The sequence below is a fragment of the Ornithorhynchus anatinus genome, chromosome 2, assembly GCF_004115215.2.
Source record: "Ornithorhynchus anatinus isolate Pmale09 chromosome 2, mOrnAna1.pri.v4, whole genome shotgun sequence".
NCBI lineage: Eukaryota > Metazoa > Chordata > Mammalia > Monotremata > Ornithorhynchidae > Ornithorhynchus > Ornithorhynchus anatinus.
This window is the reverse complement of record NC_041729.1, coordinates 37,575,184-37,640,838: the sequence shown is the minus strand read 5'-3', so window position 1 is coordinate 37,640,838 and position 65,655 is coordinate 37,575,184. Positions and strand designations below refer to the sequence as shown.

Here is a 65,655-nt window from a genome sequence, read left to right as displayed (position 1 = left end):
AATGATAGCAAGGCAGGCATACCACCTCAAGTCAGGTACTGGGTGAGGGGGTGCTTATTCAAGGCAAGAGGGAGATGCATGGGCATTCTTCCTTAGGAGGACAAGGTAGAAAACAGTCAATTCCTGAGCAAGAGAGTTTGAGTTTTGAACTTCCTGCAGCAAGCCAAGGAAGTTTTACCTATCATAATCAATCAGTGGCATTTACTGAGCACTTACTGTGTGCAGAGCACTGCACTAAGTGCTTGAAAGAGCCACTAACATCAGTGCTCCTTGAGGCTAGTTTCTTGACAGAATTCCAATTCATTGAAGGTGAGGGGAAATCAATCAATAGTATTTATCAAGTGCTTACTCTGCAAGGAAGCCTACATTGAGAGTTGGAGAAAATACAGTACAATAGAGTTGGTAGAGATAATCCCTGCCTACAAGAAGCTTATGGCCTCCAGGAAATCATTTCAGAATTTAGGTGGGAGTTCTAGGTTCCCGACCAGTAAGCCTCCACAAGTCTTCTTCTTTATAAAATCTTCTCTCACATTCCCTATCATCAATCACCTGTAAAGGCAATAAAAATTCCTCTAGATGATGGGGAGTCACTGTGCCTCTTGCTAGAACATTTGTGTAGGTAAACCATGACTTTCTTCCTAGCAGAGGGCCAAATCTTGGCCTATTTCTTTCTCTGGGAGATTAGGGGAGAATAAGTATCTAATCCAGAGTTTGGAAGTAATAGTATTCAAGCTTCAAAGTTATTCCTTTATCTTTTCTCATGGTATTTGTTAAGCACTAATTACCTGCTATAGTCCATGTCCCACATGGGACTCACAATCTTAATTCCCATTTTGCAGATGAGGTAATTGAGGCTCAGAGAAGTTAAGTAACTTGCTCAAGGTCACATGGCATAGTGGATAGATAGCTCACAGGCCTGGGAGTCAGAAGGTCACAGTTCTAATCCCAGCTCCACCATTTGTCTGCTGTGTGACCTTGGGCAAGTCACTTAACTTCTGCGTGCCCCAGTTGCCTCATCTGTAAAATGGGGATTGAGACTGTGAGCCCCATGTGGGACAGGGACTGTGTCCAACCCAATTTGCTTATATTGGCCCTCAGTGCTTAGTACAGTGCCTGGCACACAGTAAGCATTTAATAAATACCATAATTATTATTGTTATGATTATTAGTGGCGGAGCCAGGATTAGAACTCAGGTCCTTTTGACGCCCAGGTCCATGCTCCACCCGTTAAGCCAGGTGGCTCATTTCCACTATTATTGCAGATGCTTTGATAATGCTGGTAAGCAGAGTATATTTGATTATATGTGTCTGGGCAGATTCAGGATGTCTTTTAGGCAGGCTTGTTCTTCCCATGCTCAATCATCCCCCTCTAGTCCACTTAATTTTCCATTGTGATTCGCAGAGCATTTTGGTGTGTGCATTTCACGACGGCTGTCATTCTACAAGTTCGGCAGTGTATTCCCTAGGAAGAGGCATATTGGCATATGGTGATATTCCTCTGTCAGATGTGCAATGGTGTGTTCATTGGACCTTGCTATTTCTTCATCTAAATGCCCCAACTCATAAGCAAACTTCAATATTCTGTGGTTTAATAAGAAAAGTCACTCATAGGCTTAAAATCGGTGCATGCTTGTTTCTTCTGACTAGTTCAAAGAAACTACTTTTTATATCCAAACCTATGCAGTTCACAATTCCCATTCCTAGCAGTTAGTTTTTTTTGGGAATTTTCAAATTTTTTTTTCCTCCACTGGAAAATCCAAGTTACTAGAATTCTTAAAGAGGGAGAAAAACTAAACTCACACCAAGTCTGGCTTCCAGCTGCACTTTCCAATTAAATTTAGTCAGCTTGGCCACTGGAAAACAAATGATGTTATTGATTTAAATGAGCCTTCGGTGAATACTTTACAGCTAAAGGTATAATATAGCCAAAGTCTACTCTCGAATGTGTTAGGTGATTCCTCTTAATTAGGCAGGGCATTACACCTAGATAAGGATGGCAGAATTTCAAGAGTGATAAGCTATTGGAATTGGGCCTTTGCCACACTGACAATTGATTAAGCAGATTTTAAACCAAGCATTCAAAGGCTACATTCACAGGCTGAATCTCCTCAGCTACATCACCCTCACTGCAATCCTTAGGCCCCTTGAAGTGCCAAGTAAAAGCCTCAATTCTCAATCCACTCCCCTCCTGCTCTTTCGGAAATATCCATCTGTTGCTATGGAGGCTGAGTGTTTCTATTCCTACCCTGCCGTTTCACCACTCATCCCACCCAGAGCTTGACGTCACCCGTCCTCAGTTACATCCACCTGACAACAGATCAACAGCTGGCGAGCAACTGCTTACATGCTCAGAATGTAAAGATGCAAATCATAACAACGACTGTGCTCTTGGCCTGTCTTTACTAGAATCAATTCCTTGTGTTAAAGGGCTGCATTGGACTCTTTAGACCCTCGGATCCCTTAGGTCTCACAGACCCCCCGAGGGCTCAAATGGCTCTGGGTCTCCTTGAAGCTGCCTCAGTTTCCCATGTCAGTTTGTTGAGGAATTAGCTCCATATGTGCAGAAGTTCCCTTATGTGTGCAGTTGCTCACTGGACTGTTGGGACTACAATTCCCAGCAGAACCAGGGGCAACCACAAATGTTCAATCATGTCCCCTTGGTATGAAACCAGGTCAGCTTCTAGTTCAGGCCATGTTCATTCTGGTCCAGTTTGCCATTTGCTAGGGACCAGTATCAGTACTGGACCATACACAAGTGGGACTGAGGCAATCTGGTTTGGACTGCTGAGGCCCAGACGTGAACTTAAGTTGGCCAGAACAGGTCAGACCCAATATCTTTGAGAAGTTGAGTGGTCTAGTGGATACAGCACGGGCCTAGGAGTCACAAAGAAGCAGGTTCTAATCCTAGATCCGTCCCTTGCCTACTCTGGGACCTTGTGCAAGTCACTTCACTACTCTGTGCCTCAGTTACCTCATCTGTAAAATGGGGGTTGAATCTGTGAGCCCATGTGGAACAGGGACTGTGTCCAACCCGATTTGCTTGTATCCATTCCAGTGCTCAGAACAGTGCCTGGCACACAGTAAGAGCTTAACAAACACCATAAAAAACCAAACTCTGGCCCATTTAGTTTCTACCTACTTCATAACATGGACTTGGAAGTCAGAAGGACCTGGGTTCTAATTCCGGCTCCACCAATTAATTGTCTGTTGGGTAACCTTGGGCAAGTCACTTCATTTTTCTGTGCCTCAGTTACCTCATCTGTAAATTGGGGATTAAGACTGTGAGTCCCATAGGGGACAGGGACTGGGTCCAACCTGTTGTATTTCTACCCCAGTGCTTAGAATAATGCCTGGCACATAGTAAGAGCTTAACAAATACCATAAACAAACAAACAAAATACCTCAAGCCCCCAGTCCACAAGTCCATCTTCTTGAATCATTCACTTGCTGTCATCTGACTTGGGACCATATAAGAGGTGGGGAATTGGGAGACTGTTTTAAATTTGCTTATTTTAAAAATAGCCACCAACCCCCTAAATAGAAACAAGGTAATTTATTTCACCCTGGAATCCATGATCACGTGATTCCAAAAGGTGCAGCACCTACCCTGATGGCATAAGTGGGACAATGTGTAACTAGCTACTTACGAAAAATGAAAAAATCATATTGTCCTAATTGGGAAACAAGTGGGAAATTAGCCTGGAGACCTTTAATATTACCCCATAATTTGTCCAAGTCCCTGAAATCTTCTATTACAAAACTTCTGTACTCCCGTATTTTTGTCTATTTAAGTTGTAATTTTAAAAGAGAAAGGATTAGAATTCATTTTAGTCTAATTATTATATAATAATGGTATTTGTTAAGCACTTACTATGTGCCAAGCACTGTTCTCTATGTGCCAAGCACTGTTCTAAATGCTGATGCCTATCACAGTGCCATGTTTAGTAGATGGTTAATAAGAATTATTCTGATGTTGGATCCCTTTCAATCCACAGTCTGGACTGTCCAGGGGAGAATTTCTCAATCAGTAACGTCAAAGAGTAAATAGTTTTGGCAATAAAAATAGATTTATATCATGGCAAATGGACAAACAGGAGGCTGAACATCTCTGACAATCAGTGGTTAATTCCCAGGGATGCAAAGAATCTACTGAGTGAAGAGAATCCAAACTGGCTCCTACCTTCCCCCAAAATCTCATATTAGGCTTCCCTTTCTGCTCCCAGACCAAGCATCACTGCCATGGAGTGAATTTGGATCCCACAAGGTGGGTAAATTGAGTTGAATTGACTTATTTTCCTCATCTGGGCAAGATCAGCCACTGACTGTAAACTGAGAGCTCTCTGCTGACCAATGGCAGGAAAAAAAACAATAGAGAATGAAGAACAAAGTGTATCACAAACGTTTCTCTGAGCCCTGGACCCTTATCTACTTGGAATGTGTCAAGAATACTTAATACTGGCTTAGATAAAAAAGGGATTCCAGAGTTCAGAGACTTGAGATAATCCTGGAATGTATTCAAGTGTAATTAGGAGTAAGGCTTTGTGGACTCTGAGTTCTCCAATTTTGAGACCCAAAACAAGGAGCTTTAGATTAAATCTTCAAATGATGCTGGGTGCTGCTCCCCATTCCTTCTAGTAGCCACGAGGTATTACAGCAATACAGAAGCCAGCTCATGAAATTGGATGATGGCCCCTAATATCTGGAAGATTTTTCTGTCTGGATTTCAGAGCATTTTCTGCATCTAGGGGCTCTGCCAGGATAGATGATTTTTACATTCAGTCTTGAAAGTAGTGTTGACTTTTTAAAAACACCTGTTTAAAAGCGAAGCACTCATTGTCATTTGAGAATGAGAGACCTCAAATATCTGAGGGCTGTTATTACGAGCCTAAAATGTGGTGTGGAAGTGCAGGTTACCTTCTAGCTCTATTAGGAGACTCTACCACTCATCTTATGACAATAAAAACTTATAATGTTGGTATTTGTTAAGCGCTTACTATGTGCAGAGCACTGTTCTAAGCGCTGGGGTAAACACAGGGGAATCAGGTTGTCTGTCCCACGTGGGGCTCACAGTCTTATTCCCCATTTTACAGATGAGGGAACTGAGGCACAGAGAAGTTAAGTGACTTGCCCACAGTCACACAGCTGACAAGTGGCAGAGCTGGGATTCGAACTCATGAGTCCTGACTCCAAAGCCCGTGCTCTTTCCACTGCGCCACGCTGCTTCTCTTAATAAAAACTTAAAACTATGGCAGAAACCGCTGCTGGAAAGATTTACCCACAATTTCTCACCCAGAACATTTCAGACCTGGTTGGAGAAGTCATCCTCCAGCTCTTATCCACTAGCCTCACACACTTCTAGATCACTGACTGCATGTTTTCTTTTGAATCTACCCAAAACCTCCCAGCAGCACAGTGGGACAAACTGGCACAAATACTGAGAAGGAACCTTAATCTCCTCAGGGGATAGCAAGATCCTTTCAGGCAGAAGATGTCCCTCTTCAGGGGTGTTATCTAAAGGCTGGAGGAAGAGAACAGCGTTAGCTATCGCAAAGAAAACCAAGCGGCAGCCATTTTTTGCTTGGTCTCAACAGATCTGGACAACCTCCCCAACCAGACAGTAGCAAAAATTCCTGATCGGGGGTTATTTTGCTTTGATAAGAACCACCAAGGGTCAAAGTAATTCTACCTGAGGTTGTTTTTTCTTTTCAAATCCAGGGACAATTCCAGGACCAGAGCAGCAGGAGTCTTGGGCTCTAGTGACTTTTGTGAGCATTGGATTCGGCTTCCTCACTGGAGGTGAGTTATCCTGTTTCAGAACTTTTCAGGACCTTGGAATCACAGTCTTTACACAAAAAGTCCCTACGTTTCTCCTTTTCCAGAAGACATTAGTGTTGGGATTTATAATGAGACATTTCTCTAAAATATAAACAAAGAAAACTGGTTAACGGTTTTGTTTTCGCCCCCAACAAGCATTTAGATCTCCTTTCAAGCATCTGGTTCCTTTGGGTCTAGTAGCCATCAGAGATCCAAAGCCCCACCAAAAGAATCCAGCAATAGAAGTAAAATATGGGCCCCGGAGCTCTGGCTAGGAATGTTTCCTATAATACTCTGCTCCAGGGTGCCACAGTCACCTGGAAACTGTAAGGCATCTCATTTGGACACTTCGGCCTCCAGCGTGTTGGGATGATAGAGGTACCTCCAAATAGCATAATAGTGGGTGCCTGCTCCAAACGCCACAAAGAGATGCCAGATAGCATGAGCAAAGGGAATCCGCCCATCGCTCTTGAAGAACAGCATCCCGAAGCAGTAAAAGATTCCTCCGGCCATCAGCTCCAAGATTCCATCTCTGTTGGGCTGTTGACAGGCACAAAAGGAGTCAGTGAGGGCAAGGATTTTGGGAAATAAACCCCACTCTCATCCCTCTTCTTGTTATACAGGTGAGAGCATCACAACAAAGTAAAGCAACAAAGAGAATGCAGCCTTTTTGTTTGTTTGTACTTGTTAAGTGCTTACTCTGTGCCAAGCACTGTACTAAGGACTGGGGTAGATACAAGGTAATCAGGTTGGACACAGTCCATGTCCCACTTGGGGCTCACAGTCTTAATCCCCATTTTATAGATGAGGTAACTGAGACACAGAGAATTTAAGTAACTTGCCCCAAGTCACACATCAGACAAATGGAGCAGCAGGGATTAGAACTCAGGTCCTTCTGACTCCCAAACTTGTGTTCTCTCCATTAGGCCACAGTGCTTGGGAACAGCCTTGAACAGGGGGGTCTTTTAAAACAATCAGTTGGTTAGTTTCCAAAGCACCCCAGAGTACCTATGTAAATTTTGTAATATTGTACTATTTCCCGTATCAGTAATCTATTTTAATGTCTGTCTCCCCTCCGTGGACTATAAAAGCTTTTTGTGGGCCACGATCTCATCTACCAGCTCTGTTTTAGTGTATTTTCTCAAGTGCTTAGTATAATGTTCTGTACACAGTAAGCGCTCAACAAACACCCTTGATTGAAAAAGCTTTAATCTCAGCTTTTGATTCTTTCTCCGAAAGAGAACATAAGAAAAACGAGAAGCAATTTTGGCTAATGGATAGAGCACAGGCCTGGAAGTCAGAAGCACCTGGCTTCTAACCCTTGCTTTGCCACTTATCTGCTGTGTGACCTTGGGCAAGTCACTTAATTTCTCTGTGCCTCAGTTACATCTTCTATAAAATGGGGATTAAGACTGAGAGGCCCACATGGGACCTGGACTTTGTCCAACCTGATTTGCTTGGATCTACCCCACTACTTAGTACAGTGCCTGGTACATAGTAAGCAATTCACAGATGCCATAAAAAAATTATATGTTTCTCCAAGTATGAAAGTACTGGAAACATTGAACAATTAAGTTATCCTCTGAAGGAGAGTGACTTACACACAGGCAAGAGTATAGCAAAGAGGCTAGGGCCCTTCACACATCAGGAGCTCCACTATACTTGGAAAGCAGCATGGCTTGTCTGCTACATGACCTTGGGCAAGTCACTTCACTTCTCCGTGCCTCAGTTACCTCATCTGTAAAATGGGGATTAAGACTGTGGGCCCCAAGTAGGACAGGGACCATGTCCAACCAGTTCAGCTTGCATCTACCCCAGTGCTTAGACCAGTGCTTGGAACACAGTAAGTGCTTAACAAATATTGTTATTATTATTACAAAGGCCTACACATCAGAAACTACCCTCCTTTGCTCTTTTGTCCTGTTTCCTGGGGCCACTAAGCCTTTTTCGACATGATTATCATCCCGTGCTTCAAGTGTTCAAACCATGTATTCAAATCAAAATGGGATTTGTATTTCTTATCCAGATAATTTTGGATGGAAACAGATGTCCACCCTTTTGTTGCTTCTTCTGCTGTTTCGATTTATTGTGGTGCCTTAGACCTTGTTCTAGAGTAGAGTTACTTACCATAGAGAGGATCACCAGAGCAGGAAAAAATCCCATTACAACATAGCACAGGAGCTCCACAAGTTTGTACCTATGATGAAAAGTAAGAGGGTTTGGTCTCGATGTGATTTTTCATGGGGGATCCATAATTCCTTGCTCTGGCTCAGGGAGGATTAAATTGACTGCAGATGATTTCCCCATAGAACTTCTTCCCCTTGAGCAGCAGCACGGACTCGTGGAAAGAGCATGGGCCTGGGAGTCAGACAACCTGGGTTCAAATCCTGCCTCTGCCATTCATCTGCTCTGTAACCTTGGGCAAGTCACTTAACTTCTCTGTGCCTCGGTTACCTCATCTGCAAAACAGGAATTAATCCATCAATGGTATTTACTGAGTGCTTACTATGTGCAGAGCACTGTACTAAGCACTTGGGAGAGTACAACGCAACAGAATTAGCAGATATGTTCCCTGCCCATAACAAGTTTACAGTTTAGAGGGATTAAGATTGTGAGCCCCATGTGAGACTGGAACTGTGTCCAACCCTATTTGCTGGCACATAGTAAGCACTTAACAAATACCCCAATTATTAAATCCCATTATTAGCATCTCCCTTTCGTTTTGCGCTCTGCTGCTCCTTCAGCCTCTCTCCTAGGCAATGGGGGTGGAATCTAAGTCAGCAGCAGCACTCGGGGTGATCGTGGGGGTGCACAAAAAGTTGTTCCTATCACCGCCGGTTCATACCAAGCCCAGGATGCCACTCTTAGTGGGTGTGGGTTGCTTTAAGTGGGATTATATGTCTCTCTCTGCCTTCTCGTCTCCCCCCTTTCCACTCATGGGCTTGGACCATTGACTCCAACCCCTGGAAGCCCCTTCCTCATTTTTTACTTTGAGGTCTAGAAAATATGGACATGAGTCATGTATGTGGCTCTTGGAAGTCTTGGCCTTTTCTACTTGGCTTCAGGCTGCTGGCTAGAGCTGTGATCTTTTGTGGTCGGTGGTGCCATCCAGTAGAAACCCTGGGTTCTATCTCGGGGCCTGCTACACCACAGCTCTGAGGAAAGAAGACCAGCGTCAGCATCTCAAGAAATCATCCTGGAAAGGGTTGGACTTGGGGGAAGGGGGACAGCTAGGGCAGAAAAGCCTCTACTCTGGAGAGCGGCAGATCCAAAGCCCAGACTCACCTCTCGTGGAAGAAGAAGACGTAGACAGTCCCAACGCTGGCCATGATCCAGATAATCCAGCGCATGTGAGAGGCCCAGGGGCCCAGTTCCCGCAAGTTGAGCCTCAGAGTACAAGAAAAACTCGAGTTAGAGGCCTGGGGTGAGGAGTAAACAAGGGTAGCAGAGAATGCTGCTATCGGCATCTAACTGTACATCTGGAGGAAACATTTCCAAGGGAGTTCATCTCCCTAGAAGCTCCATGGCTAAAATGGGCCCTCACTTACCCTTAACCATCATCAGATAGTTCACTGCATCAGGAGTATGAGGCATAAATATCTGCCTCAGGGACAGGTTGCTGTATAACCTTGGGCAAGTCATTTAACTTCTCTGTACCTCAGGTCCCTCATTTGCAGAATGAGCATTCAATTCCTGTTCTCTCTTCTGACTTAGCTCCATGTGGAACCTAATTATCTTTTATCTACCCCAGCACTTAGTGCAGTTTTTGGAACATAGTAGGTACTTAACGAATACCACAATTATTATTATCATCATCATTGTTACTGTCATGGATGCAGGCTTCAGAGACAAACAGATGGGAAGTTAGCTGGAAGAGAGGATTTATGAGGGAAGGTGAGGATTTCAGTTTTGGATATACTGAGCTTTAAGTGCTGGCAGAGTATACGTATGGAGATGTCCTGGAGACAAGAGGAAATGAGAGACTGCAAAGAAGAAAAGAGTAGGGGTGAGAGTGGTAGATTTGGGAGATATCTGCATAGTGATGGCAATAGAAGCCATGGGAGCAGACGAGTTTCCCAAGGGAGTGACTATATTCATTCATTCAATAGTATTTATTGAGCGCTTACTATGTGCAGAGCACTGTACTAAGCAATTGGAGTGTACAATTTGGCAACAGATAGAGACAATCCCTGCCCAATAACGGGCTCACAGTCTAAATGGGGGAGACAGACAGCAAAGCAAAACAGAACAAAACAAAACAAGCAGTCTAGCGCAGACATCAACAAGATAGAATCATATAGACACATCATTAAAATAAATAGGGTAATAAATAATATATACAAACATGCACAGTGCTGAGGGGAGGGGAAGGGGAAGAGTAGAGGGTTGGAGGGGGGAATAGGGAGGGGAGGAGGAGCAGAGGGAAAGTGGGGCTCAGTCTGGGAAGGCCTCCCGGAGGAGGTGAGTTCTCAGGAGGGCTTTGAAGAGGGGAAGAGAGTTAGTTTGGCTAAGGTGAGGAGGGAGGGCATTCCAGGACAGCAGTAGAATGTAGGCCAGGGGTCGACAGCAGGACGGGGTGCGAATGGGGGACCAAGAGGAGGTGAGCGGCAGAGAAGCAGAGTATACAGGGTGGGCAGTGAAAAGAGAGAAGGGAGGTGAGGTAGGAGGGGGCAAGGTGATGGAGAGCTTTGAAGCCAAGAGTGAGGAGTTTTTGTTTTGTGCAAAAGTTGATAGGCAACCACTGGAGGTTTTTGAGGAGGGGACTGACATGCCCAGAGCATTTCTGTAGGAAGATGAACCGGGCAAAGGAATGAAGAATAGACTGGAGTGGGGAGAGACAGGAGGAAGGGAGATCAGAAAGGAGGCTAACACGGTAATCCTGTCGGGATATTATGAGAGCTTGTACCAGCACGGCAGCAGTTTGGATGGAGAGGAAAGGGTGGATCTTGACGATATTGTGAAGGTGAGACCGGCAGGTGTTGGTGACAGATTGGCTGTGTGAGGTAAATGAGAGAGCTGAGACAAGGATGACACCAAGGTTGCGGGCCTGTGAGACAGGAAGGATGGTAGTGCCTTCCACAGTGACAAGGAAGTCAGAGAGAGGACAGAGTTTGGGAGGGAAGATAAGGAGCTCAGTCTAAGACATGTTGAGTGGAGACGTCTTGAAGGCAGGCGGAGATACGAGCCTGGGGTGGGGGGGAGAGAACAGGGGAAGAGATGTAGCTCGGGGGGGTCGCGTAACTAGAGAAGGGAAGGCGACCCAGAACAGAGCCTTGAGGAATGCCCACATTAAGGGGATAAGAAGCGGCTGAAAAGACTGAGGTAAGAGAAAAGCCAGGAGACTAGATTGCCCATTAAATGGAGAAGCTGGCACACCCACAAAAGTTGGCAAAAACGCAGCCAAAGTACACAGTTGTTTCATCGTTAATGCTGGAGGTATGAAAAATTATATGTGCTAATTGAAACAATTAATGACTCAGTGACTGATCTGGAGGAGAAAATGTAGATAGTTTCAATGCAGAATTTTGAGGATTTATTTTCCAAAGGTGCAGGGAGAGAGTAAGCATAGTAACTCTCATTATCCCAGACACTTAGAATCAATCAATGGTATTTATTGAGTGCTTACTATGTGCAGAGCAAACACACTTAGAACATACAGAATGAATGCAAGAGTAGCAATACTGTTCATTTAGAAATCAGGGAAACTAAGGTTTATAAGAAATCCATGTTTCAGCATCTGGCAAGAGCAAGACGACGTCTTTCAGAAAATGTCTCTAGTGCGGCGTTATCCTTTCCCGTAAGTGGTTTCACAAGTACCTCTTCTCCCAAGATTCACAAAGAATAACTAACTGATTCTAATTGCACAGTCAGTACCGAGGGATGGAGAACACACAATCTGGCAATGTGGACTTTGTTCCGCAGCTTAAAACGCTCCCCCCTCCCATGGCTCCATTCCTCCTGTTCCCAGATGGCACCGTTTCTACTCAGCATTTGAATCTGAAAAACAATTGGGAAGGAGGATTGGCAGTGGGGGGAAAGAGGGTAGGTGAACAGCATGACTGTCCAATAACAGAAGTTCTTCCCCTCCCTTGGGAGAGCAAATGAGGCAAAAGGCAGGAAATGACTAGGAGCCAGTTGAAGGCAAATTAAGGCAAGGCAAATGTGAGTTTTCCTCCGCTCAGAACTAGTCAGGGTCACGAAAGGGAAAAGTTACACCGCTGTTCTATGGCTCGGTGGCTTCCTAATTGCAGAAGGAACTGAATTTCTATCTAAGCGAACTTTAAAACAAATCCACAGCCCACCCGGGCCCCCAAAACATCGGTATATGAAATAAGCTGCAGTTATCCAGTCTACCTACCAGGGGGCATAGGATGCAGCTATGAAGAAATATATCACCATCCGATCAAACATGTGCAGACAATGTTCCACGGTCCTACAGATGGATTCAGAAATAGTTAACTAAATCCACGTCATTACTTAATACCATGCATTAAAGATGATAGATGTGTTCTCGGGAAAACAGCGCGTCTAAAAAAATAGCCCACTCATCTTCTGAATCTCGGAAACAATGCACAAAAGAGGGTTAGATCATAGTTGGGACTGTCCTTGCAAGTTAAATACAGGAGAGGACTCGGTCGGAGTCACCCGTCACTAGGGTAGAATACATGACCCAAATCGATCCCGGCTCTACCCTGGCCCTGAATCCTCAGCGGCAGCAGACGGGCCAACTCCGGCCTTTCTCTCACCTCGAGTTCTGCGGGGGAGCCAGGCTCCGGCTGCATCTTGGCAGGGTTTACTTCTGCAACCCCGGAGAACTGGATCAGTTGTGAGACACGATGCATGTCTGGAGTCAAAGAAGCCAACTCCCTTGACGCCATCCCTGGACTCCCAGCCTTTCTCAGCCTAAGTCCCTGACAAGGCCTCAGAGAGATGCCAATCAGGGCTGAAAAGACCCAAAATGGTATCTTCTATCCCCTTCCAGGATCCTTGGCCCCACTTAAAATCCTTGCCTACTTTTCACTCCCACACTCACAATGAGGTTGGCACCTCTGCCTGGAGTAGAATGCAAAGTCTTAATGATGGCAAACCAGACCTTATATGGACTCTAGCACAATGGAGCATGTGAGAAACAGCACTGCCTACTAGATAGAGAACAGCCTGGGAGTCAGATCATGGGTTCTAATCCTGCCTCCGCTACTTGTACTGTGTGACCTTGGGCAAGACACTTCACTTCTCTGTGCTTCAGTTACCTCGCTTGTAAATTGGGGATTGAGACTGTGAGCCCCACGTGGAACGTGGACTGTGTCCAACCCGATTTGCTTGTATCCACCCCAGTGCTTAGTGCAGTATCTGGCACATAGTAAGTGCTTAACAAATACCAGAATTATTATTATTATTCACTGAATCCCTCCTCTAACTGCCTTCAAAGAGCTCCTTTCTGATTCTGAGCTCCAGAAAAGGAAGGGGCAGCTCAGAGTCAGATGTGGCTGCCCTAATGGGATTTTCCCAGTCTCCCAGAGGATCTGTCCAACTCTGGCAAAAGGGTAAGAAAGCAGTAGAATTTTGCAAACAGCCACTGCTACTCCTCACCAGCCCCAAGAAAGGTGTGCACTATCCCACAGGCAGCTGGTCAAATCCCTTCCAGGTCATCCTTAGGTGTACTTCCAAAAGGCCTTCCCCATAGATAGAGGTGAGCCAGCCTAAAGATATCAATTAAATTACACTGATCCATGTCGTTCCACGTAACTGTTCAAATTACAAGGGAACACCTAAGTTACTGGGAAGGCTTTAGACTGTAAGCTCGTTGTGGGCAGGGAAAGTATCTGTTATATTGTACTCTCCCAAGTGTTTAGTACAGTGCTCTGCCCACAGTAAGCGCTCAATAAATATGATCGATTGATTGACTGAAGGCCCTGGCTAGCTACGAGCTCAGTCACTCTCACGTGTCTGGGTTAGTAGCAGCAAGCGACTGAATCTCAAGTTGAATTTTATGAAAGGGAGGGGCTGAGACCAAGGACAAATGTCAATTCAGCTTTCTTTTCTCCTCACAGCTTAATAAAACAAAGGGTTTCTGACCAGGAGTGGCAGTCTTGGCTCTTTGGTCTAAGTCTCTTCAGAGCAGAACCCATCTCTAAGTGTTTCACTAGAGCAGAACCCATCTCTAAGTGTTTCACTAGAGCTCATTGTGGCTAGGGATTGTCTCTCTTTATTGCTGTATTGTACTTTCCCAAGCACTTAGTACAGTGTTCTGCACACTGTAAGCGCTCCATAAATACGATTGAATGAAAGAATGAACGTGTGTTTGCTCAGGCAGAAATATAAAATGCACAAGGTTAATGGTTTAGTTACATGATCATAGTTATTCTAAGTTTCCAGAATTATCCCCTGTGAATTAGTAAATGATTTATCCTATTATGTTCCTTCCCATGATTTCCTTCTGCTCCACCACACCCATTGGGGAAGAAGGATACTAGTAGGAGATACTTCAAGCAAACTTATTAATGTGGAAAGTGGGCCTTTTGAGAGCAATGAAAAGAAACAATTAGCTCCGATGATTAGCGTCCACCACATCTGCTCAAAGCTCCAGGTCATCAGCACTATTCCCATTCTTCCACCAATCTCAGACGTCCCCTTCAGCCCTCCACTCCCAACCGTTTTGACTCCCTGATTAGGAAATCCCGGAAGAGTTTTCTTGGTTACCTGAGGTGTCTCTTCTTCCAGGAGATGGTGTGGAAGATGGTGGAGACAACAAAGAGGCCACACAGACCAAATCCATAGATCCAAGCTGAAACTGTTTCCCAGTGGTCATCGGACAGAAAGTAAAGGATGGAACTGCCAAGGATGCTGGGAATTATCCAGAACTGGAAAGGGGAATGAATTTCAGTTGGCTTTGGCTACGTTACTTATTGGGGCCCACTGCAACAAACTTTCCATTTTGGAGGCAGGCATCACCAATTGCTCTCCCTTTTTTTTTTTCAAATTTCTTTCTCTTTTTTCCAGTGTTTTCTACTTCTACTTTGAATTACCAATCCAACTTCCCCAGGTGAAATAAAACAAACCAATAAATGAGGTAAATAGCACAGGTGGAAGCAGAGATCCTGTATGCTATCCAATTCCTCTATCCACACTTTTGATACCCCTTTTCCCTCTAATTTATAATACTAAGATGGGCTTTTGGAATCCCTTGGTTTTGTGGTCCAGGACATCCAATGTCTGTCTTTGCCTGGGTGTTTATAATCTTCTTTAAGATCTCTGTTGTATATCTTCTGATGTTCTCATTTACTCACTGTTCTTTATTTTCACCCAGGATCTTTGATCCTTTTTAATGCTGGTCCACATCCTATCTTTTTTCCTTCCTACTCAGTTTGAGTCTTTCTTAGTTCTCCATGCTCAGCCTACCCCTTTCTCCCTTCCCCTCTCCTGTCTACATTTTTTTCTCCTTCCTTCCTTCCTTCCTCCTGCTAGTAGTCTTCTGGATATGCTTCCTCAGTTACCTGTTAGCTCTGGTTTCCAGGAAGAAAGCACCATTGCCTGGCCACCCATCCAACACGTCTCTGGAATCCCATTTCCCAGGCTTCCTCAGCCTGTCTCCACTTGTTTTCCTAGATATCAAGCACCATTTCTCTGGACTTCAAAACACCTTCATCCTCTCTAGCCTCACTGCTTCAGCACTCTTGTTTTTTTCCAATTTCTCCCCGCTTTCCCTTGCTGAAGGAGCCTCTTTTGAATCTGATCTTTTCTTCAACTCTCTGCATCCCATCTTCCCCTCTCCATTCTCTTTCCTCTCCCCATTCTGTCCCTCCAACCTTCTCCAGCCTCTTGACAAGCAGCCAATCACTGGTTAGAAAAAGGACATTGTTATAAACTGCCAGGCAGCTTAGATGGAAGGTCACTTATGTGCTGCATCCAAAGATAGAGACTTAAGGGAGAGTTAAGGCAAATTAAAGAGGGGGAAAAGGGGTAGGAGAAAGGGTTGCCCCTTTCTTACCCAGTTGCTCCATATGGCGGGTCCCAAGCCCATGAGACTAGAGAAGCAGCGTGGCTCAGTGGAAAGAGCCCGGGCTTGGGAGTCAGAGTTCATGGGTTCGAATCCCAGCTCTGCCACTTGTCAGCTGTGTGACTGTGGGCAAGTCACTTCACTTCTCTGTGCCTCAGTTCCCTCAGCTGTAAAATGGGGATTAACTGTGAGCCTCATGAGGGACAACTTGATTACCCTGTATCTACCCCAGCGCTTAGAACAGTGCTCTGCCCATAGTAAGTGCTTAACAAATACCAACAAGGAGACCAGGTTTCTGGTCATCTAAGATGGACCGAGATCAGCACCCCAAAAAAGGTAGGCTAGAAAAGGTAGAGGAGTTAAAGTTGGAGGAGGAAATACTGGGAGAGAGGGAAAATGGTGAGGGGAAACTTTGATCTCATCTATCTCAACACCAACTCCTTGCCCACATCTTCCCTCTGGCCTGGAACGGCTTCCCCCTTCATATCCAACAGACCACACCACTCTCCCCACCTTCAGAGTCTTATTAAAATCACATTTCCTTCAAGAGGTCTTCCCCAACTATGCTCTTATCCCCCCTACTCCCTCTCTCTTCTATGACATCTAAGAACTTGGATCTGTACCCCTTAAGCTCTTATGCACTCCACTCTCAGCCCCACAGAACGTACGTACATACCTGTAATTTGCTTTAATGTCTGTCTTCCCCTCTAGACTGCAAGCACCTTGTGGACAGGGAACATGTCTACTAAGTCTGTTGTATTGTACTCTCCTAAGTGTTTAGTACAGTGCTCTGCACATAGTAAGCGCTCAATAAATACCGTTGGTTAATTGACTGATTGAAAGGAAAGAGGGCAAAAGGGAAAGAAGGAGCGAGACAAGCCAAGGAAAGGGAGAAAGAGCAATACTAAGAGTAAAGAAAAGGAGAGAGAGGCAAAAGGTGCAGGATACAAAGGAAACACTTGTTTTTTAAATGGCATTTACTAAATGCTTATTATGTGCCAGGCACTGTACTGAACACTGGAAAAGATACAAGATAATCAAGTTAGACACACTCTATGTCCCCCAATTTATAGATGAGGAACAGAGAAGTTAAATGACTTGCCCAAGGTCACACAGCAGACAAGTGACAGAGCCTGGATTAGAACCCAGCTCCTCTGACTCCCAGGCCTATGCTTTTTTCACTAGGCCACACTGCTTTTCATTTGCTCCTCTTTCACCACTTCTGCCCAGGAGGGGCCAGCTGACCCAGTGCCCACACCACCATGTCTTTCTGGGTTATGGCAGTGGTGAACTGACCCATCCTTGGCTGGGCTCTTGCTGAGGCCATCAGGCTGGCTCTGGTGGCTGCAGTTATCCGGCAAGCTCCAGGTCCACATTTGCATACCCCAAAATTGCCCAGGCCCGGACCCATATGCCCCAAGCTTTCGACACTTGGCCTGTAAGCCCAGAGGTTGCAGGGCAGCAACAGTCTCTCTCCCTTACCTTTCCCCTCAGCCTCCTCCTTCCTTATGTAGGGAGGAACAACTGTACATACTTGGGTAGACATCTCCTTCCCTCAAACAACTATTTATTTTTCTTTCTGTTTTTTCTTTTTTTGGTGGGGGATGGGGGAGGGAGGAGGGGACACAAGCATACCTTGAAGAACCTAAAGGGAGATACAGAACTGAACTCAAAATTCCCAGACTGTCCCAGCTAAATTGGGATGTCTGGTCATTTTACTCAACACCAACTTTCTCCTCAGAACCATTAGTGGACTGTGGAGGAGATGTGCACTCTAGATGAAATGTGGTTTGGCTTTTGCTTTCTCTTCCTGCTCTCCCTCCTTTAGAGATACGATATGTTTCCCATTACCCAGATGGTATCAGGTGGATGGGATCCATTGCAGCTGTGTGGCCTAGAGGAAAGAGCATGGGCCTGGGAGTCAGAGGACCTGGGTTCTAATCCTGGCTCTGTCACTTGTCTGCTGTGTGAACTTGGGCAAATCATTTAACTTCTCTGTGCCACTGTTATCTCATCTATAAAATGAAGATTAGGATTGTGAGCTCTACGGGGAGATGGACTGTGTCCAACCCAGTTATCTTGTATCTACTCCAGTGTTTAATACACTGTCTGGAACATAGTAATAGCTGAACAAATACCATTTAAGAAAATAGAACAGAGGGCCTGGGCTCCAGACAAGCTCACAGGCAGGATTTTTCTGCATCTCTATAGGCTGCACTTTTATCATGTCTGGGAGAAAACAAAATCAAGTTTTCAATGTTTTTGGACAAGCAGAAGGTATTCAACAATGTCACCGAGCTCATCTAAATGTAATTACCTCCTTCATGTAGAGGAAAAAATCAAAAGAAAGATATTTCAAAAGATGAAGTTTGGGGCCATGTAAAGCTCAGTGTAAATTCTCATCTCTGATTAAAGTTGCTTCTCCTCAATCTCTGGCAAGATAAATTTGGCTGCATTTACCTGAACTCAGCTCCTGGAAAGTCAATGTGCATTGCACAATTTCTGAAAAAAAACAGGAGCTAAGAGATTGCAGACTCCCCAACCACATCACAAGAAGATGAGGGATGGCGGGGGGAAACAGCAAGGAGAGATCTTTCCTGAGCTTAGGAATTCCTGGGAGGCACTTTTGTAAGAAGTGGTACGTGAAGTCGATACAGGCACAAAGCCTGTACAGAGAAACTCATGTTATAGGCAGTCAGTCAATCCTATTTATTGAACGATTACTATGTGCAGAGCACTGTACTAAGCGCTTGTGAGAGTACAATTTAACCGACACATTCCCTGCCCACAATGAGCTTAGTCTATCAGGGATGCTTATTCTCTTGTATTGTACTCTCCCAAGTGCTTAGAACGGTGTTCTGCACATAGTAAGCCCTCAGTAAACATCACTGATTGATTGATTGCAACTGAATAAGATCAACCCTTCACTGAAGTTGAAAGGGTAAAGAATCAACCATCAAAAGCCACAAAGGATTCTGCAAACTAAAGATAGAAAATCAGTCTCATTCCAAAATGAGATATTTGAAGACTGGAATATTCACTCTCATTGACTCCTAGAACCTCTTTAATTTGCATTACATTAATTCCACTTTTAGATTGGGAGCCCCATTAAGGGACAGGGACCATGTTTAATTCCCTCTTGGGTATTTTCTCCCAGCGCTTAGCATAGTGCTTTGTAAACTGTAAGTGCTTAATAAATACTATCAGTATCACTTCCAGAACCTCAGAAAGGGTTGAAATCACTGTTAGCATAGTGGTTCATTTCAAATAGGCTCCTTTCTAATTGCCACTTTGATTTTCTAAGTCCTGGGCCTGATCTCCATGTAATTTTCAGCTTAGACAAAATGCACTTTGACCATTTTGTCTGAAAGAACACTGGACATGGGATGGTTTATAGTTCCTCCTCCCTCCATCATCTCTAGCCCTCAGCTCAAACAAAGTAAACAGATTCACATCAGAATCACTTGCAGCACATCCAGGAGAAATTACATTCTTTACCTGAAATAACTGTGTAAGAAGTCAGGAGAATTCTGACTTAGAGAAAATACATATGGGATTCATTTTTATTAAACAGCGTCTAAATTTGGAAATCCATTTCTTACAAAAGCAATAATGCTGAAGAAACGTGGGTGAGAAGAGAATACAAATACCTCAAAGCCCCTATATATATATTCCAAATCTAGGAGGCATTCTGCCTTTCCGTGTTCATTATAACCTACACCTTATCATGGTTATTACTTACCTCTTCTTCAGCCAATTAGATCCTTCACTCCCCAACCATTCCAGGCCCTCTTATCTTTCTTTCCCCAAGTTGCTCCTGTCTCCTGCCATGAAAAAGGAATGTTCCATTTTCCCAGACACCAAAGAAGTGCCCAGGGCAGACTTTTTAAATAAGTGCTTATTTTACATTGAAGCAACCAGATTCCCTACTCCCACACCAAAAACAACATATGAACTGATGCATTGTACCTCATCTCTGGTGAGGATGTGCCCCTTTCTCTCCATTCAAATGGCTACCACACTGGTCCAGGCACTAGCCAAATTCTGGCTTAGTACAGCATCCTTACTCGTCTCCCTGGCTCTGAACTTGCCCTTTCCCAGTCAGTACTTCATTCTACTGCCCAGGTTATTTTTCTAAAATGTCATTCTGAACACATAGAATGTACTCTTCAAAGCATTCAATGGATTCCCACTCTTCATCGTACCAAACAGAAACTCCCAACCATTGGCTCTAAAGCACTTCATCAGTTCTATCTCTTTCCTACTTATCTACTCTCTTCTCCCACTACACATAACTCACATTCTTTCCTCCTCTCAAGTTAACCTACTCTTTGGCTACATTTTCCTCTTTCCCTCTCCTGACCTCTTGTCCACATCTTTTCCTCTGCCTAGATCTCTTTCCCACTTCACAGAGAAAGACCAGTGCTCTCTCCAACTTCAAAGCCCTCCTGCAATCACATCTCCTCCAGTGGGCCTGCGTTAATTAAATTCTACTTTCTTCCAGGTAATAGTCCTCCAAGTGGCACTTCAACATTTCAGCACAACCTGAGCACTTGTATTCTCAACAACACTTCATAGTACTTAGTTGTCTATCTTACATACCCCGTTACTTAAGCATTATCTCAGGCACATAATCCCTTGTCCTTCCTCCTACCTATAAATCATTTTAATGCCTAACTCTCCTACTAGAATATAAGCTCCTTGAAGACAATAATATGTCTACTACTAATTCTACTGACCTCTCCCAAGTATTTAATTCAATTCTCTGTACACAGTAGTTAATATGTACTATTGATTATGAGTTTGTTTGCCTCTTTCAATTTCAGCAACAGATCCTCTTTGAAATAGCTTGTTCAAATGATCCTCATGACGAGCTCAGTATTTTTCCATTCAGGGGCCATTTGTACAATCTTAAATTGGACAGTCTGGTTTTCAGCTGGTCAATGTTCTGCCCAGTATGAATATGGCATCCATTTCAGGAAAGCTAGCGGCCACTTGGCCATTGCTATGGACTCTGAATCATGAGGAGAAATTCTGGTCCTCTAGTCTCAAGCACCCTACTGATCTGTTTTTATTTTGTGTATTGCATATTTGTCCTTGTTCCTTATGCTGTTTTAATGTTTGAGTGACCCACTGTGCACATTGTGTCCATCTCCAGTCCTCTCTTACCTATATTCGAAGATTGAGAGTTCAATCATTCATTCATTCAATTGGATTTTTTTAGCGCTTACTGCATGCAGAGCACTCTACTAAGCACTTGGGAAAGTACGATACAACAATAAACAGACATAGGAGCCTGACCACCTTCTTCCCAGTCCCCAGATGCAGAAAGACAACTCACGGCATGGGTAGCACAGTTAGCTGCGTGTTCATATTCTGTAGGCTGGTACCTCTTGTTCGGTGGGACCCTGTGATTCATGAACCTGAATAAGAGGAAAGAGCCCTGATGAGTGCAGGGGGTACTCTTCGGAAAACTAGTTTCGCTGACCCCACATAAAACAATCCTGACACTCCCATTTGTTCCTGGTTGCTGAGCCTCCGCTCTTGGTCTGGAAGAAAAAGAAACAAGTGATCTAACAGCTGTACCTTGAGGCCTGCCACCAAACCCAAAGTTCCAAGTGATGTCATTAAAGAAACATTGAGTCAGATTTCCCTACAGTATATCACCCCATTTTGCACTTATGGATCCTTTTTCTCTACCTAGAACCCAATCAAAGAACTGGTAACATGGATGATTTCCTTGTTCTTTCTCCCTGTCTGTTCATTGGAGTGTTCTTTCTCCCCAGTCTCTCGCTCTTTCTCACTCTCTCGCTGTCTTTCTGTCTCCCTCACTCTATCCCTTCCTCCCTCTATCATTATTATTATTATATTTGGTAAGCATCTACTATATGTCAAGTATTGTTCCAAGCTTTGGGGTAGATACAAGTTAATCATGTTGAACATAGTCCCTGCCCTACATAGGGCTCGCAGTCTAAATTTTACAGTTGAGGAAACTGAAGCACAGAGACATTAAATAACTTATCCAAGGTTACACAGCAAGCAATTTACAGAGTCAGGATTACAGCCCAGGTCCTCTAACTCACTTTTTCTCTTTCACTTCCCACTGCTTGTTAAACTCATCTCCCGCACACATTTTCTCTTCTCAATTACTCCCTATCTTTGCTTTTTCTCCTCCTCTCCTTCCCCTCACCTTTTCTTCTCCCTAACATAGTACTAAAATACATTAATTTAACCAGAAACATAAAGCATAACTGTCCTTAACAGAGAGCACTCTTGAAGATATTCAAGGAAAACCAGACAAAACATTGACCAAAATAGTTCAATATAAATCAATCAATGGATTTATTGAGCACTTACTATGTTCACAGCACTGTATTAAGCACTTGGGAGAGTACAATACAACATTGGCCACCACTCTCCACTCCCCTCACACTCTCCACATAACAGACCCCACAACTCAGAACTCTAAACCTACCTATGCAATGTCTATATGAAAATGGGTTTACTCCCAACTAGTTGTTTTTTTCAAGCCTCAATTACATATAGACAGAGATTTCTTTCAGAAGTGTCCCCTTTATCTCCAAATGGGAGTCTGAAAGTTTAACTACTCCTTCTCCATTTCAGTCACCCAAGACCTGGCTCTTTTGGGGAGGGAGGAGAGCAGTTGTTAAAAGACCCTACCTGACTCATTTTCCTTCTTCATCCAACATTGCTTGCTCTTGGGGAATATTCAAATCGGCAAGAGAGCAGCACCAACTACTCCCATGAGCTTATCTACCTGCACTGTCGTGCACCATAGAGAATTATTTAAATATTAAAAATCCCAATGGATAAACACCCAAATCCTCCTGACATATCCTGAAGAGTACCATGAAGAGCAGCAGGTACCCAAATTAGTCTCACTGGACTATGAAAAGCCAGGAACACTTTACTTAGGCTTCCGCCAGGCAGAAAAGCGATGACTTCTTCACAAATTCCCCGGTGGTGATGGGGAGGAGGATGCTACTAAATTGTCATCCATATCCCCGCAGGCGATGAGATTTTTCAGTAGAACTTTTAACAACAGAAGGGAACTGGGTGAGCTTGGAGGGCTGAATATTTCAGCAAGAAAGAAGTCAAGGCATCAGGAGTGGGATATAGAGGTGTGTAGGTAAGTGGGAGTAGCCAGTAGATGGGGAGTGGTGGAGATGAGGGAATTTAAATAATCTGGGGCAAACAAGCAGAAGACCTTAAAGCTGAAAAAGACGTTGGCCCATTGTAGGGTCTGGTGACATGATTGAAGACACAGGTAGGAAAATTAACTCATCACTTTTCTGGGTCTTTTACATCCCTTTTGTGGTTTTTTTTTTGGTCTTCAGGAATTCAGAGGGCATCTCTTTCCTGGGAAGAGCACAGAATATCTCTTGGCTGTGCGGCAGCACAGATTCCAGGGCCCTTTGATTCTGAAATGGAGATCACATCTTCTACTTAACAAAGGGAGACCATTTTCTGGAAATGGATAATAGATTCTCCTCCCTTTGGTTTCTACTTCTTTCCCTCCTTCCCCTAGTTGCCTGCTTTCTCAAATAACTTGGTCATTTCCTTTACTTATTGGCATCTCTACAGAGTGTGTGTAAGTAGGAGGATGGGGAGCAAGATAGTGATGGCGTGCGAAATAAAACCAGCTCCAGCCTACCCAGAAGGTTGCCTCACCTCAGCCACCACTGCCACCTTTGCTGTTGAGAAAAGCACTGTGGCAACTACCATCTTCCCTTCCACTACCAAGGGTCCCCTCTCCCAGAATTCTCTGGGCACGCTGGACCACGGACAAGTAAAGGATGCTCCTGTGCACTCTCAGACTCCTCACTCCCACAAAAAACTCACAGGGCTCACCATCTAAATAATTAGAGGAAGACTAGTGAAAGACTCACAGGAAAGATAAAAAGTATAAAAGAGAAAGATAAATACAAAAATTAAAAAGCAGAACAGTAAAGTACCATGGCAAGAAGAACAGAGTTTCAAGCTCCTCGTGGCTGAGAGTTCAACAGCCACATACACAGGAATCGCCCCTGGTGTTTTTAAACATTCTCGATGTTGTAAATTCTGTGGAGACCACACGCTGCTGCCGTAAGTGTCCTTCTCACTGGTGCTCCTTTGCCCAGCCCTGGAGAAGAGGGTTGGGCAAGAGTCCTCCTTTCTTGACTCCTCCTTACTTCTTCCTTGTGAACTATCAGGCCATTTCTACTCAACAGAGATAGAAGAAAACTGGACCAGGATCCAGCAACTAACTATACAGGATGCAAATCCAAAGTCCTTGTACTTGACCTAAGCAGGCTGCATTTGATTTCACCTGCAGAAGACTTTATATTCAACTAGACATTTTAAGGCAAAGATCTGGAGGCCCTTCTGATGGAGACTGGACACATTTATTAGCACAGAATCTGAAACAGGATATTAATAAACTCCCAGTCCAGGCCCCAGAAAACTAAGCCTGAGTTGGCTTGGATAATTCACAGCTTCAGAATGGATTTGTTAACATTCTTTTCCAACTTGGTAGAATAATATCTCACACAACAGGACATTATTCTCCTGGATTCGTTGCTAAGCAACTACCCTGCGCTTCACTGCAACTCAATTTGGGGCTTCTCTTTCTTTTTTAAATCCTCTTTCTCCATGGCCCAGACATTAAGGGTTCTGAAGTGATGTCACAGTTTCCATGGAAACACATGGGAGGCTATTTATGTATTTCGTTAGTTATTGCTTCCTTGTCACCAATGATGGCTCTAATGAATTTTGGCCTGAGCATGAAAGAGGGGGAAAATGGAAAACAGTATGAAAATTGACAGACATACCCCCGCCCCTTCCTAATGACATTCCCATAACCTTCAGGAACCAAGAATGTTCCTTTAAACCAAAGCTGGGAAATACATTTCTTTTCATCATGTAATTTAATTCCATTCTGTATCCAAATTATGTTACTTTAGTGAAACAACTGCGATTGAATATCAGCAATTGAATGTCAGCATCTCTATATCTCACGCTTGAGCCGCCCACTCCCCCCCAATCCCACACCCTGTTCCCACCCTGCAATTACACAGAAAAAGAAAGAAGGGAGGTAGGATGGATCGGTGGTCTAAGTCTGGATTTGGGAATCGGGGCTCTGAGTTCAAATCACATCTCCACCATTGACTAACTATAGAACTATGGGAGGGTGCCTCAACCACTCTGCCTCAGTTTCCTCATCTGCAACAAGAGAGCTGTGAGGAGATATGAATAAAAATGATCATAGCACTCTCTGCAAACAAAAGTGCTGTTTGATGTTTAAAATTTGGGATTGCTTTTTTCAAGGGATGTCCTGCTTTGGAGAGAAGCTGGACTAAGTGACATTTGGACATTTGCCTGGTGGTCTATGAGTTTAAATTGTGATTTCTGTACAAGGAAAGTGGTCAACCACCCACCCCTCCTCCAGGGATACCACACAGGATATCATCAGTCTCCAGACTCTTGCCATGGAAACTCCAGCCAGCGGCCTGGCATCAGAAAAGTGGCCCAGTCTTGTGCACAGAGGTAGCCCGACACAGTTTAATGAATAGATAGAAAGAAACTGGGCCCAGGGTACATTCAGTCCTCTCCTCTCACCCCCTTTTTTCCTGGCTGCAGCAGGGAAACTGTCTTTTCCAGGGTCCTAGGCTCCATCTCCTGCAGCAGGACAAGGGAGAGGGGACTGATGAGGTTCTTCCTTCCAATCAATCAATCAATCATATTTATTGAGCACCTCATTCACTCGGCTTCTAACACTCACCTCTTCTAGCCTGAATCCAATTGCTTTCAAATCCTTTTTTTGAATTATTATTACAGGTATCCATTAAGCAACTGTTTTGTGCAAAGCACTGTGTTTTGTGCTGGAGTAAATGCAAGAATACCAATCAATTAATTGATGTTATTTATTGAGTATGTATAACACCATGGGTACAGCACTGTACTAAATGCATGGGAGAATACCATATAACAGAGTTTTGTTCTTTTTTTAATGGCATTTCTTTAGTGCTTAAAATGTGCCAGACACTGTTCTAAGCTCTGGGATAGATGCAGGCTAATCAGGTTGGACACAGTCCATGTCCCACATGGGGCTCACAGTCTTAATCCCCTTTTTTACAGATGAGGCAACTGAGACACAGAGAAGTGAAGTGATTTGCCCAACGTCACTCAGTAGACAAGTGGCAGAACCGGGATTAGAAGCCAGGTCTTCTCACTCCCAGGCGAGGGCTCTATACACTAGGCCATGCTGCTGGTTGGTAGTTGGTAGCTGGGGTTGGTAGACCCATAATCTGCCCATAGTGAAGTAATTATAATCTAGGGGTTAAAAGGGACATTAATATAAATATATGAATTATGGATATATACACAAGTGCTGTGGAACTGCATGGTGTAGTGGACATAGCATGGGCCTGGGAGTCAGAAGGTCATGAGTTCCAATTCTGGTTCCACCACTTGTCTGCCATGTGGCTTTGGGCAATTCACTTCATTCATTCGATAGTATTTATTGAGCGCTTACTACGTGCAGAGCACTGCACTAAGCGCTTGGAATGTACAATTCGGCAACAGATAGCGACAATCCCTGCCCAATGATGGTCTCACAGTCTAAACTTCACTTCTCTGTGCCTCAGTTACCTCATCTGCAAAATGGGGATTAAGACTGTGAACCCCATGCGGGACAGGGACTGTGTCCAACCCGTTATCCCCAGCGCCTAGTGCAGTGCCTTAACAAATACCATTATTATTATTATAATTATTACCGTTAAAAGGTGTAAATCCAAGTGCAAGGGTGACACATAAGGGAGCAGGATAAGGGGACAGGAGGCCTTAGTCAGGAAGGACCTCTTGGAGGAGATGTACTTTTAATAAGGCTTTGAAGGTGGAGAGAGTGAATGTCCGATGGCTATGAAGAGGGAGGGCCTTCCAGGCCAGAGGCAGGACATGTGTGAGGGGTCAATGGTAAGACAGATGGGATCGAGGTACAGCGAGTAGGTGGGCACTAGAGGAGTGAAATTTGCAGGCTGGGTAGTAGTAGGAAATAAGGGAAGTAAGGTAACGGGGAGCAAGGTGATTGACTGCTTTAAAGCCTATTGTAAGGAGTTTCTGTTTCATGTGGAGGTGGATGGGTAACCACTGGAGGTTCTTGAAGACTAGGGAAACCTGGACTCAGTGGTTTTGTAAAAAAAAGACCTGGGCAGCAGAGTGAATTATGAATGGAGCAGGAAAAGACAGAAGAGAGGGACGTCTACAAGGAGTCTGATGCTGTAATCAAGGCAAGATAAGTGCTCAGATTAAAAACCACAGATTTTTCAAGCCCAAGATATAGGCTTGAACCACGAAGTTTTCTTTTTTGTTATATGTATATGTGAGCCAGGATAGGAAGAGGAGAGGAGGGTGGGTTACCACAGTTCATTAAGCATTTCGATGAGTGCAGTAGAAGTGCCTTCTTACCTGTCTCTTCCTTCTCACCTCCTGTCCACTTCCCTTACTTCCTTCTCTTTTTCATCCCGATCCCTTTATTGCTAGATTTAATTCCCCCCACAATAGCCCCTCCCCTGTTTCTGGGTAGAGAACATTATGCATAGAAATGAGGCAACTATGCGAGTAGATACAATATTATTATTATTTCTTCTGCCTTTTTTTTCCCATCATCACTCTTTTAGCATAGAGTATGACCTAAGACAGAGCTCAAAGAACCACTTGAAGCATGGAGTCACAGTGTCAGCTAGGTCACTCTCTGCTTCGCCAAATCCCTTCTGAAACAGATACGCTCTTCTTCTGGCTTCTGAATACCTTTTCCGGCATCAAAAGGTCTGAATACATTTATCTGACTCTGGAAGGTCCCTGCACCACAATGCTATTAGTTATCTCCACGTCAAAATATCCACTTCAAGGACATTTTGTGGTTCTTAAACTCAGTGGTGGCTGAAAATATATCTGGCCACCAGGTTTTTCAGATTTTTTCTGAAGTTCATTTCAGCTCTATTCTCCCTGTTTCATCATCCCAATCCATGATTTTGCTTCAGTTTCTAGTCTTATATCCACTTGTTACCAACAACGATCTGAGGACAGCTGCTTTGTTTGTACTGGAAGCAAAGCCTCACTCTTGGAACTAACAGAAATTGGACTAGCCAAAATTTCTTTGCTTGGCAGAATTTCAAACTCATCCTGTTGATAATTCCCTCTGATGGCTGTTGAGTAACTGGTTGCTTAAAAGAGGGAGAGGGATTCTCAGACTGTTTCCAAATTGATCTATATATACTAACTCTGTAACCAAGATTTGGTTATTCATTTATTATCAGCATCAAAATGTAAGGGCCCATCATAGGATGGTGATTTGAGAATGGTGTGGCCAGGCCTAGTCCAACCTGCTAGAACCTTGGGAATCTCAGTGGGCTAACACCAGTGGGCCACTGTAAACCCGGTGTGGGGCGGGGATTGTCTCTCTTTATTGCTGAATTGTACTTTCCGAGCACTTAGTACAGTGGTTCTGCATTCAGTAAGTGCTCAATAACTACAATCAAATGAATGAATTGCCACATCAGCTCCGTTACCCTACGAGCTTCTCATGGATGTTCCTTTTTCATCTGTCTGTTGCTCCAGCTGGCTCTGAGTGCCTCCATACTTGCTCAAAGTTATCCAGAGTTAGGTAAGAAAGCAGTAAAATGGAGGAAAAGAATTGTCTGCCACCTCCTCAAAATGCTTGCTCTCTCAATAGCCTGTCAGGCACCAGTGTCCCGGGTGCTGCCCCTTGGACTAATAATGTCTGACTTTGTCTAGGGGAAAGAGCAGGGGCTGGAAGTCAGAGGATGTGGGTTCTAATCCCAGCCCCGCTATATGTCTGCTGTGTGACCTTGGGCAAGTTACTTCACTTCTCTGTGCCTCAGTTACCTCATCTGTAAAATGGGGATTGAGACTATAAGCCCCATGTGGGACAGAGACTGTGTCCAACCTGATAAACGTGTATCTACCCCAGTGCTTACTACAGTGGCTGGAACATAGTAAGTGCTCAACAAATACCACAATTATTATTAGGGCACATTAACAATGCAGTTAGTCTCAGTCTCTCTCAGTCTCTCTCTCTGTCTCTCTCTTCTCTTCAGCAAGCTCCCCGAGCTGTAAACTCCTTGAGAACAGGAAACATGTCTTATGCTTCCATTATGCTGGGTCGTATCTAATTCCCACCTGGGTATTCTTTTCCAGTGCTTAGTACAGTGCTCTGCACCCAGTAGGCACCTAATAAATATTATTACTGCATAGCAAAATGCACTGCACTCAATAGGAGCTCAGTAAATACAATTTCTCCTACTGTTAGTACTAAAATGCTATGAGGCACTGCTAAGAACTTTTTTTAAATGTTATTTGCTAAGCACTTACTATGCGCCAGGCATTGTACTAAGCTCTGGGATAGATACAAGATCATCAGGTTGGACATATTCCCTGTCCCAAGTCAGGCTCAGAGTTTTAATCCCCATTTTACTCCAGAGAAAGGTAGAAAGAAAGAGAAGGATCAAGATGTTCATAGGCAGAGATCTTCAGGATGCCATTTGGTCTGGGGAGGTAGCCAGTCAGGGAGGGTGGAAAGAAGGTCTGGGAAAGTGCTATGACAATAGCAAGCCTTTTTCCCCGCCATGATTTAACAAAACAAATAACAGGGTGGCCATCAGTGGGTTAATTCATGGCCTGCCAATGACTGTGGGAGTCCAGTCTCTCTCATGACTTCTCAGGAAATGAGGTTCACTGGGACAGAGGTGATTTCTCTGGCCTTTCTGGAAACACTCAGCCCAACCCAAACCTTCCAAGTCCCATGCTCACACTTCTCCAATTGCGAGGCTTTTCAGCCTAAACCATTCCAGAACAGTTCCTGTATTTGCCAGCAGAGAGGCAGCACGGGGTTTACCCTGTGACTTGTTTGCAGGTTTTGTGGCTGAATTTGGTCCAATGGGACTGGTTTGATCAGTAACAGTTTCCCAGTTCCAGGTGTACGTACATTTATGCAGGAACCAGAATTGCTCGACCCATCAGGCCAGCTGCATTTTTTCACTCTCCATGTTTGGCGGTGAGTTACCACTCACTGAGCCTGGGCTTTGGAACCTCTCAGCTGGAAATTCTTCCCTTGGCTTTCTTCCCTGATTGCTACTCCTATTTTCTGATTTGTTTCTTCTCTGTTTCTCACTTTCCTCCTCTTCTACACTTCTGCTGTAACACCTAGTGCTTCAGTGCCAGACTGCCAGAGCTTGATGTGTACACCATGTTTTGTCTCATGGTAAAAAAGATTATCAGAAAAATGCTGAATCTGGAAAGCACCTCTTAAATATCTATATCCTTGCCACTCCTTTCCCTTCATCCCTCTCCTTCTGTCCCACCCTTTCTTCCCCGTTTCCTCCCAAGACATGTTTCACAGAGGCGAGAGGCAAGTGACTGACCAGGGAAAATTTTCAAGGTTGGTAATAATCTTCTGAGCCAAAGAGTTTTGTAATTCACTTGTAAGGCTATGTTAGGCATCATTCAGTACAAAAAACCAATTCAGAGATACAGTCAAGCCTAAGTAGAGGTTTGTCATCTGGAGTGACTTCCTCTGGAAAATGATAAACTTTAATTATATTCACCCAAACCGATCACACTAAATCACCTTCACTGTGCACAAGGAAGCCACTATTATGTCCCATGGTCTTTTTTTTCAAATGAAAAGAGCCACGGCTTTTTGCTCTCTGAAAAACAGGATGATAGAGAAGTAGCATGGCCTAGTGGAAAGACCATGGGCCTGGGAGTCAGAGGACTTGGATTCTAATCCCAGCTCTGTCAATTGTTGGCTTTGTGACCTTGAGCAAGTCATTTCATTTCTCTGGGCCTCAGTTTCCTTATTTGCAAAATGGGGATTTGTTGCCTCCTACTTAGACTGTGAATCCCATGTAGGACCTGATTTTCCTGTATCAGTCTCAGCACTTTGAACAGTGCTTGGAATATAATAAGAACTTAAAAAATACTACTGTTGCTATTACTATTATTATTATTATCGCTAAATACTATGGGTGGGTTCCTCTCTCTAGTCTTTGCACCTTTGGAAGTTAACAATAAGTATGAACAATGGGAAATAAGAGACTGGTGTTCAATATCAAATGCAATGTTTTGGGCTACCTTCTCTCTTCCATGTCCTAGACCAGTTTTCGTTGTTTAATCAATCGATAAGCCAATCACTCTGTGATACTGATTGAGTCCCCAGTGAGGGCTAAGCCTGAACTAAATACTTGGTAGAGTATAACCGAAGACACAGACTTCCTGCCCTACTCCCAAAGCTTAGCCCAGTACTTAGACACCTAATATGTTCTTAAAACATATCCAACATAAAGATAGGACATTTGAAAATGGAAGGGAAGAGAGATGGATGATGAAAGAAGAGTAAGGGGAATCAGATGGGGAGAATGTGAAATAATCTATTCCTTGGGCTTCCTAAAGTTCCCAGGTTTTCTTAAATCAGATGCACTCTCAAATCCAGGCAGACATCAGATAAGAAACTGCACCTAATGGCAGAGTTGTTACCAAAGATGGAGGCTTAGCTGTTTTCTATCTATTCAGAGGAACAAACAAGAGAAAATAGGCTTCAGTGGTAGCCCAGAAGTTGGTTTCATTAGGTATTAGGGCAGGACACGTTGCCTGTTAAAGTAATTCATTCCTTCTTAGACTGAGCTCCATGTGAGATATGGACTACTTCCGATATAGGCAACAATTGATTTAGGTGTTCACCTGTATATTTGTCTGGAGGCAGGGGACAGAGCAGAGAACTTGTTGAGATCTCTCCCAACACTAGGATTTAATGGCTCTCCTCTGCTCACCCACTTCATGACATGTGAGGGAAACAGGTGCTATTTAACCTTGGAGTGCAGGAAGAAAAGAAGATCTCACTGTCAGTGAGTCCAAATCATCCCAGGTTCAAATTCTTGCCTGACAGCCCAGGTAACCCTCCATCATTAATCCTAGGGACTTCTTGGGCTTCAAGTTACCTGTCTCTGCCCCGCCTCTACTGGATCTCAATAATCCATCCACAGTGGAGGGAGAGCTGCCAGGGCCCCAGACAGCCCCAGCCATGAGAGACGCTCTACCAAGCTTCCGTCTGCTTCCGATACCTTGTCTCCAGATGGTTCCTGGAAGAAAGAGCCCCTGAGACTCTAATTGCATTTAATTAACTGTTGAAAGACAGACCTCCAATTCATTTTGGGAGGCTCAGTGGTAGTACTTTTCATGCAATCAACTGCACCTCTCAGAAATGGCTGATTCTGCATTTCGCTTTCAGGCAGATAGAAGTTCCAGGGGCAGTCAGTCATATTTATTGAGCACTTAGTGTGTGCAGAGCACTGTGTCTAACCTGATGGTCTTTTGTCTTCCCCAGCGTTTAAGACAGTGCTTGACACATAGTAACCACTTTACAAATATCACAATTATATTATTATTACTATTTAAACCCCTACTTGAACACTCTTTACGTCTTTCTGCTAGGAGCCCAGCATACAGCTAATGCACCAGGTTCCCAAGAGTTAGTTCCTTGGCAGCACGACAGAAAGTCTCTATTCTTTCTCATGGCTAACAAGCTGATGCTCTTTCTTGGAGGTTCTGGGAAGAATCACAACAGAAACCAGGATGAAGTAAAGAAGGTGAGGCAGTCCAATGACCTGAAGAAAGAGTCTAATCAAAACTAGCACAGAAGGGCATAATATATATATATATACATATATATATATATATAGGGTACCCCATCCATACACTGTTGCCCACACATAGACAATGTAATGATGGAGATAAGGTTCTGAGGGGATCAGAGACTGCTGCAGAGCAGCAGACATGAAGCACTGAGCTGACCTAAGAACTCCTTCATCTGGCAGCACTCCCCCAGTTGGAGCTCTTCTCTAGGCCTGCAAGAACTTGAGTCTGCCCATAGGTACGAAGCCTTCCTGCCAGCTCACAGCAGGTCAAAAATGATAATAATAATAATGATGACATTTGTTAAGCACTTACTAGATGTCAAGCACTGTTCTAAGTGCTGGGTAGATACAAGCTAATTAGGTTGGACAAAGCCCCTGTCCCACAGCGGGCTCACAGCTTAAATCTCCATTTTACGCATGAGGGAACTGAGGCCCAAAGAAGTGAAGTGACTTGCCCATGGTCACACAGCAGACAAGTGTCAGAGCCGGGATTAGAACACAGGTCCTTTTGATTTATAGATCCATGTTTTATCTACTAGGCCATGCTGCAAGTGGATTTTAATTTTTGGGAAGGGCCTCCCCCTGTCATTTGCTTTGATACAAGTCTCTGAGAGCTAGAGTGTATGTGGTTGGGGAGTAAGGAGGGAGAAACTGATGGGTTGATTCTTGGGGCCCTGGCTATGTCCTTGTTTGGTCTGAAAATTTTCCCATAACTTGTTGGAGTGACAAGTCTTCCCTGCCCAAGAAGCCTTCTACAGGATTGCAGCAGCTCTACCTTACCCTGGAAACAGAAATGAGGGCTGGGCCCCATTCTGCTTCCGACTAGACACAGCCACAAGCACCATACTCACAGAGTTCTGGTTGGGCCAGACCAGAACAAGTTGAAAGGGAGTCAGTGTGGTCTAGCAGAAAGGGCATGGAACTGGGATTTAGGAAATCCCTGTTCTAGTTCCCAGCATGTCTTCGGGATGTGTAAGTCCTCACAGGTACAGAGCTAGATTTTCCAGAATCAGCTGCACCTCCTCTTGATACCTTTATCAAGATTCCCAGTGGATCCTGACTGAGCTTCAGTGTGGATGAATGAGAAGGTAAATTTTGAGGCCAGACAAATTACAAGTAATCAAAATCTGCATAAGCCAAAATACACCAGACTGAAAACGTTTTTCCATGGAAGGAGTGAAATCAAGTTGAGCTCAACATTTTAAAATGGGAAATAGATAAGGATTCATTTAATTCTTTAATCAGGCACCAATTTTGAGGGCAGTTATATCCATGATCCCTCCTTCTCAAAATTGTCAACTCCCATAAATATTCGACTCTGGATTCTCCTTCCAGCTACCTCTCTTAGAACTTTAATTACCAGCCATTCACAGGTGGCACCATCCCAAGAATTAGCTAGTTTACTCCATTTCCCAAAGAAAGAGCCAAAATATAATTTATGAGTCTGTCTATTGTTTAAGGGAAGAGTTTTTAGTTGCAAATGAAAGAAACAAAATGTGCAAGAGTGAAAGATGCAGAGAGAGAGAGAGAGAGAGAGGCAGAGTCAGATTGAGGGAAAATCTGATTTTCTTTGATTCTGAAGGACAAATGGTCCTTTGTGTGGCAGTCCAGTGGATATCTTGAGCTCTCTTTCTCTGTGAAATGGAACTAGCACAAGACAGGCACCAAACCAGGACTGGAAGGCACCCTTTAACAGCCTTTGCACTCTGTGCATATTCATTCTGGGAAGGTTGTGGTCTTCTTGTCTTCCCTGACAGGCTCACAAAGCACTCAAACCCTTGTTGGCCTGAAGGGAATTTTTAAAAAGACCAAAGCGCAGACAGTTTTCCCAGTATCCTAAACTGCTGAGTCTATCCTTGAAGAGACAGAGGTACCCGGAAATAGGAGTATGTGCCATTGAGTACAAATTGAGTAGCAGAGTAGTACTTAAATACTCCTGAGACTATGATCAATCAATAAATGATCTCTATTGAGCACCTACTGAATGTAAAGTACTCTACACAAAATGCTTGGGAGAGACTGTAAGCCTGGTGTGGGCAGGGATAGTCTCTATTGCTGAACTGTACTTTCTAAGCGCTTAGTACAATGCTCTGCACAGAGTAAACACTCAATAAATGTGATTGAATGAATGAAACCAACAAGTAGAACATACATCCCCTGCCCTCATGATGCTTACATTCTATTAGGGGAGACAGACTTCAAAAAGTATGTAACTACTGGTAGTAGGAGGAAGAATGGGACATAACAGATAGTATATGTGTATTGGGATGAAATAGCTGAATAAATTCAATATTCAAATCCAAATAAGAGCTGAGGATAGGAATGAAGAAGTGGTAAGGATGGCTCTTATGTTGATAATAATAATAATAATAATAATAACAATGATAATAATGTTGGTATTTGTTAAGCACTTACTATGTGCACAGCACTGTTCTAAGCGCTGGGGGAGATACAGGGTAATCAAATTGTCCCACGTGAGGCTCACAGTTAATCCCCATTTTACAGATGAGGTAACTGAGGCACAGAGAAGTTAAGCGACTTGCCCACAGTCACACAGCTGACAAGTGGCAGAGCCGGGAGTCAAACCCATGACCTCTGACTCCGAAGCCCAGGCTCTTTCCACTGAGCCACGCTGTGGGTGCTGTGAATTAATTTGGGGAGCTGATGACTGGATAATAGTTCTTTGCCCTTTCTTTCTCCTGCCTCAACCAATCTTTTGCCACCCCATGTTTATTTTAAAAGCCTGCACAACCAGGCCAAAGCTCCCCGAACATAAAATATTTGGGGATTGTCATTTCCACCATTTTTATGAAATCATCCCAGAGGGATCATTCCTAGAGTTGTGGTCATGGAGTGCATGATTGCTGGTCCCAGTAGTTAAAAACATCTTGGGAGGAATAATGATATACCATTATTCTTTACAAGCCAGTTTCCCATTAAGTACAGAAATGAACATTTTTCACCATTTCCAAAATGACTCCCTAGACAATCAGTCTCAGAGAATTGGAAGAAATGTTCTAATGAACCTTGTCCTCTCTGTGAATAGCCTGTTTTATATTTCAGAACTGAAAAGTCTTCAAAACTTTTGAAGAAAACAGGAAAAGACTGAAGTATTCCATAACGCTACCCCTGTCCCTCAAGTGCTTTATTATAGCATTTATAAATTAGCTCCACCATCTTTAAAAGGCTTTTAACAAGAAGAGCATTGGCTGGGGGCAAAGGTGTAGGTAGATTTTAGCCGAGGAGAGAGGACACGACGTACTGCAGTAATGAAGATGATTATCTCTCACTCTCTGCCTGGATGCGTCTATGCTCAAAATCCTCTAATCATATTCCACGTTCTGACTGTGTCTGTTTGGAAAGGACTGGGGACATTTTCACCAGTTATTCAACTTGAACAGAAATGCCAACTTCATTGATAAAGCAGCAACCGCTTCATTGGAAAAAGAGAGTCTGGATTCCATAATTTCTAAGAGAATTCTAATGACTGCTCTTTTGTTTTTTCAGAGCTCTTTACCCATGTCTGCCCAAGGGCAAAAATGTTTCAGAAAGGAACAGACTGTGGCTGAAAAATTCTTAACAGCAAAATGAGGCTAGGCCAGCTTGACGCTAAAGCAAAATGCACCTGTCTGTTTTGTGTCATGAAGAGAGCCAGTAGTTTAGCTATTAACAAACAGTGGCTAGATAAGACAGACTTTATGGTCTTTCGGTCCAGGTTCTGCCTCTCTACACATTCGGAGTGAGGTGAGTTTTGTCCAACTAACGACGGACTCCACAGAGTGAGCTGAGGTACCGCTCAGCAACAGAAAAAAAGCCCTTAGTCCCGAAGCACAGAAAAGCTCAGTTTTCAGAGACCGGTCCTCTTAAGAAGACTGATCTGAAGGACACTCCAGTGGGGTCTAATAATAATAATTATTATGGTATTTGTTAAGCACTTACTATGTGCCAAGCACTGTTCTAAGTGCTGGGATTTATCTATATAAGGGATATATATAAGGGAATCAGGTTGTTCCATATGGGGTTCTCAGTTTTAATCCCCATTTTATAGATGAGGTAACTGAGGCACAGAGATTTTAAGCGGCTTGCCCAAGGTCACCCAGCATACAAGTGGTGGAGCCGGGATTAGAACCCACATCCTCTGACTCCCAAGCCCGTGCTCTTTCCACTAAGCCACACTGTTTCTCTGTGGTCTAAAACAGCTTCTCCTTAAAAGAAGACCCCTCTAAACTGTAAGCTACTTGTTGGCAGGGATCAAGTCTACCAACTTCACTGTATTGTACTTTCCCAAGTGTTTATTACAGTTCTCTGTACAAAGTAAGCACTCAAGAAATATCACTGATGGATGAATTGATTAAATCCATTCTGGAGGGACCCAAAACCAGTCCAGAGGAAAGGAAACTTTGGGAATAAGAATAATAATAATGGTATTTGTCAAGTACTTACTGTGTTCCAGGCACTGTAGTAAGCACTGGGGTGGATACAAGCAAATTGGGTTGGACACGGTCCCTTTCCTACGTGGGACTCACACTCTTGCTCCCCCTTTTACAAATGCGGTATCTGAGGCACAGAGAAGTGAAATGACTTGCCCAAGGTCACACAGCAGACCAATGTCTGAGCTGGGATTCGAACCCATGACCTTCTGACTCCCAGGGTGTGCTCTATCCACTATGCCATGCTGCTTCTGGGGAGAGCACATTGATTTTGCAGTTGCTAATAATCGTGCTATTTGTTATGTGCTAAACACTGCACTAAGTGCTAGGGTAGATTCAGGCTACTCAGGTCCTATATGGGGCTCATAGACTTAAAGGAGAGAGAAAAAGAATTGAATCTCCATTTTGCAGATGAGGGAACTATGGCACAGAGGAGTTAAGTGATTTGCCCAAGTTCACACAGCAGGTACAGGGAGGAGCTGGGATTAGAACCTGGTCCTCTGATTCCCAGGCCACACTGCTTACCTACTAGTTGCTTGAGTCGGGGCTGGAGTGTATGACAGGCATCAATAAAATGTTGGACTGTAAACACTTGTGCAGAACATCTGTTTGCCCTCATATTCCTTTTTGTTTCACACTATTTAGGCAACCAATATGAAGTATGAAATACCCATTTTAAATCTAATAACACTCTGCTTGCTCTGTAACCTTTGTAACAAGGGAGGCCTTGTTCATGTCCGCTTCATCTCTCTCATCTCATTCTTTCCTCATCCTTCCCTCACTTTTTCCCCCAGCCCCCGGAACTTGGAGTAAGAAGATCCACTGGAGAACTTTCTTCATGTTCATAATTCACATTCCACCTTCAAATAGGTAATACGTGTCACCTCCATGGGAGAAGGGAACCTTAATGAAAGCTCTGGAGACTTGAGCTTTATCCTTTCTCCAGGCTCATGTTTCAGCCTTCCTCCTCGGGTGTCAGCTTTCTTGCCCAGGTTTCATTCCCTTTGATTTTTCTTCTGGGGTGATTTCTAACCAAGTAGTTTGAAACTTAACTAGGTTTATGTATCTCTGCCTCCACATGGCAGCAGGTGAGAAACTAAGCAAGAGACCTCCACATCCTCCCCCTCGGTAGAATGACAGCAAAAAGGTCAGAAATGGGCTTCAATCCAATTTGAAGTATCCCGCAAAGTCTTGAGAAAGGCTGCTTTCCTCCATTAGGCCATTCTGAATAATAGCTCGTTATCCACTGTGCAGCCATCAAAGGTCTAAACAGATGGTTTTCAGGATTACCTGATTCTGATTTCAAGCATGAAGTACTAGCCCCAGAATGTTCTCACCTGACTGGTTTTCCTTATCATTTATTCACTGTTTTATTATGACATCCCATGTAAGAAATCACAGGCCCTTTGAAGAGAGTACCATGAGCTAGAAAATCAAACCCTTAGAAATTCTACCCAAAAATCTACTATTAATGCTTTCACTTCATTCGTAGAGCTAATTTAATTTTTCATGGGCTGATTATCCAGGATGTGGATTATCCAGGCCTTTTGTGAAGCAGCCTGACCTAGTGGAAAGGGCTCTGGGAGACAGAGGATGTGAGTTAACTATGTATCAATGTATCTATCCACTATGTACCTGCTGTGTAAACTTGGGCAGATCACTTAACTTCTCTGTGCCTCAGTTCCCTCATCTGCAAAATGGGGACTCAATACCTGTTCTCCCTCCCACTAAGACTGTGAGCCCCACGTATAGGATTGAATGAATTAATTAATATGGGAACTGATTATCTTGTATCTACCTTTGTTGTTAGTGCACATAGTGAGCACTTAACAAATAGCACAGTAGTTACTATTATTATTATCGTTGGTACTATTATTACTTTCTAATCACATCTGCACAGGGAAATTGTATTTTGGGGTGGATTTTTCCCATGGAAAAAATGTAGTTTTGAACAGAATCTGTGTAGAGCAAATTTAATTTGAAGAGTCAACCTATTAGTAGAGACTTTCCCTTGCAGGCAAGGCTCCTGATTTTGGAGGCATGTACCACTAAACCTCAGTCAGAACTCACACCATGAACTCCAACATCAGTGGTCCTGCCCCCCAAAATTTCAGAATGTATATCAGGCTCACTCATTGCAAATCTCTGAAAAAATACAAAGACCCCTCCAAATACACAATAAAAGTCAAGATCACAAGACAATGTTTGTTCACCACCATATTATCAAAACTATATCTTCCCTACTTACTAAAACATTAAGGAGTTGTTTTCTAAAACAGTGGGAGGCAGCTGAATGATCAGCTGTTTCTTTCTCTAGCTGTTCCCATCAGATAAGGTAGGATTAGAACACTAGTATACAAAAGATAAGAACAAACTGCAAATCAGTGTCAATTGGGCGACTTCACCCCTGGGGAAACACCCGAGGATAAAACCTTACAGTAAACAGAAATTTAGTACTTCATACAGAATTCAGTTGATCCATAAATATGAACCAACTGGATCCACATCCTCCTTTCTTTCTATTAACTTCCATTCAGGCAGTTAGAAAACTGGTGACCTTGGGATTTTTGTTTTTCAATCCATCATTGGTTTTGTTCTGTGGATATATTGCCATTTCCTCTTCCTTCTCCCTCTGGATGCCTGCCTCTTGTTAGTGAGGGCCTCCACCAGAAGTAGAATATCAATCAGTCAACTGTATTTATTAAGTGCTTACTGTGCACGAAGCACTGAACTAAGCCCTTGGAAGAGTACAACAGGATTGGTAGACGTGAGTAGGGAAATGAAATGAAGCTACTTGATTACAACTCTGTTAAAAGATTTGGTGGGGAAGGAAATAGCTACTTGACTAAAATGTTTTAGAATAGCTATGCTATTTCTTTCCCCACCACCCCTTATAATAGAAGATCCAAAATTAACTGTTCAGTCCTTTTTATCCACCCCTACTCAAACCTGAATTATCTTCACAAAGATCAGTCACGTTTGGCCAGCCTTCATGCACATGGTTCCCTCTGTCCTCTCCACTTCCTAAATGGATCTACTAAGACGGATTCTTCTTGGACAGAATACAAGTAAAATGGTGATGGCAATGATTCTTTTCCCTCTATCAAATGTCCTGTTCAGCTCATCCACCTTCAAACACCTCAAAGACCACTTTCGATACAGAGTGGAAATATTTTTTAATTGATTCCTGATGATCTATATAGTGATTTGGTTGCCCAAGCTCTCTGTTAGCCCAAGCCCCTCCTAATTTACAAGTTAAATTCACTCCCTCTATAATCTATCAATCACTTGTGACTCCTGTCCAGAATACTCTTCCTCCCCGGATCATTTAACTACGTATTATGCATTTGCTGGCTATTAACCCTACCTTCAGCCTACCAGCCCTCATGTATATGTCCATAGTTTATATTTACGTCACTCTCTCTAGACTGTAAGATCCTTTTGAGCAAGGGATGTGTCTACCAAATCTGTCATATTTTACTCTCCCAAGTGCTTAGTACAGTGCTCTGCACACATTATGCACTCAATAAATACAATTGATTGGGCCCCAGTGGGCATATGATCGGTAGGAACGAGAGAATACAAGTGATGCTGTACAAACCACTATCACTATAATCAATTCCTTTACATAGTTTCTCAGTCCTGATATCTTGGGACCTAGTTTACGCCAAAGTTCTCGATAGGAGATTCCATCGTGTCTATGCCCCAAAAGGTTTTTCTTCCTAAGAGGCCATAAAACTTGACATTATCATTTCAGAATTCCAAATAAGATTCCTAAATTAGGGAAATAAAGAGGGAATAAGCTGTAAGGATATTTACTGAGCATCCATTGAAAACAATGCACTGTACTAAGTGCTTGGGAAATGCAAAACAAGAAGGGGCACTTTATCTGCCCACAAAGAGGTTACATTAAAATACTGAGCCAAAATACCTACAAATAGAGCAGTCGAAATAAATTGGGAGCAGCATGGCCCAATGGAAAGCGCACACGCCAGGTAGTCAAAGCACCTGGGTTCTAATCCTGGCTCCCCCTTGCCTGTTGGGTGTCTGCCAACTGTGTGACTCAGGGCAAGTGACTTAACTCCTCTGTGCCTCAGTTTCATCATCTGTAATATGGGGATTAAGACTGGGAGCCCCACGTGGGATGGGGACTGTGTCCAAATTGATTATCTTATATCTACCCCAGGGCTTAGTACAATGCTTGCCACATAGTAAGCCCTTAAATATCACTGTTGTTATTATTATTATTGAGAAGCAGCGTGGCTCAGTGGAAAGAGCCCGGGCTTGGGAGCCAGAGGTCATGGGTTTGAATCCTGGCTCTGCCCCTTGTCAGCTGTGTGACTGTGGGCAAGTCACTTAACTTCTCTGTGCCTCAGTTACCTCATCTCTAAAATGGGGATTAAGACTGTGAGCCTCACGTGGGACAAATTGATTTCCCTGTATCTCCCCCAGTGCTTAGAACAGTGCTCTGCACATAGTAAGCACTTAACAAATACCAACATTATTATTATTATTATTATTATATGCTGCCTTGGCTAATACATCAGTCTCTTTGCTGACATCCCTGCTTTCTTGTCTCTCCCCACCCCAGTCTATATTTCACTCCACTGCCCAGATCATTTTTCTAAAAACACTGTCCACATCTCTCCTCTCCTCAAAAACCTCCAACGGTTGCCCACCCACCTACACATCAACTAAAAACTCCTTACCATCGGCTTTAAGGTACTCAATCAGCTCTCCCCCTCCTACCATACTTTGCTGATCTCCTACACAATAATAGAGTGAACAGCCGTAGCATACGGTCACGCCACACCAGCCATCTTCCTTTGGGGAATCGATTGAAACGAATCATTTGTTGACACTGGCAAAATGATACTTTCTCCTTAATCAAAGAAAGGGACATTGTTAATAAAATATTAAAATGGTTTCTATCAAGTATTGAGATGTTGAGGTCTCTCCCATCTCAGCCCAGTCCTTCACGTCATAATAATGACAATAATAATAATGATTGTGGTATTTAGTAAGCATTTATTATGTGCCAGGTACTGGTCTAAGTGCTGGGGTAGATACAGGCTGATCAGGTTGGACACAGTCCCTGTCCCACTTAGGGCTCGCAGTCTCAATCCTATTTTACAAACGAGGGAACTGACGCACAGAAAAGTGAAATCACTTGCCCAAGGTCAATCAGCACAGACGTAGCAGAGTCAGGATTAGAACCCATCACCTTCTGACTCCCAGGCCTGTGTTCTATCCACTACACCATGCTGCATATTCAGGAAATGAATGAGAGTCTCTCTTTCTGGATCACAGCCACAGTCCTCTGCTGGATTTCAGAGAATGATCTTCAAGGTGCCACTTTTGGCCTGCACTTTATAATGTGTACTTTGAAAATTCAACTTTTGACATTTCTCCTTTTGCAATTCTCTCTCTCTAAAGCAATGTAACTTCTCAGAAACCTGACAAATCGACCCTGCTAAACGCTACCATTGAATCTTTACCAAACCTTTCCATTCTTGTTAGTGGTAGTACTGTGCTTTTTATCACTATCACCAATTACCTGCAAAAAATTAATATGCACTATTGCTTAGGAGGCATTTTGGCCAAGGATTTTGGAGTTTTCCCACCCAATTCAGCTGCCTAACCAGGGAATTGCAAATTTTACTTAACTGTTGCTGAAATTTTCAGTGTTTTGCTGCAGGTATGTGTCTCAAGGCAAGGACAGACTAATTTATTCAAATGGGGGTCTTTACTTGGAAAATTAAATCTTGACTCTATCTCAGATAATTACTATGATTCTTCCAGTTTAATTGCCTGTGTGCTGGCCTACAATTTGCCCTAAGTACCCTTTTCTTTGATGATCTTTAAAAGCAGAAACAACTTGGGTTGTGTGAAGCAGGGTTTAATATCAAGTTATCATTAGGTTAATATCTCAATTATTAAGAAATGGAAACTAGCTTGCAGATGCACAGTGGAGAAAGAGAAGAATTTAAGGAGGGAAGAAATTTGCCCTGATTAATCTTTGGTCATAAAATAGCCCACCCATTACTCAAAGAAAAATTTCACTTCTTGTTAAGGGCTTACTATGTGTCAAGCACTGTCTAAGCAATGGGATAGATACAAGGTAATTGGACCAAATACAGTCCTTATCCCACATGGGGTATACAGTCTAGGTAGGAGATACTGAATCTCCACTTTGCAGTTGAGGAAAAAGAGACATAGAAAAGTTAAGTGACTTATCCAAGGTCACACAACAAGCAAGTGGCAGAACCAGGATTAGAACCCAGGTCCTCTGCCTCCCAGGCCTGTGCTTTAATCCACTAAACCATGTTGCTTCCTAAACTTTCCATTATCTTTGATCATTTTCAGTTATCTAAGCTTATCTAAACTTTTAGCTCTCTTTGAACTAGACTTGGTCTCAAATATTCTCATTCATCAAACTTTAAACATCATGTTCATTCATGAATTCTAACATGCTATCATCTCTTGTATGTCTGATCTCCCCAATTTGTTTATTTAATGGTATTTGTTAAGTGCTTACTATGCATCAGACACTGTTCTAGGCACTGTGGGGCATGCAAGTTAATCAGGTTGGACACAGTCCCTGTCCCACATGAAGCTCATGATCTAAATTGGAGGAAGAACAGGAATTTAATCCCCATTTTAAAGCTGAGGAAACAGAGTCCTTGAGAAGTTAAGTGACTCGCCCAAGGTAGCACAACAAGCAACTGGCAGATCCGGGATTAGAACTCAGGTCCCCTGAGTCCCAGGCCTGTGCTTTATGCCCTAGGCCACTCTGCTTCTTATCTAAGGTTATTGTGGGCAGGGAACATGTCCACTAATTACGTCGTACTGTACTCTCCAGAGTGCTTAGTACAGTGCTCTGCACATAGTAAGTGCTCAAAAAAATACCACTGATTAATCCATTGATCGATTTGAACTGAAAAGTTTTTGAAGGAAAACCGCTCCTCTGTAACTTCACTGTTCCTAGAACTGTGTTACATTCCCAACTGGAAGACCTTTTGGTCACCTCATCCCCCCACAAAAGGCCCTACACGCTTCCATAGACTTATATGCATACCTTTAAACTCTCCTGATTCCTCCTACTTATAATTTCTTTTACTGACCCACTCCCCCATTAGATTTTAAACTCCTTGAAGGACCTTTTGTTGTCAATTGTACTCTCCCAACCACTTCGTACATTGCTCTGAACAGGGCGAGCACTCAATAAATGCTATTCATTGATGGACTGATAGATGATATGTCAGTGGTGGCTTGGTATTTTTATAAATGAATTGCAAGAGGGTGTGTTCAGGTCCCTTCCAGACAATACTAACTTGTTCTGATTTGCGGAAGGGCATGCTGATGGAAACAATCGGCGGAAACAAAATCAGTGGATAGAAAAGTGGTGAATGAGAATTAGGGAGAGCTACCCTAAGGAAATACATAATGCTACGAGAAGCAATCCAAACCACGCTACTTGATGATGGGCACTGAACAATCGTCACAGACCTTGGAGTCTGTGTCAATGGTCCCTTCAAATCATTGGGCCTGGGAATCAGAAGACTTCAGTTCTAATCCTGCCTCTACCACTTGTCTGTTGTATGGCCTTGGGCAAGTCACTTAACTTCTCTGTGCCTCAGTTACTTCATCTGTAAAATTAAGACTAGGAGCCCCATTCATTCATTCTTTCATTCAATCGTATTTATTGAGTGCTTACTGTGTGAAGAGCACTGTACTAAGTGCTTGGAAAGTACAATTCAGCAATAAAGAGAAACAATCCCTGCCTACACTGGACTTACATTCTAGAAGGGAAATACAGACATCCAAACAAGTATACAGACATCGCAGAGAAGCAGTGTGGCTCCGTGGAAAGAGCCTGGGTTTGGGAGTCAGAGATCATGGGTTCTAATCCCAGATCTGCTACTTGTCAGCTGTGTGACTTTGGGCAAGTCACTTAACTTCTCTGAGCCTCATTTACCTCATCTGTAAAATGGGGATTAAGACCGTGAGCCCCACGTGGGGCAACCTGATCACCTTGTATCCCCCCCAGAGCTTAAAACAGTGCTTCGTACATAGTAAGCACTTAACAAATACCACTATTATTATTATTATTATTAATATAAATAAATAGAATTTCATATATACCCATGTCAAAACAAGTAAACAGGCATTAATATAAATAAACAGAATTACAGATATGTACATACCTACACAAGAGCTGTAGCGGCTGGGGATAGAACAAAGGGAGTGAGTTGGGGCGATGAAGAGGCGAGGAGGAGCTCCCATGAGAAACAAGGACTGTGTCCAACTTGATTAACTTTTTTCTACCCTAGCATATAGTACAGTGCCAGGCACACAGTAAGTGCTTAACAAGTACCATTTAGAAAAATGTCTACTGTGAGCCAAGCACAGTGTTAAGTGCTAAGAGAGATACAAGAAAATCAGATCAGACACAGTCCCTATCCAAAAAAAGGCAATCAGAATGCTGGGCATGCTTTGAAAGCATACAGAAAACCCCAAGATGCTCTACTGAGTTCTGAGCATCTCCTCTTAGGAAAGATATATCAGAGCTGGCAAAGGAGAGAGAAGGGCAGTAAAGTGACCGGGAAGTGGAGCATCTTCTGCAAGCACACAGATTGACACCACTGAAGTTTATCATGCTCTCCCAAGCATTTAGTACAGTGCTCTGCACACAGTAACTGCTCAGTAAAAACCATTGATTGATTGATGTATAGATAACAAAATCATGCATGACGTGAAAAGGGTGAATATGGAATTATTTGCCAAACCCCTCAATAGCAGTACTAGGGAGAACCCACTGAAACTCGAAGGTGGTGAGTTTGAACCAAAGAGAAATAAACAAAAAAGAAGGAAATGGCTATTTATACAGTGGGTGTTGAAGGATATGATAATCAGAACATAGCAATATTCTCAAGAAGGATCTGGATTCATTCTCAGAGAGATCTAAGCTCATTGAGGGTAGCGATCATGTCTACCAACTCTATTGCATTGTACTCTCCCAAGTGCTTAGCACAGTGCTCTGCATGGAATAAACACTCAATAAATACCACCAATTGACTGATTATTATATTACTGGAGGGAAAATGGAGGTGTTAGAAGGAAAAGTTAAAGAAGTTAGAAAGTATAGATACCGACAGTGAAATTTATCTAGTAGTGTGTGTGTGGCTGAAAAGACCATTGCAGGATCCACAATCCCAAGCATTTTGGGCACACAAAAAGGTTGCTCCTTGTTGTGTTGTTATGTTTAATGTCTATAGCACCTAGCATTGTCTTTTTCTCTCTTTCCATATAAAGTTTTCGCTCAGCGAGCCATTCCCTACATGCGAGATAGGGTATTAGAGAAAATAGAGTTGTTTAAAGATATATATATATATATATACCTAACCATCTATCACAGTGTTCTTTAATGCACCATTGGTGACAGAATCCTGGATTGGAAGGACTGTTGGGTTTGATTTAGCATATGTAGCATTTCTTATATTCTTATATGTTGACTGAACTCTAGATACACAGACATCAGAAACTATGGGCTAAGGGCGAAATGATGTCCCATTTCTTGGCAAAAGTCTTCCCTGAGGGTTCCAGAGTAAAATGGTCTATGACAGGGGTGGAGAACCTCTTAATTTCACGCCAAATCTAGCTCTTCATTATACTAGATGCTGCTCTCGAGCATAGGTAGCCACTTGGTGGGCAGAGTTGGCATCATGAAGGCAATGCTATCATTTTTTCCTTATGACTTTCTGGGTAAAAAGTATCTTGCCCTTTCCATCCTCTTGGGCTGGAAAGGGGCCGAGGATTTAAGACGGTGGCCCCACTTCTTGGACCGCTAGAAGGATACGGTCCCAGTAATCTGGAGACAGGGAGAATCCTTAACATTCTCAATGGACAGCAGGGTAAGCTGGAGCTGTGCTTTCCCTATCCCCTGCCTTTTGATGCCCACACAGGCAGACCACTTAACTCCCACCATAGGCTCTGGGCACCATGCACCAAGGAGACAGATGCAGCTACCTGTCCACTGGGCAGGGAAGGGCAAGGTTAGGGGGCAAGCACAGCCTCCATGACAGGAATCATGATGGTATGATTACAGAGCGTGCACTCTGGGAAAAGGGAATGGAAAGGCTCCATGCTGGGCTCTGTGCTCCCTACACATGCCACAGGAAAAGACTAATTCCTCACAAGATACAGGTCAGGAGCAAGAGTGGTGGAGGTGGGTGAAGAGGAGGAGAAGAGGATGAGTGAGACACCAAAAGAGTTGGCGAAGTACCTTACCACTCCAGAACCTTCCCCACTTCACAGATGAATCGGGAAATTTATTCTTTTTCCCTTTTTCTTTCTCTCTATTTGTGCAGTGCTTACTATGTGCCAAGCACTGTACTAAACCCTAGAGTATATACAAAATAATCAGATGAGCCACATACACAGGTCTCACAGTCTTAATCCCCATTTTGCAGACGAGGGGGAACCAAGGCATGGAGAACTTAAGTGATTTGCCCAAGGTCACACAGCCGAAAAGTGGCGGACCCGGCATTAGAACCTAGGTCCTCTGACTCCCAGGTCCTTGCTCTTTCCACTAGACCACGTTGCTCCTCTCTCCTTACTTCCTCTTTCTTCCTTCCCCCCACCATACTTTCCGTTTTAATTCGATGATTGGCTCTTGCTCAGTGCTGCTCAAAAATTTCATTTCATTTGGCTCTGGGCACAAATAATTTGTGGACATCCAGTCTAGGCCTACTGGTTCTGAAGGGATAGCTCCTCGGGGAATAAGGATCCTTAGGAATGTGTTTATCATTAGGATGATCTATTTCTGTCGATGAGATAATAGCTGGGAATACTTGGCTAGCCACTGGAGTGAGGAGGGGGTTTCCAGTAGATGAAACACATTTAAGTTTCTGCTCCCTATCCCCTGGGAGAAACCAAGTATAGAGTCCTACCATATGTCTTATTTCAATCCCTTTTTCTACAGCCATCCCTTAATGGCTTCTCCTCAAAACAAGGATGTTGATTTGCCTCACAATTCCTTCAGCTCTCTCAGGGGGTGGTAGCTTTTTGGTTTCGTGGTGGCTCATTAGCATTATTATTTATTTACTCTTAAATGTATTCCACCTGAAATAAGCAGTAGTATAACTCAATTGTTCAGCCCTCCTCATCCCCCAGAAAAGTAATTAAGATATTTAAAATAAATAAAACGGAGTGTCAGTTACCACCTGGCTCAAAATGTCAGTTAGAATGCCAGTTGGAAAAGATACGTCTTGTCTCGACACTTAAGGTTCAGCAGACAATCCAGGGAAGAGCCTTCCATTTGTTTGTAAATTTGGGTTCTGCAGAAGAATGTTTTGCGCACTATCTCGGAAGAAACTATTAGGGCCTGCTTCTGGTCCTTCTAAGACTGGTCAAAACCTATTAACCCAGTTTCAAAGGCTCCATTCTGGCTTGGGCAGCTAAGGATCTCATCAGATTGGGTCAGATTGAGACAGGCTTGGAGAGAGAAATTTCTGGCTCTTCAGGGTTCTGCCACACATGGGAAAAGTTCCCCGTCCCAACAGCATCTTCAAACACGAGGAGTGCCATACACAGCCCTTCAGCACCAAATGAAGAAATGCAAGAAGGGGAAAGAAAATTCAAAGGAGTCCATTTTTCTCTAACGATCGTGGAAGTTTTCCCAGAGAGAAGACTGAAGTTTTGGTTAAAATGTGGTTGTTTTTATTACTGTGGATTTCAGTTTTCCATATTATCCCTGGCTGTGATTACACGGTAAAACCTCCATCCCCTTTGTTTTCTTTTCCTCCCCTCCCCCTCCCCATATATACACACACTTTCCCTAAAAGTCCACCACAAGTCAACTTGGCCAATTAAAGAAATCACACAACTCTCCTTCAAAGCAGAGACTGCAGGCTAATTCTGTGTTACTTCCCATACAGACAAGATGTTCCGTTCCCAATGTAGTGGCTGGCTTAATTTAAACGCATCAGAGATAAGCTGTACATACGAACATATTTAAAGGGTGATGCTACCCGAGGGAGTCTGAGCATGGAAGTAGGCCTCCTCTTCATTTTGCTTAGATCAAGTGAAAATGAAGGCAAAACACTTTGGTTTTGAAGACAAAGGATTCAATTTGGGAGTTTATCCAGCGTGGTATCTCACACTGGGGAACAATTGAAAAATCCTCAGGATTTTTTCAAGGTGGAGGCAAATGTGAGTGTAGCTGTAGACCTCTCTATTTACCTGTATTTAAATGTCAAACTTGATCACTCCCATCTTATTTCTTCGGAGCTCCTTCAAACACCCTTCTTCCTGCTCTTTGATACTATAGTGAGGATGATGTTGTTCTAACTCAGAATCCTCTGCTTCCTCTCAGCAATCTTCTCAGTGAAATGTGCAGAGGACATTTTAGCATTCATGCCAGTGCTACTTTAGCCAGGCATTCCTGCTCCTGGAAAAAGGAATATTACCCCATCCTCTCCAGCAGCTCAAAAAATACTCCTACACTGATTGCTTCCTTTGATCAAATTCACTTTGTTCACAGGTCTTTGATCACGATGTTTTTCTGATGCCCACTCATATCAACAAGTGACTTTTTCTTGGTATTTTCTCAAGTCAGATTGCAACCAAATAAATTTCAAACTCCTCATATATATGTATACCATTTCCTGTAATGAACTACCTCCCAAGGACTGCTACATAAGTTTCCTGACCTTTGCCTTGTGCCCATTAAAGAAAGTCCATTAAAGTCTCCCCTTAACACAAGGCCTTCTGCTCCCATCCCATCCTATTGATAAGCCCACTTTTTATTTGACTGAACATATTCTGAATGCATTGGAATTGGAGCTATGTTTTCCCAAAATTCACTCTTTTGAGATAATGGTGCTAGCTAAAACTCCCAGTTTTTCTTAGCTAGTAAATGGGGAGAGCCAGGAGAAGCAGTGAGACCTAGTGAGGTCTGGGAATCAGAAGACCTGGGTTCTAATCCCAGGTTCTGCTACTTTCATTCATTCATTCAATGGTATTTATTGAGCGCTTACTATGTGCAGAGCACTGTACTAAGCACTTGGAATGGACAATTCGGCAACAGATAGAGACAATCCCTGCCCAACAATGGGCCAGCAGTCTAAACTACTTGCCTGCTGTGTGTTCTTATGATAAGTGGTGAAGCCAGGATTAGAACCCAGGTCCTTCTGACTTCCAGGTCTGTGTTCTATCCACTAGGCCACGCTGCCTCTTGTGATGAGCTGGCATGGCTCCGGGGGGGATGGGGAACTTGGGGGCACCAGGGTTGCTCTGGGGTAGGCACAGGGAAACGCCAGTCTTTGCTCCTGCGACTCTAGATCTCTCGGTCCGTAGCTTGCAACCCTGGCCCAGCCTGGGGCCTGTGGGGTCCCTACAACCTTCACCAGCAGCTGGGGGAAGCTTTCCTCCCCACACCTAAACCCGGATCCCTCCCCAACCCAAGATTCACCCACAACAGCAGCTCTTCCAGCCATTTCCCTGAGAACTACTGTTTTAACTTTCACCCCTGATCTAGACCCTGAATCCACATCCCAAAATGCAGCGAATGCTTTGTCTAGATCCCAACTGTGACACCACAGATTAACCTCCGAGTTTCACCTCTCCCCTGAGCCTCTCCATCTGTGGGAGAGAGGGCTGTCAAGTTTAATCATGACACAACGTAGGGATGAGAATCATGCAAGTGGAGACAGCATAACCAAGTCACGTGGCCTGCCTCAGCAGATGGCTGCCTGTTTTCAAAGAGGCCTGGAAGTCTCAGCACAGAAGTAAGCATCAGTCAGGAGCGGTGAGTCACCGGGTGACCTTTGATAATCGCTTAAGAACTCGGGGTCCCTTCCTCACATCATGTTCCATGCCCCTCAAAGAGTCAACTCGGGCTGGAACTCTCTTAGAACTCCATGGGAACAATGCACTCAGCTCAGCGCTGCACGCTACCCAGCAAGTCCAGAAGTGATCTTCTTCGTTTCAAGTCTCCCCATCTGGAAAGCAGAAAAAAAATCTCGCTCGCCTGATTTCTTCCGAGGGCATAGTACCAACCAAAGATGGCAGAAAAATTCTCAGAAAACAGAGAGTAGTTTTAAAAAGCTAAACTATTTATTTTTAGGAGATGAAGGGCTTTGGTCCTTTTCAAGGGTTCCGTGAGCACACAATCCAGCTGACCTTATTTAAGGGTTTTGAGAAACTTTCGTTTTGAACTTCAGACGATCATTCCTGGAGTGTAGCCTGTAGATTCTATCCCAGTTTTTGGGGGGGGGGGGTGGAGGATGGAAAAAAAACACCCCTATCTGTTGTTTTTGGAAAATCTGGAACTGATCTGCTATGTTTAGGTGGACCAAGGAAAAAAAGTACCCCCAGTTCATTTTTAAATGATCAGGGGAAATAAAAACTCCTTTGCGAGAGAGACTGTCTTACCCTGTTACAATATTTAAAAACTAGGCTCTAAGAGGATCAGGAACTAGGCTCTGAATTGATATGGAACAGGATTTGGTTGATATTCATCACTGACACTGATTAACTATGCTACTCTATGGAAAATCTTTATTTAAAAACCGGCCCTAGTTAAAGTCATATTGCACTAATGAAGGACTGTTTCCTAGAAGTCTATCCTGAATGCATACATGGGCATGACCAGCCTTGTTGGTTTTGCCCAGGGTTTGGAAGAACTAATTCTTTCCAAGAAATACACCTAGTTTTGCCATAATGCATAATTACACACACGAGTTAGATAGAACATTGTTAGGGAATTGGGAATGTTCATCCAACAAACCACGTAAATCAGTTTGGATACAGCATCCTGAAGCATCAGAATAATAATAATGGTATTTGTAAAGTGCTTACTATGTGCCAGGCACTGTACTAAGCGCTGGAGAAACAGGTGAGTCCTACAGTGTGAGTTTTCACATTGGCGATTTGAAAGAATGTAACCCCCAAGTTATAGGAGACTGAGTAGAAGAAGCAACATGCCCTAGTGAAGCATGAGTAACTTGCTCAGGGTCACACAGGAAACGAGTGGCGGAGCTGGAATTAGAACCCAGCTCCTTCTGACTCCCAGGCCCGTAGTCTATCCACTTGGCCGAGTTGCTTCCCACTGACACTAAAACAATTAAACTAGGAGGAAAAAGAGAATGGGGAAAATTTAAAATGTAGATAAGTAAAGCTCAAAGAGTAGAAAATGCAAGTCTGTATGTTCAAAAGAGCTACTATGGGTGGTTATGAGTGCATAAAGTGTGGAGGTGGCACAAACGTGTTGAGAAAGCAGTTACAAGGAGATGGTCTGGAGAGAAGCTGGAAAAGAGAATGTAGATGTGGGGGCTTGAGTACAGTGAAGAGGCAAAGATGGCCCTTGGTTAAGTTTGTGATCCTGTCAACAAAAGAGCAAGGCCATCAGGTGTTAGAGAGGGGGGAGATGAGACTGGAGACTTCAGTGGGGTGTTAAGGGTCTGGGAGAGTCAGTGGGGGCCGGTGGCAAGGAAGTCAGTGAGGGAGGAAGGGACGATGTACAGATGAAATGGCAAAGTTAGAGTATGAGAGGATAAATCTGTAATGGCAGAGGTCAGCGTGGTTTGGGATTTCTGCTTAGAACACCCAGATGTAGCGGTGCAGGAATGAAGAAAGTGGGACATGGGGATGATCCAGGACTAGGGGGTTGGCAGGATAAGAACAACCGAGATACAGGGGGAAAGGGAGTTAGGTATTAATGGACAGACAGGGCATAGTTGTCGGTGATTCCTCTCACCCACAAATCCCTCCAAAACCACTGAATCGTGAAGGGGGTCCCTACCTAACAAAATTATTCCTTTGCCTTTTTGAAAATTATCTTGTAGGAATTTGGGGACTAGATCAGATGTTTTCTTAAGGTTTCCTCCATTTTTATGATCCTATAGTTCACGTGGACTAAACACTTCCTCCTGCCCAGGAAATACAGAGCTTCCTTAAGAACCTGAATCTCAGAAAGAACTCACTGCAAGGGAGACCTACCTCTCTAGAGCAGCAGCAATCCCAATGCATTCAGATAAACAGTTGTAAATCGCGTGACAGGACTGCCTTGCTGTGGGGATAACATCAGGAGGCAGCTGTGGCCTAATGGAAAGAACATGGGACTTGGGGGTTGGGATCCAGGTTCTATGAAAAGCAGCATGGCATAGTGGATAGAGCACGGGCCCGGGAGTAAGAAGGTCATGGGGTCTAATCCTGGCTCTGCCACTTGTCTCAAATGGGGATTGAGACCGTCACCCCCACAAGGGACAGGGACTATGTCCAACCCGATTTGCTTGTATCCACCTCATCACTTAGCAAATACCATAGTTACTTAATTAGTCCCAAATTTGCCAATAGCCTGCTCTGTGACTTTGGTCAGATCCCCTAACGTCTTTGGGCCTCACTTTCCCCATTTGTAAAATGAGGATTATTCATTCAAATGAATTTATTGAGTGCTTACTGTGTACAGAGCAGTGTACAATATAACAAAAAACAGACACATTCCCTGCCCACAATGAGTTTACAATCTAGAGTAGATAGATACAATTCCTGCCCTCAACGAGTTTACAAGAAATAGCATGGCCTAGTGGATAAGCCTGGGAATCAGAAGGACCTGGGTTCTAATCCTGGCTCCACCATGTTTCTGCTGTGTGACCTTGGGCAACTCACTTTACTTCTCCGGGCCTCAGTTACCTCATCTGTAAAATGGGGATTGATACTATGAGCCCCATATGGGACATGAACTATGTCCACCCTGATTACTTTGTACCTACTCCAGTGCTTAGTACAGTGCCTGGCACATAATAAGCACTTGACATATACCATAAAATAGCAATAATAAAAAAATACTAGATAGTTTACTTTGCTGGCTGCCTGGGGCCAGTCCTAGTCACCATCAGAAACAGAAAGGGTGATGAGACTTACCCGAGTGATCCAGTCAGGCCCGGGCCAGCCCATCGTCTGACGATGTCCAGTCTGCCCTGCTCCCTCTGTCCCCCTCTCCCCCAACTCCCTACACACACCTAGAAACTTATAATAATAATAATAATTATGGTACTATGTGTTCTAAGCGCTGAAATAGATACTAGCAAATCAAGTTGGACATAGTCCCTGTCCCACATGGGGCTGACACTCTTAATCACTATTTTACAGATGAGGGAACTGAGGCCCAGAGAAGTGAAGTGACTTGACCAAGGTCACACAGCAGACATGTAGCGGAGTCAGGATTAGAACCCAGACCCTTCTGACACCCAGGCCCTTGCTCTATCCATTATGTCATTCTGCTTGTCACAACTTGCTCTCCCTGTCTCGTAGACAGTGAGCCCCATGAGGTACAGAGACTGGATTTGTTCTGGTTTTCTTGCATCTATCTCCAGTGCTTAGCATATACATAGTAAATCTTACTAAATAACAGTCACACATGGCTGGTCCCAGCTTTCTGTTTAAAACAATTCTGAACTACTTCATTCTCTGTATCCTGGAAGCCACCAAAGTGATTGAATCCCACCAGACTCAGCTGTTTGTAGTCAAGTTTATAACAATAACAAAATGAGAGGAACACATTGTGATTTTCTTGTGTCCTACGTTGTAAGCATTTTTGCTAATAAAGTGATATGACTCTAAAGTGTTCCAGAATTCTATTCAGAATAATCAAATGTTATCTATTAAGTTTCCTCATAGAATCATGGGCCATGGATCATTTAGTACATCCCCCTATCTTTAATATAAACTGAGTGGAGCTAATCCCAGGGAGAATGGCATTTATCCTACTGAGTCATTGCTTATATTTAATGGGCAAAATAAAGTGGAAAATTGAAGCAGCTATCTAGATCAGTTAGACCCAAACACTGTCCCAGAGGAAGAACAGAACTGTTTTTGTTTGCCTTGTCCTACATTGATCAAGTTCACCAAATAATTATTCAACTTTCATCTTTATCAACAGTAGTCTCTGAGTCAAGCACTGTACTAGCTGCTTTGGGAATATACAAAAGAAATATAACAGGGTTCCTGCCCTCAAGCAGTCTAGGAGGGGTAAAGGTTAAGGAGAAGAACTACTGGATTAACAGATATTCCACTCCGGAAACCTCACCCTCCCACATTGAGCCTGAGAGGCATTAATTCCATCCAGGGCCAGCTGGAGACATTTTGGTGCCCTGAGCAAGAGGACACAATGCAGAGATATTAGAACAAAGAAGAGGACAAGGAAACAAAGAAGCAAGAACCATAAGTAGGGGAGGAAAGAGTCACCCCTAGCAGAATGGTTTGTCTCTATGATAGAGCAGGTCCTCGCTTCTGGCTCTAACACTCCAAGCTTTATCTGGGCAGAAGGAAGATGAAGGAGAGGACCTCCAGTAGCAGGTGGGAGACCTACCAGTTAAGACCCTTCCTCTGGACTGAGAAATACCATTTACCAGGACCACCAAACAGCTGTGTCAATAGAAGCAGCATGGCCCAGGGGATAGGGCAAGGGCCTGGGAGTCAGAAAAACATGGGTTCTCATCCCAGCTCCACCACTTGTCTGCTGTGTGACCTCAAGCAAGTCACTTAACTTCTCTGTGCCTCAGTTACCTCATGTAAAGTCTGGATTAAGACTGTGAGCCCCATGTGGGACATTGACTGTGACCAAACTGATAAGTTTGTATCCACCCTAGTACTTAGTTCAGTGCCTGGCACATAGTAAATGCTTAACAAATACCATACAAAATGAGCTACTTTGTTTATGGTGGGTGAGTAAGGAGGCTGAAGATAGAAGCAAGGAGCTCTGCTGGTCAGGGGGACGATGAGGTCCTGGAAACAACCACTCCTTTTAACTGCTGACCCTGGGTGCCTGCCCACTTTGCCTGTGCCTAAAATCAACTCCATCTTATTGTATTTAAAGCCCTGCTGTTGCCTCAGCTCTGATCTGGAAATCAAGAGATCTGAGTTCCAGTCCCGGTTCTGCCTTAGGTATGCCATTAATGGCGAAGGTTTATGACTGAAGAATCAACTTGGACTTTCAGTGAGGTGGCCCGACCGAGCAGGAATCCTGAAAAACAGCTCGGAAATATAGGCAGCAAAGACTGAGCGGAGTGGCAGGCTACCAAAGCGACCCGCTTCTAGGTCATGGAGCCAAAGAACAGCATCAGCACTAAGCTGACAGTCACCTTGGCTGCAAATGGGACCTGCAAGTGAAAAAAAAAAACAACCCTTCACATACACCTCGCAACCCTTGCCCACTAATCACTTGTGGTACTCATGCCCCAACCAGGGATATGATGGGCAGGGAGGAGGTTCATCTGTCATTCTTGACTGGAAACTCCATCAGATGAGTGATCCCAGTCAGTAGAGAGCCTTGAAACCAATAGCATCATCATGAACATCATCAACACCAAGTTATTGAGTGTCCACAGTGTGCAGAACACTGTTTTAGGCATTTGTGGAACACTCAGAAGAAACCAAAGACGTGATCCCTGCCTTCAAGGAGGGAAAGACAAGCAAAGGGGTTTTTGTTTTGTCCAGGAAGCAATGGGTAGCCTGAGAATCATTTGTGACTCTATAGACCAGAACTGAGTCTTGAGTCAACAGGTCAACTCCCACTTTCCAAACGAGTCATTCTGACCCAAGATGTGAGGAAGTTTATCTAGTTTTGCCTGTGATGACTCTTAGTCCACACAGGATGCGGTCAGCAACCCCTTGGAATTGCCCATCAGAGGATCAACTTACACTGTCTTTGAATCCTCCGCAGTTATATCTTCGACCTTTTTCTAGTCAAGCTATATAAAGCTAGCTCTGACCTCATCCTGTTCGTGTCCACCCCTTCCCCCCATTCTCAGCATTCCATGGCTTTCAGAGCCCTGAACTCACCCCTCCCAGTCCCTCAGTTCTCCCCCAACCCACTGGCCCCCATACCATTCCAAATCCACCCCATTTCCTTTTCTGCCGCTCTAATGTAACACACTTCACTGCTACGCAGACCTCACTGCTCTGGGCCCTTCACATCCTGGCCCCTGTGGCCATGAAATCAGCGGGCCAAAAAGGAGGCCGGTTGACACGGGCTGGTGGTGGGGCAGAAAGAGGAGAGCAGATGACGGCAGGGAAGGAAGGAGGGGTGGAAAGCGTCTCGAACCTTTGAAACAAAGTGATTCTGATGTGGAGCGCGGTCATTCATCTGCAGCAAACTTTGGAGCCAGATGGAAGTGGCCTCGGGCCGAAGTAGTCATTTCCTTATCTTAAACCACACACGCCTCAACAGCCTAAATAAATTTGATAAAGGGCCCTTTTACGATAATAATTGCCCAACCCTGTACTAAACTTATTTAGAGCACACATAAATACTCAGTGGAAAAGTTTATTTTTTACAGGCCTTTTAACTCCCGAGAGACAGTTTAGGGGCTTCCTTCAAAAAGCTCCTCATTCCAAATTTTACCTAAATAATGTGCTTTATTTAGGAGACTACGAAAGAGTAACCTTTGAAAAAGTTTGTGTGTGGCCAAATTTTTCAGGTCTCCCCAGATCTGGCTGGCTCCACGGAGTCCGTAGGTATAGCCGGCCGCGCCTCAAAGTTTCTGACACCCTTAATGCCTACCCGTTCTGTACGTAGCTCACCACTCTTGAATGGGAAGCAGACTCCATAACCTCTGCAGGTAATAATAATGATAGCAACAACGATTATTATTATAACAGTGGTATTTGTCATTTAAGCCAAGAAGATTTTGCATTCGATTAAGCATCTTCTTTCTTTCAGGAGTCTCTCATCTCCCTCCCTCTCTGCTTTCCTCTCTCCCTTCCTTCCCCTATAAAAGTGAGGGACAGGTTCTCCTCCAGGCTCCAGTGACCTCTCCTCCCCCTGAGAGAAGGCGGAAAGGTAGAGAAGGCACCACGCGGGTCCTAAGGTGAAAGAGGGGTTAGGCATGCAGACGTCTGACTTTACCTTGCATATTTTGTCTTTTGAAAATCCAGGAGTCTGCACGTGAACATCTTGGCAGTTCCATCAGAATTCAGCTTCGGTCCAAGAGAAGAAGGAAACTTGGAGAGAGAGAGAGAGAAAGGCAAAGACAAAGGGCGACAGGGAGGGAGGGAGAGAGATGAAGGAAAGAGCCAGAGAAGGAAGCAGCTTGAAATTCAGAAGCAGCTTGAAATGCAGAAGCAGCAGGTTCAATCCCAGGCGCGGAGAGAAGCGAGGAAAGAGAAGAAAGGGCAACGGTGGGGTCCGGTGCTTGGGGAGCCTGCCTCGAGCTCGGGGATCTGGACAAAACTTCATTCGCTCCGGCCCCAGCTCGTGCCTCAGTTTCCAAGATCGACCTCGGAGCGGTCACGAGGGGAAAGAAAGGAAGAGAGTGGAGGGTCGGGGAGGGGGGAGGCGGAGAGAAAACCAGAGAGCAGCAGGGAGGGCGCAGAGGCCCCGGCGCAAAGCCCCAAGCAGATGGTGAGAGAAGAGGAGGGACCTAGCGGGGGGGGCGGGAGGGGAGGGAGGAGCTGGACCCCATCGCCTTGGCCGCGGGGGGAGGGGGCTGGCCGCGCATTTAATTGCCCTGGCTTACATTTCCAGGATGCCCCCGGGCTCTGATCCCCCGCGACCTCGTCCCGGCCCGGAGGGCTGGGACGGCCGGTCCTTCCTGCCCTCGCCCTGGCCCACGCCCACAGCCGGACAAAGCCCGTTCGTCCGCCCACCCGCCCCTGCCCAGCCCGGCCCCCCCCCAACCGGGCTCACCTCCTCCGCCGCCCCGGGGGGCGGCCTGGGTGGCCGTGCCAGGGTTTGGGCTGTGCCCCCGTGGAGTCGGGGGGGGAGTGTGGATGTGCGTGGGGGAGAGCGAGGGGCTGTGTTTCGGCGGTGTGCAGCCGGCAGCTGTGCCAGGCCCCGAAGGGATGGCAGATCGATGCAACAGTTAGCAGCCCCGGCCTTGATTTGGCAACAAAAGGATGCGAAAATCGCGCGGGAGGGTCGGGGCCATCCCGGGGCCCACGTCCTACCTCTGACCTGGAACGCCCTCCCTCCTCCCATCCGCCAAACTAGCTCTCTTCCCCCCTTGAAAGCCCTCCTGAGAGCTCACCTCCTCCAGGAGGCCTTCCCAGATTGAACCCTCCCTTTCCCTCTGCCCCTCCTCCTTCCCTCTGCTCTTCCCCCTTAATAATAAAGATGGCATTTCTTAAGCGCTTACTAAATCCAAAGCACTGTTCTCCCCACAGCACTTGTGTACATATTTATTGCTCTATTTGTTTTATTAATGATGTGCATTTATCTATGATTCTATTTCTCCGTTTTGATGGTAGTGATGCTGGGCTACTTGTTTTGCTTTGTTGTCTGTCTCCCCCTTCTACACTGTGAGCCCGTTGTTGGGTAAGGATCGTCTCTATCTGTCGCCGGATTGTACTTTCCAAGCGCTTAGTACGGTGCTCTGTACATAGTAAGAGCTCAATAAATACGATTGAACGAATGAGTGATCCCGAAGAAAGCCTCTCCCTTCTACCTAGCGAAATGACGGTGCTTGTCAGCAGTGTGACTGTGGGCAAGTCACTTCACCTCTCTGTGCCTCAGTTACCTCATCTGTAAAATGGGGATGAAGACTGTGAGCCTCATGTGGGACAACTTGACTATCGTGCGTCTACCCCAGCGCTTAGAACAGTGCTATGTACATAGAAAGCGCTTAACAAATACCAACATTATTATTATTATCAATATGGTATTTGTTAGGCACTTACTTTGTGCCAGGCACTGTAATTAATTAATTAATTAATGATGGTATTTGTTAAGTTCTTACAATGTGCCAAGCACTGTTCTAAGCGCTGGGGTAGATACACGGTAATCAGATTGTCCCACATGGGGCTCACAGTCTCCGTCCCCATTTGACAGATGAGAGAACTGAAGCACAGAAAAGTGAAGCGACTTGGCCAAGGTCCACAGCCGACAAGTGGCGGAGGCAGGATTAGAACCCACATCCTCTGACTCCTAAGCCCGGGCTCTTGCTACTAGGCCATGATGTACTATGCGCTGGGGTGGATATGAGCAAATCGGGTTGGACCCAGTCCCTGTCATTCATTCATTCATTCAATCGTATTTACTGAGCGCTTACTGGGGGCAGAGCACTGTGCTAAGCACTTGGGAATTGTAATTCAGCAACAGAGACAGACCCTGCTCTCAATGGGCTCACAGTCTAGAAGGAGGGAGGGCTCATGGTCTTAGTTCCCATTTTACAGATGAGGTAACTGAGGCACAGAGAAGACAAATGACTTGCCCAAGGCCACGCAGCAGACAAGTGATAGAGCCAGGATCTGGCTCCCTGCGATATTGTGAAAGGCCCTTCCAGGCCATCACACTGACATGTGCTAATAATAATTCTAATAATTGTGGTATTTATTCATTCATTAATATTTATTGAGCACTTACTGTATGCAAAGAACTGTACTAAGCACTTGGCAAAGTATAATACAGCAATAAAGAGTGACCATCCCTGCCCACAACAAGTTCACAGTCTAGAGGACTGTTAAGTGCTTATTAAGCCCTTACTGTGAACCAGGCACTGTAATAAACGCTGGGATAGATGGAGGCGAATCGAGTCCCTGTCCCACCTGGGGCTCACAGTCTCAATCCCCATTTTACAGATGAGGTAACTGAGGCACAGAGAAGTGAAGGGACTCCCCCAGCAGGCAAGTGGCGGAGCCGGGATTAGAACGCATGACCGTCTGACTCCCAGGTCCATGCTCTATCCATTAGGCCATGCTGCTTCTCTAGTGTGTTCTCCTTACATTACCCTTCAGCTTCACCAGCTCAGTTCCTGAGGCACCACCAGTGGGATAGCAATCTCTCAAGTCTTCTTTCTTAGCGAAGCAGCGTGACTTGGTGGAAAGAGCGTGGGTTCTAATCCCGGCTCCGCCACTCGCCCGCTGTGTGACCTTGGGCAAGTCACTGAACTTCTCTGTGCCTCAGTTACCTCAGCTATAAAATAGGGATTAAGACTGTGAGCCCCACGTGGGACAACCTGATTACCTTGTATCCACCCCACGCTTAGAACAGTGGTTGGCACATAGTGTTTAACAAATACCATTATTATTATTATTCAAAAAGACTCGAATGGGCCCCTAGAGGAACCCGATCCTGCTGCTCGGGAGAACCGGCCCGGATTGCCCTTCCGAATCTGGAGGTGTTCGGGGGAATGAGAACCTCTGGGAACCCTGGAGCAGGCTGTAGGATCATGAAATTGAAGGTGGGGGGGACCCCAATCTGACAGGGGCGGTAAGCTTTGGGAGGTCAAAACTGGGTCCTCTCTCCTCCCTGCTCACTTTATTAATTGAGAACAAAATATTTTCTCACTTCACTCTTCTATCACCAACCTATTCACTGTACCGCTCTCTTGCCCCCGAGCCCTCACCCACGTCCTGCCTCTGGCCTGGAACTCTTTTCCCTTCATAGTCAACAGACATTCTCCCCACCTTCAAAGCCCTCTTTAAATCACATCTCCTCCCAGAGACCTTCTCCCACTAAGCCCTCATTTCCCCTATTCCCTCTCCCTTCTGGGTCATCCTTGCATTTGGGTTTGTAAATTTTATTCACCCCTCCACACTCAACTTACATATCTGTAATTTATTTTAATGTCTGCCTTCCCATCTAGACTCTGAGCTCCTTGTGAGAAGGGAGCGTGCCTATCAGCTCTATTATATTGTACTCTCCCAAGTGCTTCTTAGTAAAGTGCTTCTTAGGGAAACCGCGTGTTCCAGTAGAAAGAGCACAGGCCTGGAAGTCAGAGGATGTGGGTTCTAATCCCGGCTCTGCCACGTGTCTGCTGTGTGACCTTTGGCATGTCACTTCACTTCTCAGTGCCTCAGTTACCTCATCTGTAAAATAGGTATTAAGACTGTGAGCCCCTTGTGTGACAGGGACTGGGTCTCACCTGATTACCTTGTATTTCCCCCAGCACTTAGAACAGTGCTTGGCACATAGTAAGCCCTTAACAAAATATCACAATTATTATTTTATAGTGCCGTACACAGAATAAGTGCTCAATAAATGCAATTAATTCTTCCTTTTAACCATGAAAGACCACCCTCATTCACTCCTGAGTATGTGTTGGTTTATGTGGCTTAATGGATAGAGCACAAGACTGGGAATCAGAGACCTAAGTTCTGATCCAGGCTCTGCCACTTGCCTGCTGTGTGATCTTCAGCAAGTTACTTAAATTCTCTGTCCTTCAGATTCCTCATCTGTATAATGGGGATCAAATACCTCTTCCCCTCCTCTTTAGGCTGTGAGCCCCATGTAGGACAAGGATTGTGTTCAACCTGATTAATCCTGTATCTACCCCAGGGCTTGGCCTATAATAAGAGTTTAACAAATGCTGTTATTATTATTACTTGGTGACCACGAGGAGAATCAATTCTGCAACTGACATTTGCTGAGGGAGGTTCACCTGCTTGGCAGAGGCCAGGCGACTGTGATCTAACAAAGATTATGTTACATTTTTAGAGTGATCAGCTTTTAAAGTACAAATGTGAATTATGCATGCCAGCTTGGGCAACAATATTATGGGGATCTCAAAGAAATCACTGGAAACAAATCTTTCCCCTTCTCATTATCCCATTGTCCTCTTGCCACAAGACTTCATCTCCTTGCACTAATGTACACAAAGCCCTTGATGAGATTCTGTTAGTAATGAGCCCTGTTCCTCCTCAATAAAGGATGTCTAGTCACTCTGGCAGCTTCCCTGAGGTGTTAAAGTGGTATAAAAAATTGGGAGCCTTTTCCGGTTCCTATTAAAAAAAAAAGACAAAAAACAACCTTTTCCGTGGGTATTTGAGGGAAGGAAGGAGAAGGGAAAGATGGAATGGCAGTGAGCTCATCTTTTTCTCAAATCCCCAGGACCAAATTGTGTTTCAAAAAAAAAGAAAGAGTAGAACCAGGCATAGTAGAACCCACATGTTGCCCAGACCAATGACTCTGATATGTGGGCTATACTAGACTCCGGGTTTTCTGTCCCCGAGATCCCATTTAAACTATGCTTCCGTATCCTCGGGACTTGCAGCTCACCTGCCACTAAATTGCAATAATGAATTTGGAAGATGCTTTTCAAGACAGATTCCGGGGAGAAAAGCGCTAGATCTCAAGTTTTAATCCCCCATGTCTGCTTGGAAAGTTGGAAACCCAAAGGTGAAAGGCCAACATACCCACTCGGCAGGCTCATCTCCTGGTGACGTCTTGTCCCAGTTTTTGTAGATCTCTGCTATTTGTCTCAGCATTATCGGTAGGGATGCTGGCTGCAATCAGCAGGTAGAATGGTCCTGGGGTTGTTTCACGAAAAAGCCTGATAAAAGACGTGGAACTTCACCAGAGATCTCCGTTTTCCTTTCTTTTCATTCAACATAGAATTCTGATTGTCTTCGGGGAAGAGGCAGGGCAGATGTAGGCAGTATGCTGGATGCCTGCTGAGAGATACACACCTGAAATGAAACTCGAGCATGAAAATAGATTGCGTTCTGGGAGCAAACGAAGTTGAATGAAAAATAAGTTACTATTTTTAAAACCAGAATCCAGTTGTTATAGCAACTGAGGGCCTCGAATTCATGCTGCAGAATGAAGACCAGACTGTTTTTCTGAGCATCCTTCAGTGCCACTGTTGGAGGCAGAATCCTGGTCTGGATGAACGACCGTTCTGATCCAGTAGGGCACTGCTTTTGTTCTTCTGTTCTTTGTATTTTATCTTGGCGAGACAGTCACACCCTAGTAAGTTACTTCAAGGGCTGGGACTTGAAATGGCTGCTGCCACCCATATCCCCGCAGGCAGCTAAGTTGCTGGGTCAGATCCAGGCTGAGTAGTATCTTTCCCTAAATATTTTTACTCAGAGGCATTTCCTCTGCAGGACTTTCACCTCCCCTGACTTCCATTTTCTGTTACCTACCAATTTTTCTCCACGCCCATCAACATCTTCGAAAGGTTCACCATTTCCTTCCAGCTCTCTCCCAAATAATAATAATCATGTTGGTATTTGTTAAGCACTTACTACGTGCAGAGTACTGTTCTAAGCGCTGGGGAAGATACAGAGTAATCAGGTTGTCCCCCGTGAGGCTCACAGTCTTAATCCTCATTTTACAGATGTGGGAACTGAGGCACAGAGAAGTTAAGTGACTTGCCCACAGTCACACAGCTGACAAGTGGCAGAGATCCCTGGACTCACTGGCTCCATTGTTTCTGATGCTGATGAGCTCACCATCTCCTCCGAGACATCAATGCTCTCCAGCATGAACTCCCCCACTGATTCCCTCACCCCTGCCACCACTTCCTCTTTTAAATGATCCCACTGGACATCAAGAGATCTCTCTTTTGTCAAGCCAACCTTTCCAACTGTTCCTGGGATTATATTCTCTACTATTCTCCCCGAACGTCTCATTCTCCCCTCTGCTTCCTGTGACTGTGTCTAAATAAGAAAGCACTCATACTCACTGGGAAATGCAACCTGAATTAGAAACCATGGGTTGGGGCCCGCAGTTTTGGGTGGCCATAGTACCATTGAGTACTCAGTTCTGGCAACTCCACTCCTTTTCTCGCTCTTCTTGGAAACTGGCCTATGTCCTTAAATAGCATACTGTTTGTTATCAAAGGTGTCAGGAACCATGTGCCACTGAGTCCAAAAAGGGTTGTTTGAGTGACGTTAACATAGGTGAGGCCCTGAAGGATGATGGGTTTGGTAATGAAGACAAGTTACAGATCTGTGTACCAGTAGGCCAATTTGGATGGTGGGAAAAATGAGACAGCCCCTTGGCTTCACGGGATGGAGTTGCCAGAGGAGAGGGAAAAACTGGGAGGGAGAAACCTGGGCACTCTGGCTTCTTCTTCTTCCATTTCCCGTTTCCAGGTATGTAAATTCTTCTACATGAGACACTAACCAGGGGGCAGTTACAATTCACTCTTCACAGTCCTCCTCTGCCTTGGTTTTCTGGGAGAGAATAGGGATCCTCAGGCCACAGCAGCAGAATGAAGAAGAAAGGTGGATAAGAGAGGAAAACCTATATGGAGGGTCCAGACAATTAAGGTGACTGGAGAAGGAAATATGGGAGATGAAAGGTTAGGGAAATACAGAACGTGAGGAGGGGAAGACAGCAAGAATTGAGGGAAGAAGGAGCAGAGGAGGGCAGAAAGCAGGGAAAGAGAGCAAAGAAAGGGAAGGTGATGAGAGGAGAGAGTGTAAATCCAGAATGATAGAGATGGAAACCAGGCAGTGGGAGGCACAAGAGTGGGAGGAGCAGAGGAAGAGAATGAAAGATTACAGAATGGCTGGCAGAGCCCAGGAACAGCAGGGCCTCACGATCACTAGGATTCGGGGGAAGTTCTCAATCATCTCCCTCGTACTCATCCTCACTCCCCTCCCACTACATCCCAGCCCACCTACTACGTTCTTCCAACAGCAGCCTACTCACTGGGCTTCACTCTCCCCTCTCATCAGTGACCTCTTGCTCACACCTTCTCTCCTGGGCACAAACTCCCCTGGATGTCCGTTCTGTTCAGTGCCTAGCCCTGTGGAGGTGCCTTATGCAGTCCTTGGTACAAGGTTCTGTACAAAATAAGTGTCAGTCAGTCAGTCAATCATACTGTGTGCTTACTTTGTGATGAGCCACTGTACTAAGTGCTTGGGAGAATACAGTACAACAATAAACAGACACATTCTCTGCCCATAATGAGCATTCCTTGGCTTTATTCTTGACTCAGATATCTTTCAACCTACAAATCAATCAACC

At 44.4% G+C, this 65,655-nt stretch overlaps 1 protein-coding gene across 5 annotated transcripts; it reads right to left on the bottom strand.

The window, feature by feature from the left end:
• Nucleotides 1-5,183: 5,183 nt before the first annotated feature.
• On the bottom strand, nucleotides 5,184-63,340 carry MMD2 (monocyte to macrophage differentiation associated 2). 5 transcript variants are annotated; one of them, XR_003757015.2, is made up of 9 exons: nucleotides 63,090-63,338; nucleotides 57,865-57,959; nucleotides 21,153-21,234; nucleotides 14,515-14,675; nucleotides 12,173-12,247; nucleotides 9,100-9,201; nucleotides 7,942-8,011; nucleotides 5,687-6,354; nucleotides 5,184-5,518 (listed from the first exon to the last, which is right to left on the bottom strand). XR_003757015.2 is itself a non-coding variant. In XM_029058689.2 (9 exons), the coding sequence occupies exons 1-9, from the start codon at nucleotides 63,159-63,161 to the stop codon at nucleotides 5,886-5,888; spliced, it is 846 nt and encodes a 281-aa protein (XP_028914522.1). In that variant the 5' UTR covers nucleotides 63,162-63,340; the 3' UTR covers nucleotides 5,184-5,885. The 5 variants fall into 5 exon arrangements, 4 of the variants coding, with proteins under 4 accessions (XP_028914522.1, XP_028914521.1, XP_028914525.1 ...); XM_029058689.2 differs by having other exon boundaries at nucleotides 5,184-5,916; nucleotides 6,197-6,354; nucleotides 63,090-63,340; XM_029058688.2 differs by having other exon boundaries at nucleotides 5,184-5,916; nucleotides 6,132-6,354; nucleotides 63,090-63,339.
• Nucleotides 63,341-65,655: the final 2,315 nt, after the last annotated feature.

Coding starts and splice junctions, on each gene's coding strand:
- MMD2 (XM_029058688.2), bottom strand. CDS start 63,161: ATGCTGAGACAAATAGCAGAGATCTACAAAAACTGGGACAAGACGTCA. Junction 14,676..21,152: donor CTAACTGTGCTACCCATGCC/GTGAGTTGTCTT, acceptor TCCCCTTTCCAG/TTCTGGATAATTCCCAGCAT. Junction 6,355..7,941: donor CTCTGGTGATCCTCTCTATG/GTAAGTAACTCT, acceptor GCCTGTCAACAG/CCCAACAGAGATGGAATCTT.